The sequence below is a fragment of the Vigna umbellata genome, chromosome 3 (assembly GCF_029865625.1).
Source record: "Vigna umbellata cultivar VRB3 chromosome 3, Vumbellata_1.0, whole genome shotgun sequence".
Taxonomy (NCBI): Eukaryota; Viridiplantae; Streptophyta; class Magnoliopsida; order Fabales; family Fabaceae; genus Vigna; species Vigna umbellata.
In genome coordinates, this window is record NC_142167.1 from 1,294,378 (window position 1) to 1,355,041 (window position 60,664).

Genomic DNA, 60,664 nt, shown 5'->3' on the forward strand with positions numbered 1-60,664 from the left:
GAAAATAATTAATGTGAAGACTTAACGTTCACGTTCTATACAACGTTCAAGATTTATATACGGTATTCGTTATAAAGTTACGGTAAAACGTATTAATATTTTACACTAAATAAAATATATAACGATTTTGTTTTAATATTGAAAATAACGAAAAGATGAAATAAAATATTTTGAATGAGTTGGAGAAAACTTTGACCATATAACGGTATAAATTTGAATATTAGTAGAAATTGGTAAAAAATAGAAGATTTTATTAAACATTGAATAGGTTTTGAGTTGGAGAGAGTATAAATAGGGTTTTGTTGGTATTGCATTATGTGATAGAGAATTAGAAAAGAAAAAGAAAAGAAAAGAAGATATTTGGAGAATGGAAATGAAGATGATGAAAGTGAAGATAGTGTTGGTGGGATTTATGATGATGGCTTTGGTTTTGTGTTCAGGAAATGAAAGTCTGAGAACTGATGTGAGTAGAGGCGCGATTCCGTAGCAGTTTTAGTCTAGTGTGTTGTGCAGTATTTTTGGCAGTTGTATATATATATATAGTTCTGCAGATCTGTTTTGTATTTATCTGAAAATTTGGAATTCTGTCAAGTGCTGGACTGTATTTTGATATTCTGTATTTAAATTCTACAGAATGGATAATCAGAACTGGTTTCTGTTTATTTTTTTATGAATTCTGAACACTGCAGATTTTACTGTACGTGCTGTTTGTTAAGTTTTAAAATTCTGAGCTACTGTAATATTCTTAAGACTGCACTGTTTATCTCTGTAAATGTGATCAGTTCTGGTTAATGGTAATTATCATTATTTTGGGATGTTACATTAGTGGTATCAGAGCAGTTTTGTTCTCTTAAGGACACTGTAGGGTTATGAGTGCACTGTGTTTTGCTGTGTGCTTATTATATGTTTAATGAGTTATTATTATTTAACTCTTGGACATAACTAACGCTCGTTTTCTCTGTATCCAGAGAACTAATGGCACCTAGATTGCCTCCCCCTCCTCAACCGAATGAACCTGATACTTCCAACCGCTCTAGATTGTTGGAGGACGTTATTGAGAGACTCCAACGACAAAATACCACCCTTATGGAACAGAACACCACCCTGATGCAGCAGAATCAGGCAGCCATGCAGGGTTTAGAAGCCTCACGTGTTACTGCTGAAAACACACAGAGACAATTGATGGACATCCTTGCTGCCACTAGAGGTACGCCTGGAGCATCCTCTTCAAACGCCACTCCACACGCTGCTCAACCAAACGCTGAATGGAGTTTGGAGAGTTTCCTCCAGCATCATCCAGCTAAATTCAATGGAAAGGGCCTCCCTGATGAGGCGGATCAGTGGCTAGGAGACATGGAGAGAATTTTCAATGCAAAGAGGTGTCCGGACGAGAATAGGTTGGCTTACACAGAATATTTACTGACTGGGGAAGCAAGCCACTGGTGGGCGAGCACAAGAGCTATTCTGATAGAAGCTCAACGTCCTGTCACTTGGGAAGTATTTCGTGGTAAATTTTACGAGGAGTACTTTCCTGACAGCGTACGGTTTGCGAAGGAAGTGGAGTTTTTACAACTAGTTCAAGGTGGGATGACAGTTTCAGAGTATACCAACAAGTTCAAGCACCTTGTTCGGTTCTATACGATGGCAGCCAATGAAGAATGGCAGTGTAGGAAGTTTGAGAACGGATTGAGGAGTGATTTGAAGGTGTTGATATCCAGCTTATGTATCCGGTCTTTTCCCAGTATGGTTGAGCGAGCTAAGGTATTGGAGAAAAATATGGCAGAGGTTGAACGACAGAAGAAACAACCGCAAGTTAGTAGGGGACCAATTGTGTCCAGGGGAAGTTCTGTTCAGAGGAGACTACCTTACGCTCGTCCAAATCAATCAGCCAATACAAGTGGTTCTCAAGCACTGGTTCCTGTAGGACAAGCTGGACAAGGCAGTGTAACTTGCTTTCACTGTGGAGGGCCGCATTACCGTTCATCCTGCCCTCAACTGGTAGGAGGAAAGCACTGTAACAGATGTGGACGAAATGGGCACGTGGAGAACGAGTGTAACATGAGTGGAAGAGCCCGCGTTCAGTCACTGAAGTGAGGAGTTTTGTGGGGCTGGCTGGTTATTACAGACGTTTCATAGAGGGGTTCGCCAAGATAGTGGCTCCTCTTACTAGATTGACTAGAAAGGATCAGCCATTCGCTTGGACTGATCTGTGTGAGGAACGGTTCCAGGAGCTGAAGATGAAATTGACGAGCGCGCCAGTTTTGATTATTCCAGACACGTCCAAGCCATTTGAAGTGTACTGTGACGCATCTCACCAAGGTTTGGGCTGTGTGCTCATGCAAGAGAGACGTGCAGTAGCGTACGCGTCTCGCCAGTTGAAGATTCATGAACGCAATTATCCCACACACGACCTGGAGTTGGCAGCTGTCGTTTTTGCACTAAAGATTTGGAGGCACTATTTATACGGATCAACGTTCCAAGTCTTTAGTGATCACAAGAGCCTCAAATATTTGTTTGATCAGAGGGAGCTGAATATGAGGCAAAGACGTTGGCTGGAATTTTTAAAAGATTATGATTTTGAACTGCTATATCACCCTGGGAAAGCCAACGTAGTGGCAGACGCCCTAAGCAGGAATACAGTACAAGTCTCATTGATGATGGTGAAGGAGCTGAACTTGGTGGAGAATTTTAGAGATCTAAGATTACAATTTGAATTAGGAGAGAACGTAATAAGGTGCTGTAATCTTAGAATTTCTAGTGATGTGTTTGACAGAATCTGGATGAAGCAACGTGAGGATGAAGAACTGTTGAAGATATTTGATGCACTCGGTTCAGAAAAAGCTAAGGAGTTTAATGCTGGAACGGATGGTATGTTGCGTTATTTGGGAAGAACTTGCATTCCCAATGATGGAGAGCTGAAACGTATTATATTGGAAGAAGCTCATCATAGTCGTCTTAGCATACACCCCGGTATGACTAAGATGTATCAAGATCTTAGGAAATCTTTCTGGTGGCCGGGAATGAAGAGTGATGTTGCACGCTTTGTGGCATCTTGCTTAACCTGTCAACGCGCCAAGGCTGAACACCAACGTCCAGGTGGATTGCTTCAACAATTGGAGATTCCTGAATGGAAGTGGGACAGCATTTCCATGGACTTTGTGACTCATCTGCCACGCACAGTCAAGAATCACGATTCAATCTGGGTAATTGTGGACAGATTAACTAAGAGCGCCCACTTCTTAGCCGTGAATTTGAAGATGTCAATGACAAATTTGGCTAAGCTGTACATCAAGGAGATAGTGCGTCTTCATGGAGTGCCTTCAAGCATAGTTTCTGACCGAGACACGAGATTCACATCTCGGTTTTGGCAATCTTTACAAGGTGAATTGGGAAGCAAGCTACAGATGAGTTCTGCGTATCATCCGCAAACAGATGGCCAATCTGAAAGGACCATCCAGACGTTAGAAGATTTGCTTAGGACGTGTGTCCTGGACCATTTAGGCGCATGGGATGAGGTCTTGCCACTGGTGGAATTCACATACAATAACAGTTTCCAGTCTAGCATTGGTATGGCGCCTTTTGAAGCTCTCTATGGAAGGAAGTGCAGAACGCCACTTTGCTGGTTTCAGGAAGGAGAGAATGTGCTAACTGGACCAGAACTTATCCAGCAAACTACTGATAAAGTGAAATTGATTCAGGACAGATTGAAGACATCCTTGAGCAGACAGAAATCTTATGCAGATAGGAGGAGAAGACCCTTGGAGTTTGCAGCAGGAGACCATGTATTTTTAAGGTTGAATCCAATCACTGGAGTGGGAAGAGTTGTTCGTCCAAAGAAGCTGTCTCCCAAGTTCATAGGACCGTATCAAATTCTGAAGAAGATTGGACCAGTAGCTTATGAGCTTGCTTTGCCTCCTCAACTATCAAACCTTCATCCTGTTTTCCATGTGTCTCAACTCAGAAAGTATATAGCCAATCCCTCTCATGTTTTAGAACTGGAAGACATTCAACTACAACCTGATCGAACGCTGGAGTTGCAACCAATCCGCATTGATGATGTTCGCACTAAATTACACAAGAGGAAGGATGTTCGATTGGTGAAGGTAGTGTGGGATGCCAAGAATGGAGATTCAACGTGGGAGGTGGAGAGTGCAATGAGGGACTTATATCCACACTTATTCATAGGTAAATTCTGAATTTTCGAGGACGAAAATTTTTGTAGTTAGGGAGAATGTGAGACCCTGGATAATTAGCAAATTTAATCCTGACATCACACCACTAACACACACACCACGTCACTGTTGCGGGTAATTAAAAACCCACTTTCAACTCTGATTTTCACCTCTGCAATGCACAGAAAACTGAACCACCATCATTCTCTGCAACATTAAAAACGCACCACTCCTTACATGCACACCTGCCACTTGTCACGTTAGAAACTTACAAATCAGAATTTAGTATGCAGGTGTCAGTCTTGGACATGTTTGTTCAAGCAAACGTTACTTTAACAAAACCAAAGTTTTCTGAGAACCCTTTCACCTGCACACTCATTCATCTTCTTCCTCAGAAAACCAAACTCTTCATTTTCTCCAAATTTCTCTCTAAGAATCCTTAACTTCTCTCTATCAGAAAACTCACGTTTCCTCTCTGATCACAATTGCAGCACCATAGGAATGTTAGTACTGCTGTGATCTCCATTTTGGACCAAACAGAAACTGAATCCAATCTGGTAAGCCTTCTTACTGTATTTCGTTCTTAGGTTTCTGGAAGAATAGAGTTTTAGTGCATGCAAGTATGTAGTCTCAGAGTTCTGCAATTTTTGATTAGATTTGTTTTGGAAGAATCAAGAATATAATAGAAGCATAGTTGGATAAAGCCATTTTCATCTAGGACAAGTTGGAACTTCAATCCGGGTAAGGGAAGCTTATATGTTTAATTCATACTGCTTGATTTTATAATCTGAGTTGCATGTATATGAAATCTGATATTTGAGCCTTATGAACGTTTACTGATATGAGATATAAATTCTGGTTCATTTGCATGTTGTTTTGGATACGCATGAAAGATGTGTGAATGTTATAGAGTTGGAATGATTAGATCGATTGAATCTGTCATGAATGAACACTGCTTAATTGTATTATATATGTTGTTGCTGATTTTGATTTAAATGTATATTGATTTGATTCTGTATAAATGGAGTATGGTGATTGTATATTTGGAATGATCCAAATGTTGAAATCTGTATGATTTGATGTATTAAATCTGAAAGGAAAGTTGTCAAGTTCATAAAAATCGAAATCTGGAAAATTCTGTTAAGAGTTGAGAAATCTGGTCTCTGTACTGATAAAGGACGTTCGTCCCTGTACGGTCTTAAACCGTTCGGTTTTCAGTTAAGCTTACTTAGACTAGAATTCTTTCATTTGGAAAGAATTCTGCCCGAGAACGAGCGTCCCTAGTTGATGATCTGAGCGTTCGTCTAGCTCAGTAATATTTAAATATTTAAAACTTTATAAATGAGTGACGTTCGGCCTTAAGTAGAGCGTCCGTCCTTAATAACGTTCGTCCTAAATGAAGTTCGACCTTCTGTTGAACGTTCGTCTACAGAGCGTTCGTTTCTATATTGAACGTTCGTTCATAACTGGTGTTCGGTCATATACCTAAACGTTCGTCCTACCCAACGTTCGGTTTATACCAACGTTCGTTCTGATTGTGCTCGGTCATTGACTTAGCGTTCGTTCCAAAGCGGGGTTCGGTTTCTAAACTGAACGCTCGTCCCTATTATTGAATTTTGAGCGAACATAACTGGCGTTCGTCCAAATTGTTAAATTACGTTCGTACTTGGACTGCCAGTGCTGTTCTTCTGAAATCAATTATATTGCTGGTGTATCTAAACACTTATCACTGGTTTTATTCCTTGGGTTCTATCTAGATTCTTTACACTTAAAATCTTTCAATGTATTATTCATCTCTTCTAAAGATCAGTATTTTCAAATTATCAAGAGTTGAAGCATATTAAGTGAATAAATGACTCGTTTCTTTTGTTCAGAAACGTGAAATCAAAGGTTCTGTGATAAGTTCATTTTATTTGATTAAAGAATGCATGACGTTAATATTAAGAGAGTGAAATACAGAATGGAGATATTATAATTATGAAAGGATATGATGGTTGAACACGACATGATATGATTATATGATTTTGAACTTGAATGAGCGTTCCATGGAGGAGCTTCTCAGTTGTATTAAATGCTAAATTTGTAAAGTATGAACATGGACAAGTTACTGATGGCTTGGTCCATCCTGATATTCCGTGATGCTCATCTTCACGTAGAAGGGGGTAGTCATGCGTGGGAATGGCAGGAGGTCATTCGTATCCCTCACTTAGCAGGGGCGAATGATTAACCTCAAGTGGAGGTCATTCGTATCCCTCACTTAGCAGGGGCGAAGGATTAACCGCATGTGGAAGCTGATTAGGTATATCCCGGCTACCACACCACTTGGGTGCAAGGACGCCTGTAACTACATGGTTCATACAATTCAGTACAGTCTGTTTTATATAGATTTATATGTTAAATTTTATGATTAAGTTGTTTGATGTATCTGTGAATTAAATTGTGAACTGTATGTATGTTGTATTAATTAAACAATATAAGCTTACCCTTGCAATTTTCCTGGTGCTGTTTACTGTCCATGTATAATCCGTCTTGTCAAAATGCAATGATCATCCGTTGTGGATGTGAGCAGAGGGTGATGCATCTCTTGAAGTATTACTGGAAGAAGAAAATTTGGAAGATGCAAACCTGGTTGAAGTTGAAGTAAAAGCTGAACAGTAGAGGCGCGATTCCGTAGCAGTTTTAGTCTAGTGTGTTGTGCAGTATTTTTGGCAGTTGTATATATATATATAGTTCTGCAGATCTGTTTTGTATTTATCTGAAAATTTGGAATTCTGTCAAGTGCTGGACTGTATTTTGATATTCTGTATTTAAATTCTACAGAATGGATAATCAGAACTGGTTTCTGTTTATTTTTTTATGAATTCTGAACACTGCAGATTTTACTGTACGTGCTGTTTGTTAAGTTTTAAAATTCTGAGCTACTGTAATATTCTTAAGACTGCACTGTTTATCTCTGTAAATGTGATCAGTTCTGGTTAATGGTAATTATCATTATTTTGGGATGTTACATCATCCATCCCCAAATTACTCTAGGCTAAGCACGCTTAACCTGCAAAAAAGCAAATGCATCTTGGTGATATAAGTAGCCAAATCAATCCTTTTAAGCTATCATTCAACTGTATACCGTCTCTAGATCCCTCTCATTCCGGTGTATGTTCGATTCATCCATGTGTCCTTTCCAATGGAATCCTGCCAGGAGCCGCTCCTTGTTTGTGCTCCTTGTTTGTGTCCCTTGCACTTCGTGCCTCTTGTACCAGCGACCACTCCCCGCCCTCGTCAGTGTCTGTGTGTCACAGGTATTGCAAGATCTTCTATAAATTAGAAAAGAAAAAAAATATTTTTGTAGAAAGGGTTTGAAGATGATGAAGGTAAAAATAGTGTTCGTGGCAGTTACGATGGTTGCTTTGGTTTTGTGTTCAGGAAATGAAATTAAGAATAGTGGGAAGGTGCCAAAGCATCCAGTGATTTGTCCGCAAGATTGGTTTTCCATCGATATGTTTTGTAAATGTATTAAACACCAATGTTGTTGCCATAAATAGAACATCTTCTTTTTATTCTTTTTACTTCTTTCTTCTAATCAATAACTACCTTTTTATCCCAATTCCTATACATCTGAAATCGATTGCCTCTGATTCATGTTTCTCCACATATCTCTCTCGTATAAAATATTTATAGTGTAATATCAAATATGATGACTTTCTCAATCATGTTAACATAAATACAATGCATGAGATCGTATATAATTTAGAGAAATTTAAAATGGAAGGAGTTATATTAAAAAATCAATGTCATATTCTCATCATTTTAAAGTATAGGTTTAATCATTCAAGAGGTTTTCATTTTTTGTTGGAAGTCTCAAATCTGTTTCTCAATTTTTGTTTCAGTTGGATTCTGAATTTTGAAAATTGAAGTAATGTGACCCTTATCGTTAAATTATCTTAGACTTAAATCTATTTAACATGGTATCAGAACTATGGTTAGAGCTTATCCTAGCCATATTTGTTGTTTATTGAATATGTTGTTCCACTCGCTATCGGATAGTTATCGGACCACCCGTTAATTTTTAATCTCACGCTCGAGATTATGTCTATACCTCGACGTGAGGGAGTGTATTGGAAGTCTCACATAAGACCAATTTATAATATATAAGTGGGTATAAACCTCACCTTACAAACCGATTTTGTGGGATTGAATTAGACTTAAAGTCTACTTTTTAACATATATTATTATTAACTATTAATTTTTATTATCATCATATAAATGTATTTATATTATTATTGTTATTAGGTTTTATTATTAATATTATTAATTTTAATTAAGATATAAATTTATTTATATCATTATCATATTTATTATTATTATTAGTAATTTTTTAAAATTTTAAGAAGTTAAAAATCACATAAAATAATGGTATTACTTTCCATTTTTTAATCTCTTAAAATTTTAAAAATCACCTTTTAACCTCTTAAATTTTAAAAATAAAAGTAATTTTTTAACTCTTATGTTATTTTTAATTTTTAAAATTTTTGTTCTAATTTTAACCAATTCTAACCTTAAACTAAAAATATTTAATAAAAAAAGAATTTTAATATAATTATCAATATAACGATTACATAAAATATTAACTTGATCTCAATTAAAAAAAGTTTTATTTAAAAGAAATTAAAATTAAATTGAACAAAAATATAAAATATAAAAATAAAATTGAATATAAAATATTAACTTCGACACATGTTTTTTTTAATTAAAAAAATAAAAAACCTATTTTAGTTATAAAAAAACTTTTTTAACTAAAAAAAAATAAAAAGCTAAAAAGTTCACAACCTGAACGTGAAAAACACTTGTCAATATTAGCTAATTATCTAAATGACATTAACAAGACCAACTAAATTGAATATAAAATTGACAAAAAAAAAATATTCAGACTAAATTAAATAAACTTAACGAAAATAAAGACTAAGTTAATATTTAAACTTAAAATTAGAATAATACATGTAGCAATTACGAGTTCCAGGTTCAAAAAAACAACGACAAGCGTTATTGGCCTAGAAGTCGAGGATGCTACATGAAACAATTGCAAAACATTTCCAAGTCCTTTTTTTTTTTCTCAAATAATGCCATGTTGATATGAACTACCCAACATTCATCTAAAGTGATGACGCTAACACATTACCTAATTGATCAAAATCATTAGTAAACAAATCAAATCACAAAGAATTGCAGAATTGCAGTCCCCTGTTTTTCACAAGTTTCTCCATCCAATGGGTTACATGTGAGTCAGTTTCCTATAATAGATATCAGATCGACTTATTTATATGACACTCTCTTGTCTTGTTGTGTATGGTGGAGGTAGCAAGTTGTGTATGTCAGCAAAGAGATCTCCACGACCATGTTGTGGTTCCGCCATAGGTGAATCCAAGACTGAGTCAGGAATTGCTACAAGGGTTTCTTCGAAAAATGATTTAATTGTCTGCATGGTTAAAAAATCAGTTAGTGTTTGAAGGAATGCAACGACTGAAGAATAACATGTCAGTTACTGTACACAAAGAAGAGATATGATTTAACCCTATGCAACAAGATACTAGTGAGATGACACAAAAGTACACCTTGGATATAAAAGGATAAGAAGGAAGTTGAAAAGAAGAGTGAGAGATTTATTGCCTATTCCTTCAACAGTTTTGTTGACTCGTGCATATAGACATGACCTATGAGCTAACTAATTACTTCCTAAATTATAAGATAATTAACACATAACAGCATCTTTTCTTTCCATGAACTGAAAGCAGGGAAAACAAAAGTAAATTAAGAAGAATATGTAAGATTTGCTTGATGATTGAAGAAGTTTCATTGTCCTGGACATTGACAACTTCATCTAAATACAAAGTAAAATATTGTCTAAGCACTCAAATAATATGAGGGTTTTCATAGTAAATTATACCGTGCAAGTTTGGACTGCTGAATCTGCTTTGCGCTTCCAAAGCCCATTCCCAGGCTCAGAATGGAAAAAACCAAGCAAAGGCTGCAACAAACATGACATTCATACGGTAACAGCAAATTATAAGTGAAGGTAAAAAATATAACAACTTGCTTCATGCAAATGAATGGGAGGAGGAAGAAAGAGTTAAGGGAAAAAAAAATCCTCCAGTGCATGTCTAGTCTTTTAACTCCCGAATCCCGATGTGAAACAGAACCCATAACTGAGTCAAAGCTATAAACCATGACAAGAAATCAAAAAACAAGAAAACATGTGGGTATAACTATAGTTACAAGCCATGTATATACATAAAAGAATATGGTTTTATTATGCCCCTATGTTAAATAAGTTTATATAATACTATAGAGAAACTCTCCTTAATATTAGAAATTCTGCAATCAACTAATGGATTATTTGTCTGTTACCACCTTCACAATATCTCGGACAGTTGGGCCGAGTCCATATTGTCCTAATACTGAGTCCCCATATACTTGATATTCCTCAAGAACCTTTATGAAATAAGAAAAACAATGAAAATAAAAATTAGTATGCTCAATTCGTAGTAAAATATCAGCTTAATTCATTCTAACTCAAAATTTCAGTGACTAGACCTGACGACGTGTAAGATCACTACTTGGTGCACCATAAATTGCAGAATCAACATGTCCCAAAATATGCCAAGGGCTGTTGAAATTATTGACAACGGTTATTCAAGCAACAAAGTATCCATTTATATAAGCCGCTTCAAGAAAGTTCAAGCAACAGAAAAAAACATTGTTGGAAATAATCATTTCTACATGTCTACCTATCTAGAAATTAGGATAAGTGGTTCTTTACATGATAACTGAACTGCACAACTCCTCAAAAGATATTCCTGTCACTCCTCATACTTCATTAGAATTAGATCTCCACTGATAACAATTGCATTAACTTCAATGCAAATTTGTAAAACAGACAGTCAGGTGCCTTCCTTCGTCGGGGAATAAAACTTCTAGGCAGACTAAAATAAAAGACTACCAATGTTTAAAAGTGTTAGATATATTATCTTTATTTTATATTTATCTTTTATCTTTAGTTAATTTGTTATTACTTTTTATTTGTATCTTGTGCTTAACCCATTTTTTTTTCTATTATAAACAGAGGACCCTAATTATATATTCAACCCAATGAAGATTAATCTCATATATAGTTTTTCACTATATTTAACATGATATTAGAGTCAGGTTCCAATCCTGGGACATGTGGGTTATGGGCCCACCACGCTTTGAGATTTCACATATGCAAAAGGGGCAATAGATGAATAATTTGTATTTGACACTTACTTATGGTATGCAGCACGTCCAACCATAACACCATGGGCCCCGGCCTTTAGAGCTCCATTGGCCTAGAGTTGAATTTCACAAACAGAAGCATGAGAATAATAAGCACCTTATAATTAGAACACCAATTTCAAAGCTACAAAATGCCTAATGACTCGTTACATTCATGTCTACACTTACGCATCTTAAAAACTGGGAAGGAGGAAAAGAATTATTTGGTAGCTTAAACATCATACATATCAAAACTATAAATTCCAGTTACAAGAATGTTAGCACAAAAAAAGCAGACCAAACTCATAAGAACCCAAATGATAGCTTGATCAATATAATATTGACTTTTGTACATGGAATTCTATATTGACTATGGTCGACTCCTACAACACAGATTCATCGATGGTCTAATAACTGATACAATAAACCCAACAAACGGATACCACCTTAGAAAGTGTAGGCTTTTAGAGTTAACTAAACCTCACAAAATCAAGTTACAAAGTAAAGTTTGCACCCACTTATATATTATAATTTTGTTATATTTCTAGTCAATATTGGATCTCCAACATAAATTAATTTGCTCTAGTGTACTATCATAGTAGAGTGATAGATTCATTTATATAAAATATAAAAATGATCCAGAGTTTTCTCAATTTTTATAAACAAGCAACACAATGGGAAAATAAGGTAATAATTTAAAACACTATAATAAGTCTAGTTTATTGCACTCTAAGTACATAATGTGTGATGAGTGCATGAATGGGGGATAAAGAAAAAGAGCAAAAACGCATCATTCTAAAAAGGATAATTATAAGCATGACAAGAAAAGACACTATTGCTCACACAAATAATGTTGTAGTTTCTTTATTTTGGGAGTTTCTTAGACTCTAATTGTACAATTTATTCTTTGTTTTTCTTTCAAAAAATATATGCAAATAGAAATTTTAACTTAGCTTTTATTAGGTCATATCAAGCTCAAAAGGAGCTACCGGATGCAGCCAAAGGAACGCAAGGAAGCAACAAGCATGTGGAAACCACTCAAGCCCATCATAGGCCCATGTGAAGTTTGGCCAAAGACTAGACATGGTAAGGTCAATGAGATTCAAACAGGGAAAGTGATATAAGTGTGGAGAATGAGACACAAGCATGGAGATGATCTTGACCCTTGATTGTTGAAATCTCCCTCTCATTTCTCTTTATAATTTTCGGTCAAGCTTATCTTAAGTGGCTATATATAGCCACTCCCTCTCTTTGTAAATAACTTTTGAATCATAAATGAAAGTTGTCAGTTTGATACACTTGGGAGAATGGTCTTCTACCTTGGAGTCTTATCTTGACTTTTAGAAGTCAATTAATGATTTTTCATATCAAACACATGCCCAACAATATGTGTGTGCAGGTGCCATGTCCTTTAATTTTGAGAAATTTGTGCACAATGTCAGTGCCCATGCATCATAGAAATGTGAACTCTAAATACAGTGATGCATTTTGAATGATAATATATCGCAGAAAATTTCTCTATAATGAATACCAGCACCCATTGAAATAGAATGAACAATTAGATAAAACTCACCTCATCAATACTAGTAATACCCCCATTGATTGTAAATGTTAAGTCAGGGAAGTCTCGTAAGAGGCCATAAAAGTATTCATATCTGCATTAAAAAGTGTGTATCATCTCCAATCCTATATTAAATGACTACAAAAATCAAATCTCAATACTCTGGCACATACTTCAGTGGAGGAATACTCCGATTTTCAGCTGGGCTAAGGCCCTTAAGCAATGCCTTCCTTGAGTGAATTATGAAATGCTTGGCAGGTGATAGAGAAGAAACCTTGTAAATGAAATCACCTGAAAGACAACAAAAGTGATGGTATAAAGGTTAATACGTAACCGCAACAACAACTGCACAATTATTTTAAAGATATCATGACCTAACATAAAAGTATTGCTTCTAAATTACATTCATAGCAATTTGCTTTGAGGACAATTGTTTCACAAAATGTGACCATCTTACTGACTAGCAATCAAACTCAAAACACAATAAAAAAGGTATAACAACCATTCAACCTTGAGATTCTAATAGGGGCTTCCTTGTTATAAAAATAGTAAAATCATAAAGTAGTATGACTCTTAAGAAAGTGAATTTTAAGTACAACTCAATGTTATAAAACCAATTTGTAAGGTAAGATTTGCACCCACTTATATTCTATAATTTGGGCTTAATCTCTAATTGATGTGGGCTCTTCAACACACCCCTTCACACTAAGGACAGGACATCTCAAACTTGAGACTAAGAGGGAACCCTCAATAGCAGGTGAAATGAGGCCTAACACATTGCTAGGTTTGATACCATCTTAAGAAAATTGAATTTAAGCCTAACTCAACCTCACAGGATTAGCTTGTAAAGAAAGGTTTGCGTCTATTTATATATTATAATTTGGTCTTATCTCTAATCGATGTGAATTCTTCCACAATGACAAAATCTTACTTTTCTTTGATAAATAGATTTGGAAGTAAAACACCTAAGTTGGAGTCATGTTTGTCATCTTGATAGATGCATATAACAAACATGACAAGGAAACTACTAACATTTGGCAGATGCAAAGTGGCAAGAGGGCTTAATGGAGGGAATGGATGAGGAACAATATTAGGAGATGTGTCAAATTGGATCCAAGGATAGGTGCGAGAAAAGACTTTTGGAGAAAGCTCAACATTCCCTATTTTTGGAGGACACTTGGGGTGGGTCCAAAATGTGGAGTGTTATTTCGAGCTCAAGGGGAAGTTTGATGGGGAAAGATTACCGGTGGCGATGATAGAAATGAATGGTCAAGCATTTTTGTTTCGAATGGTGGGAACTGGACAGAATTTCAAAAGGTTGGCATATGGAGATTCCAACTCTCAGATATGTACATCAAGAATGAGTAGACGTAGTCAAGAACTACTGCAGGCAATTTGATAACCAAACAATTTTTTTACCAAACACAGAACCAAAGTACCTTGGATATTTTCTTCCATGGGAAGTAGTCCAGACCAAACTGAAGTTGACAAGTTGTACCCCTATAGAATCAATAAGAATCCTCCAAAAGAGTGGATTGTGCTCACTAACCAAATCAATAAGAATCCTCCAGCATTAAACAAAAGAGGGTATTGCTAAGAAAAGTAATGGTGGGGTAACATCAAGGAGCTATCCATCCATCTTCCTAAACATTTCTATATGGAGATGGGTGTAGCCTACCTGTGCAGACTAACCAACCAATGGAAGGCAGATTGATGAAAAGGACTAGCTCAATGTCATTCTTAGAACCAAAGAAGGGTGACCAAAATCCTTTCTTGTGCAGAATTATAGGACAAAATCAAAGACCATCTTATGGTATAATGAGAAATAGAATCCAGATCACTTATGCATAAACAAGCAAAGAAGATGCTGGGCAACTACAAGATCATGGCAGAAGGAGAATTTTAATAAATTTCACTAGGATTCCTGTCAGTGATTACTAATGGTAGTGGTGGGTCATTTGAAAATACCACTACAAGCCCTATGGCCAAGGCGTGTGGTGTGCCATGATCTTTAAATCCTGCAAGCTTCCTCTACGGGTATGAACACAATACAAAAGAATTTTTCATCTTTTAATTGTGAATAGACAAAGAATGTTGATGAAAAAGGACCTTACACAATTCATTGTAGGAATCATGATCATCCACACCAATTCGACATTTAACAGTAACAGGTACATTTGTATTGGCAAAAATCAATGAAATAGCCTCTGCAACAAACTTTCCTTGTAAACATTAGAGTTCCACATCAGTGCGTATATATTAAGAAAGTCTACATATTCAATATGCTTTCACATCAAGTATGGATGATGTCCTTACCTTTGGATCAAGCATAAGACGTGCACCAAAGCATCCACGTCCAGCTACTCTAGGACTTGGGCATCCACAGCTGGCATAAGTCAAAAATAAAAAAATCAGATCTACCAGATAGTAATATAAAAATGAAACATTATGAATTAAGCTGATAAGAAAATAAACAAACTTGAAGTTGATCTCATCATAGCAATACGCATTTGCCAGTTCAGTTGCTTTTGCCAAATTATCTAAATTACTTCCACCAATTTGAAGCACAATAGGATGTTGATCTGGACAATATGCCAAGAATCTGTCCTGAGCAAAATTGACAAGAAGAATCAATAGTTTTTCAGAGAAAAATTATCCAGAAATGGCCCCACCCACAAATTTGTGCTTTTTTGCACACACACAGATATACCTACTGCAATGAGATAATTAACAAAAATATATGAACCCAAAGTTGAAGAACAACCTGTTACTCATTCAAAAACTGCACTTTGAATTTTATTGAGAGAGATTGTTTCTCTCAACCTTTCAAATAATATGAAACAACAGCACGTACATCCAATAAGACTAACGGAAACATCCCTATAGATCTAACAAACTTCAAAATAAAAATAAAAAAACCTCAGCAGTGACTAGCGGAGAAGCATTTCACCACAGATATCTATGAACACAATAGCAGTTGTGTTAGAAATATAAAGCTATAGTCTCTACTTATAAGTTTAAACTTTTAGGAGGCTCCAGCATGTGATATGACTAGACTATGCATAATCCAAACTTCAAGCCAAAAGGATTCTTCCATGAAAAGTGTGCTAGATCTCTGATGACATAAATAGGTGAGATAAACTACAACTGAACCAGAATATATCCACATAATACTGTGCATAATCACTGATGTTCGTGACTGACATCATCAATACAATAGTAGGTATATAGAATACACAAAAAGTAAAACCTTCTTCACTCCCTCCATACAATTTAGTTACTGTAGCATGAGCTGTGAGCTTACTAACAATAAAAAACACTCTACCTAGAAGCTTAAGGTTTTAGCAGAACCGGTCCTTGACAAATTGCAACAATGAAATTGTTATTCATAGCCATTCCTCCCAAGTTATTTTGACCCTTTTCTTTCAACAAGAAGAAATATGCTTACAAGCTTACCAGATTTCCCTTTTGATAAACAATTGTTTCAGCAGCAAGCATCTCCGTGTAGAGCCAAGTGTGCTTTGACAAGAGACGTGCAAGAGTCCTATAGTGATGATCTGTCCAGTCCATCATTGGGGCCACACTGAAAATCCAAGCGAACAATAAATCAGATTGATGAAATATCACTAGGGCATATGCAGAAAACAGAGATACACAGCTACACACCTGAACAAAGGAGGAAAATAGTCATTTGCAACCATCACAGCTGTTCTAAGTGATTCTTCCCTTCAGAAAATGCAGAAAACAACTCGAATCAGCACAAATTCCTCTATGATTTACCCCCCACAATGATATTAGAACTTATGTGACTAAATATTACAACTTACATCGAAAAAATAAAAATGGTAGTTTTTACTCAATGATACTATCACCCACAACAATAAGAACTTCGGTCAAAAAACTTTGTTTTTTTAAAATCATGGAACAGAACAAAATTTCTACTATAAAATATAATTAAAAATAAAATTATCGGAACAAACAATTCTGTACAAGCGAAAGAGCTTTCGGACCAAAAGAATGTGAAATAGGAAGCTTTTAAGGGAAGCACATAAGGGTTTATAACCTGTAGAATAAGGACGAAAAGTGGTGGAAGCTACAGGTCGCAGAATTCGGAGACAAATTAGTCTATATTCTCCGAAAGTATTGAAAATCCGAAAGTTCATATGCTGTGCCCCCACTTTTCCCCCTTTATGCTCGAAGGTATTTTTATACACACAAAATTAAGTTAATTTATCTAATGGGTTCAATACGAAATTAAAGCTTTGAAGTGTAATGGAGAAATACAACTTCGGTTCTTTTTATAGTTTCTTCATGTAAAATCTTTTTTTTTTTTTTTTTACTAAAATCGTTATAGGAGTGACAACTTTTTTTTAAAAGTAAAATCATTAAAAGAATGACGACTTTAATTGGAAATTTTATTGTCATTTTTTAAAATTTTTTATTATATTTTAATGATATTTTTTTTTATTTTTTTAATATAATTTTTATATTTAATTTAATTGATTAAGTTTGTCATTTATTTTGAAACCATTTTTTCAGATCATGATTTATTAATTTTATTTTATAAGTACTTTGTTAAAACTTCTTATATATTGTAAGAGCATGTAACCGTGTTTTATAATTGATAATATATTTAAGAGTGACACTCAATTATTTTACTAATAGAAATTTAAAATATAAATAGATTTTTTATAAATAAGTTTTATTATTTAAAAACATATATTCTTTCCTAAATTTTTTTCTTAAAGTTTTTTTTTCTTTAAGATGTTTTATTATCTATTCATCTTTTCGAATATTGGAGATGATGTAATTTCTCTTTACGATTAATTCATTAAGATCAATCAATTAGTTTCTTATTCCTTGATTTGTTTCTTCTTCCTCTCCATGTGGCTTTTTTTTGGCTCGCATGTAGTATTTGTGTCTTTTTGCTAGTCATTATTGATCAATGGTCCTAATGAAGTATCATCATTGTGTTTGTGTTGTTCAATGAAACAAATTAAGCTTCTTGTGCATACGAGGGTGTTGTAAGGATCATCGAGCTATTTGTTTTTGTCTTTCAAGTAAGGAAATTAGTTGTTTTAATGTGTGTGAGTTCGATAATCTGATGTTTTTTGTATGTTGATTGAATTCAATACGTGTTTGTGCTTGAATTAGATTGTGTGGTTTGATGATTAAGTTGAAGAGTTGAGCAATTGAGCAAATTCACAAATTCCTAGTTTCACAGTTAGACATTTTAATACATACAATTCAATCCACTCTAAAAACCCAAATTATGCTTCAAACAGTAGAATAACATATAATTCAACATATACACATGTTATACAAATAATTTAAGAACAGAATCTAGCTCCCCTTACCTTAGAGAAACGCATCACTGCTCTAGAGAACCCCGACCGATGCTTGCACCACAAGGAAACTCTATAAAAACCTATAACTCACCGATTGGTGATTTGAGAGAAATCTTAGAACCTAAATTGAGTTAAGAATTGAAGAAGAGAGACTCTTGATCCATGCAAACAGAATTCCTCTACAGGATCAAGAACCCTAAACACCAAAGAAAGGGGTTTACCACTTATCTACTTGATTCAACCAATTGATCGGTCAGATTGGTAGCCCTCAACGCCAGGATCACCTAGACACTTCCTGATCGTCGAACAGACACCCCAAATGAGAGAAAATATAGAGAGAAGGCAGAGAACTCTAGGTGAATAAGGTTCTAGAGAGATATAAGTGTTTTAGATAATGAACCGAGCTTTAGAAAGTTTTATTTATATTATAAGATTATTTTAAAGTAACTTGCTTGTCTCATTATTTTAATACACCTATCTACTCTAATACTCTATTTTCTAGGTTCTTACATTTGGTGTGTACAAATATTATATATATTTTTATACTTATTAAGACGAATAACTAGGTTAATATTATATATCTTTCTTAACTATTATCAAATTTTTAATGTTTTATTAAGTAATTCTATATTATTAAAAAGCTAATAAAATAAAGAGAAATTTAATTAAGGAAGACAGGAAGAGAAGATCAGAGTGGTGAGGGAAGAAGAAGAACTCGCGCATGAAAGAAGATCTCGATTTGGAGAGAAAGAAGAAGGAAAATCCTGTGCAATGATGGCGTCGGCGGCACTATTGGCAACAATTGTGTGATGCGACCAAGATGGAATGCCGACTTTGCCTCTAGATCCCCGATTCTGGTGACAAAGTTGTTGTAGCGTGAGGAGCTATGGGGCAACTTGGTGTTTTGATTCGAATGGATGGAGGCTTTGTTCACTCGAATGCATTTGAGGAAAAGTAATTGAGTGGATTTGAGAGGATTTAAAAATGTCAGACCCATAAAAACCCCAACATAGTGGAGTACATGTGTAAGCGAAAGGTTGTCTAAAATTCAGAAAGTGGAAGACAGGTGTGATGCAGATTGGACGGTCGATTTTGACGGTAGGAGTAAAACTTAAGCTTTCAAATTTCGTGCCACTTTTCTGCATGCACCCTTTATCTTCAACCTTCTGAATCTCCTCCTTCTCTCTACCATATCCACCTTCTCTCTAAGGATTCTCATCCTTTTCTTCTTCCGATCACCACTCAGGCACCGTTTGAACTCTCCCGGCGTCAAGGGCTTTCGTTTAAACCGATCCAGTTGTGGTTTCAAGTCGGTGAGTTACTTTCTCCTTAGAATGTTCGTTTCCTTTCACATGCAAACCCAGATTTCTGGTTGCATGAGTGGATCGTCTTATTCTAAATATTTTTGGTCTTCTGTTTGGTTTAGTTTCTTAAAGCGTGACTGTAGAACGCTAAGGTCTCTAGTAGAGGTGAACCCTATTCTGCATTTGTGAGCGTTTGGCTACATTAGAGGTAAGGGAAGCTTATATAATTTGATTAAGATTCTTGTTTTAAATGGTTGCATGTTGATTGATTGCTGAATGAATATGAAGTATGGTTTTTACTACATTGTTGACTGTATGAGTATATGAATCTAAAAGATGAGAAACTGGAATGATATTGTGTTTGATGATTTGGTTGAGGATGAAATATTGTATGTTGTTTAAAAGTATTGATGATTAATGAAAGCCATGAAATGGGTAGGGATATTGTCTGAGACTCATTCTGTACTCTGCATAATTATGTAAACTGTAACCGAGAGTCAGTGTTGTACGTTTGATTGTTTGTCTTGTTGCAATGATCATCCATGTGGATGTGAGCAGAAGGAGAAGAGTTGCTGGAAGAAGCACTGGAAGAGGTGGAAGTGAAGACTGAACCTTAGGACGTTCGGTCAGTTGTTGGTCTCTTCTTTTGTAGGAGCCTTCGATATAAGTTTATTTTGTAAATCGTTCGTTCTAGTTGTAGCCATTGTACAATTTTAACTATGCTATTTTGTAAGGCCATTCGGCCATAACTATACTTCCTATCTTTTGTAAGACTGATTTGCAATATTATTAATATGTGATTATTCTCTTATATGATTTTATATTGTATTTTTGGGATGTTACAAAAAATAATATTTTTTCTTGTTTATTTGAGTGAATTTGGAGGTAAGTGAGAGTGAATTTGGAGGTAAGTGAGAGTGAATTTGGAAGTAAATTTTTTTAATCTGTCACATCAATCAAATCCTACACTAATTCTCACAAACGTTGCTTCCAAATTCACTCTCACTTACCTTCAAATTCACTCAAATAAACAACAACAAAATTTATCTTCAAATCCACTCAATCACTCTTCCTCAAATCCATTCAAATGAACAAAGGATCAGGGACTTGGAGGAAGGAGATGGCTCCGATTACACTCTGCATCACCGGCGATGTGAAATAAAGATTCTAGGGTTTTGAGTAAATTTTTAATAAGGGTAAAATGGAGATATAAAATTTATGGGGGTGCAGGAAGACATGCCATGAATGAGCCGTTACCGACGGCCCATGATGTTCGAATAAGATCATCGTTGGCTTAAGGAAAACATGTGGCAGGATAACTACCTCAACAACCACACATAAACCTCTGCCTGAAACAACATCACAGCCATGGCTACTCTGAGCTTCAACCCCGCCAGAATAAGAACCTCATCTTTCAAACATTCTAAATTCACTTCTCCATCCAAACCCATCAGAATCCCATGCACCACTTTTCCCTTCCACAGCCACCCGAAACTGATCCACTTTCGAACCCATTCCGTGTCGGAGAGTACCCAGAAAGAAGCACCGGAAGAAATTCTCCAAGAAGAAGATGACCCAACTGCGGAACTCAGATACCTTGACCCAGAAACCGACCCTGCCACCATAACAGACTGGGAACTTGACTTCTGCTCCAGGCCCATTCTCGACGCCAGAGGGAAGAAGATTTGGGAGCTGGTGGTGTGCGACAAAACGTTGTCGTTGCAGTACAACAAATATTTTCCAAACAATGTCATTAACAGCATTACCTTGAAGGATGGTATTGTTGCTGTTAGCGATGAATTGGGTGTCCCGTTGCCCAGAAACATTCGCTTCTTCAGGTAGTTCATGAGTGAGTTTCGTTGTAGGAAAAATAGCAAAAGTGAAACTACTTTCTATATAAGCTTAAACTAGCTTATGCTTGAATTAAAAATCTTATTTTTTTAGAAGTTAATGAGAAATGACTTCTACAGATTAGCTCGTGTATAATCTAATTTCAATTTACAAAGAAACTGATTTCACTTTTTTTTCTTATTTTTCTATGTAGTATATGAAGATGTTTCTCCAATTAGAAGTTGGAGTATGGAATGTTGGTTTAAGTGTTTGTTGCTTTGCAGGTCGCAGATGCAGACAATTATTACAAATGCATGTAATGAGCTTCGCATAAGGCCTGTTCCTAGCAAACGGGTATCTATGGAGAAATTACTTTGAGTTTTAGACCATGTTAATGATCTTGCCTAATCTTCTTTACATGACACGTAGTGAAGTTTTATTAGCTTTCTTTTTTGTAAATTGAAAGACTTGGTCGGTTGCGAGTCATATGATGATTGACGAGAATTATAAACCTGTGGTGGTCACTGACCCTACAATAGTTTGTTTTTGCTTGTACGGTTTCAAATTCAACTTTTACTGTGGTGGCTGTGAAAGAAATTTCTCTGCTTTCGATTTTCCCTTGGTTCGGTTTGATGAGTGAGACTATTTGGCAATGAACCTGCAGGCTCTTATATATATGACCTTAACTTGTCTGTTTGGCGAAGATGCTGATAGTAGGTTTCATATAATGGAATGTGTCTATGTTTCAAATCATTAGAGGGAGCTGGTGTTTGTTCTATAGTTGGAAATCTAATGGTGAGTGGAGGGGAATGAAGTTATTTTTATTTGTTTGGATTTTTTAAGGTGGAATTGGGGGATGAAAGGGAATTGCAGTGTCCCTAAAATGTTTCATGATGCTTTTTATTTTCTTCTTACTCCCGTTTTGTGATTGATAATTCATTCAAATGGGTCAAAATAGTCCAGTATGGTCTGTGTGCAAGTTTTCCAATATCAATAGCACCCTTATGTCATATGTAGGTTCATAACAGAGAATATTCATGGTATATTTAGCATTATATATTTGTATATTCTTGTCATTGGTGAACTGGCCTATATTTTATGTGGTTCATCTTATTCTTTTCAGTGTGTGTCAATTATTCTATGGTTAGAGGAGCGGTATGAGACCATATATAGGAGGCACCCTGGATTTCAAGAAGCATCGAAAACTCTTTTGGCACTAGATAATCCTTTTCCCACGGAACTTCCAGATATTCTTTATGGGCAAAGATGGGCTTTTGTCCAATTACCTTACTCAGGTATAGAGATAGAAGATTTCATGCAATTAGTTTCACGATTGCTTGACAAATGATGTCCGTCCCTTTTGCTTGACAAATGGGTCTGTAGCATATGTTTTTCATTTATCAATGTTCTTACTTTGTTAATACTATTTTAAACTTTAACTACTACCAACATTACATGGATTACAATGGTCTCTTTTCTTTTTTCTTTTGACACAAAATGATTAACAAGTAAGTTTAATGCTTTAAATTATTCTCCTAGGATATACCTCTCTAACCTTGAATATCCTGTTTTAAAGCTGTCCGAGAAGAGGTGTCGAACTTTGAGAAAGGATTTTGTGGTTCTGGGCTAGATCTTGATTTGTTGGGTCTTGAAATTGATGACAACACATTAATCCCAGGACTGGCTGTTGCATCTTCTAGTGCTATGGCATTGGCAGGTACAAAACTGCAGATTTCACGTTTTCTGCTAATATATTTCATTTTTTGTCCCTCACAACAAACTCTTTTTATGCTCTGGACCAATTATTTAAATAGATGGTGACAATGTGTTTGATATCACATCAAAGCCCCTATATATTACAAAAACAACAGTGAAGTTGAGTTTTGACTTCTCCATAAACACTAGTAAAAGGAAATAAAAAGATAAAATTCATTAAGTTTTCCTCGGATGTTAAATTAACTCTTGCACTTCTACTTTTTATAGGAGTACTCTTCTCTTACCTAGCTTCTCCCAAAACAAATGTAACAGAAGAAACCTTGTTCATTTTACTTTTTATTTTCTTCCATACAAGTATTGCCTTTATGCTTAAAAATAAGCAGAAGTATCAAATTTATGCAAGAAAGTTGGTTAACATCATTTAATTTTACTAATCTCATTTCAAGGTAATCTATTTTTTTTTTATAAATTATCCTTCAATGGAACTTAGAGGATTATGCATCTTGAATTCTAATTCTGTTGATACTCTTGAATAAATGGATAGCAGAATGACAACTTGATTCACCAAGTGATTTTGAGACCTAAAACCTGGTTTCTTCTTTTGGAGTCTTGATTCAGAAAAGCTTTTGCATAATGCTTGTGAATATCTTTTATCCAATAAATTTGTTCTCTGATTTGTTCTCTAAAATCTGAAAGCTTTCACCATTTATTGCCACAGCTGGTTTAAGTGGATTGGAGGTCTGTGCTGTCGAAGCAGATGCTGCTCGTGCTCGTCTGATTCTTTCTGTTGGAATTTCTACTCGATACATATTTTCCACCTTTAAGAAAACTCCCCAGACAACTAGTGAAGCTGAAGCTTGGGAAGCTGCTAAGAAAGCTTGTGGAGGTTTGCATTTCCTAGCAATTCAACCAGACTTGGATTCTGAAGATTGTGCTGGCTTCAATCTGTTGCTAGACTTGCCATTTCCACCTGTGTAATTGTACATATATAATGGTTGATTTGAGTCTTCACTGAACAAATAATACTATAATAGAATATATTAGAGATAAGGCGATTCATAGTATATAACGAAGTGCAAACTTTATTTTACAATCTTTATTTTACAAATTTGTAAAATTAAGTTAGATTTAAAATTCACTTCTCACTCCTTAACATTAAATGTGATTAAACATCTTAACACTAACTGTGATTAAGCATAACACTTCAAACATTAACTGTGATTAAACATCTTAACACTAACTGTAATTAAGCATAACACTTCAACATATTTTGAAAAGGATGAATTTATCTGAACATTTATCACTTACACTGACTCCAAACCAGATAATCACTTAGACATGAAAGCGTTTCTTATAAGAACACAAAAGACTTATATTTTTCCCTATAGATTACAGAAGACCCTTAACCAGAAAAAGGTTATAACAAGAGAAGTAGTGAAATTATAAAAGACCCTTTGCACAAAAAGTAGAAGAAGGTTATAACAAGAGAAACAATGAAGTTATAGAACAACTTTTATACAAAACAAGATGAAGATTATATAAAGAGAAACAATGAGATTATTGAAGGCACTTTACACAAAACTTGAAGAAGGTTATAACAAGAGACACAATAAGATTATAACCGTTTACACAGAACTAGAAGATTGTAACAAGGGAAGCAATGAGATTATAGAAAGTCTTTTACACAAAAACTAGAAAAAGGTTTATAGTAAGGGAAACAATTACAGAAGACCTTTTTACACAAAGCTAAAAGGAAAAACAAAACAAAACTGGAAGATGCTATAGTATGAGAAACAATGAGATCATACCAAAAACTAGAAGACACTTATAGCATAATGTGTTAAGAATGATTAAAAGGTACTTTTGACAAATATTTATCATAGATATTCCACTTGCTAAACTAGTTATGAATAATTACTTTTCTTTATAATTAAGTATGTAACATCCCAATAAAACTACTAAAATGAAACTTTACATGAATAATGATATAAGAATAATGATATAACAAGAACTACAGATTTGATGAATAAAAATTTTCACCATAATAACAAAAATAACTACCTATTCTACAAGCTTTGCTTTCCCCCCTTCAGCTGCTCCACTGAAAAGACTGCATTCCTAAGCTCACACCATTAAGGTGATCATCGCAAAAGAAAAACAACATACAAAGACAAACCACAGAAACACAAAGGTAAGCTAGAGTAATTTAATTGATCATACTACTCATATTGATTAAACCAATTCAAAAGCATGTAACAACAGAGCATTTCAAGCATGCAAGGACTAACCACACAATACAGGTAATGACCGAATACATCATACAGTTAATGACCGACCACGTGACTTGACCATCCGGATTGTATGAAATGTCAAGTTCTAGGGGTTTGTGCATCGGTGTGGTGAAGTAACGGGAAACTCATCAGCTGCCACACCAGGTTAGTCCGTTATAAATCACCTAAACCTATAGGCTAGGACCTCCTGCTATTCTCACCACATGACTCATCACTCTCTACTTGAGCATGGATGATCATTAGAATGTCAGGATAAACCCCATTAGGACACTCCGGCCATTCATACGGTCAATCACAACAAAAGGCACCACCATGTAACCTCTCCGTGAGGATCATAGAATTACGTCCATCAACCATACTTTCAATTTGACACCATTATGATAATGCATACATCAGTCATCAAAGCAATTGGAACAATTAATTAAAATAGCACACTGGAATAAATATAAATATGGGTCGAACAAAAATCACCAAACATATATGAACAATATTGAACACCCTGTGAATGTTGGAGACCGATCGTTCTCTCACTACCTAAAGAACAGGACCGAACGGTCAATAATAGATACAGTTGAAGAGAAGGCCGAACACTATTACTGACCGACAACTAGAGGATTCCGAGTACCACAACATGACCGAATACTAGAGGATTCCGAGTACCATAACATGACCGAATACTACCACCATACCAAGTATTAAGTTTAGACCGAACGCTTATGGCGTAGGCCGAACACCTATAGCTTAGGTCGAACACTTAGAGTTGATAGTGATTATTAAAATATCACCAAACGGTCATTAACAGGTAAGGCCCATGAGAGGCCGAATGCATTTAAAACCAATACAAGTATGAGATCAAGCACTAGTACAAGACCGAGCGCTACTAATAGGCCACATACCCCTCTAAGATCGATCGCTACTAATAGGCCACACACCCCACTAAGACCGATCGCTACTAAGAGGCCACACACCCCACTAAGACCGATTGCTACTAAGAGTCCACACACCCCACTAAGACCGATCGCTACTAAGAGGCCACACACCCACTAAAATCGATCGCTACTAAGAGGCCACACACCCTACTAAGACCGATCGCTAAATTCAATCGAATACTAGTACAGGACCGATCGGTCATTAACTAAAGCCCCACGGAAGCAGAACTCAGCTAAGACCGAACACAATACAAAACTTAGCACTACTAAGAACGAATGCTAATACAAAATTGAGTACGACTAGTAACGAACGCTAATACATAACAGAGTACGAGTAGTAACGAATGCTAATACAAAACTGAGTATGACTAGGAGACCAACCACCCACCTAATACCGAACACAAATTCCCTAATTTCACCATCATACTTCCTCAAATTCACTCGGCCATTGAACCAAAATTCTGCAGAAACCCAAACCTCATGAACATAGCATATAACAATCCACACAAGGATCACCAACATAATATCATTCAATTTCACACACATGCAAAATCATCAACCAAACAATTAAATTAACTAGCTTCCCTTACCTCAAAGCAACTTGACAGATTTAAACCTCTCCACAGTTTTGCTAAACCGCAAGTGATCCTAGGACAACCTACAAACTTTGGATTGGTGAAAGGAAACCAACCACCAAACCCAAAAACAGAATCAGAACCCAGATGAAGAACCGATGAACACATGCAAACCAACAGTGCTTGCATGTACCAGAAATTGCAGTAATTTCAAGAACCAAAGAGAGACAAACTTACCGACTCTAAACACGAAATTGATCGGTGGAAAAGGAAGACCTTGATCTCATGATCGTCTAGGGAGGTTCTGATCATTGATCAAATGAACCAACAATGAGTAATTTTAGAGAGAAGGAGGAGAAAAGAAGAAAGAAGAAAATTTGGAGAGAAATGATTGTATCAGAAAGGTATACCTTTTAAATATGACTAAATTATTATGTTGTATATTTTATGTTAAAAAAATAGATATCAATGATGGTGTTATTTTAACACTTTTTGACACACACATTTTTTACATTTATTTAATATATTTTTTTTTCTTATTTTTTACTCTCTTTTTTTAAAATATATAAATTAAAAATTCTATAATCATTTTATTCTTGTAACATATGCTAAATGAGTATAAACGTGTCACCTTACTTTTTTTTTTAATATAAAGGATAGATTGTTTTTTTAGTAGAAAGGATAGGCTGTCAAGACCTAAATATTGTGTTAATCAAATTGAGATTTGTTTTTTCATAAAGAAAATAAATAAAATATGTATTTTCAAAATGATTAGAAGAAAATAATTTAAGTTCCAACTTAACGTTGCTATGTATGTTTATTCACTTTTCCTTATTATAACAAAATTGTATTATTATAATTCTATAAAAAAATTGTAATTTTATTATAAGTAATTTATTTATTGTATTTAAATTTTAAAAAATAAAAATAAACTGTCACCAAGAATTTCTTTATTAATATATATAGATATAGATTAAAGTATTGGTCGTTTTTTTATATAAATTTTTATTTTTATTTATAAAAAATGTATTTCAATCATCTTAAATTTATAATATTACCATGACAGTGTTCTCTCATAATTATGTAAAACCCTGAAAATGAAACTGGAAAGGAGTGACAGATGTCTCAAATACAAGACAGTGAGCATTTTATAGAATTTCCCAAATCACACCTCATCTCATTTTCTGAGAAATCTGCATCTCACTAAAACTCAAACATTTACCTTTTTTCCTCCTTCTCTCTAGAAAATCTTCAACTCCTTTCATCTTTTCCTCAAATAGTCATCGTCTAAAACAATTTGGGAGTCAAGATCTTCAATCTTCACTGATCAAGGTCTTGTTTAGAGTTGGTAAGTCTTGTTTTCTTAGATTATTGTTAGATTATGTAACTTTTAGCCACATGCAAGCCAAGTTTCTGGTTGCATGTGTTCATCAGTGTTCTTTTCCCAATTCTGATCACATTTCTGGTCCTTTGGTTGAACTCTTCTCATCAATCGGTGAGCTTTAGGTTTTTATAGAATTTCAGAAAGTGGGCACAAATTTCTAGAGGATAGAAGTTGTTCGGTCTGTTTGAGGTAAGGGAAGCTAGATAATTTAGTTACTTGGTTTTGAAGTATGAATATGTGGTTTATGATTATGCATGTGTAGGAAATTAAATGATTTGATATTCGGTGTTGTTGGTATGAAATATTGATGATGCGCTTATGATGATTGTGTTTTTGTTTGATTCTAATTCAGTAGCCAAGTGAATGGTGAGTGTAATGATGAAATTGGGAAAAATATGTAGTTGTGATAAATTTTAGCTGGTTCATAAAGCTGCAGAAGTTCTGCAGTATTAGGTAGCAAACTGATCGTCTATTGTTGACCGCTCGTTCACGTTCAGATACTTGGTCGATAAATTGGGTTCGATCTCTTTTGTCTTACCCGTGCATGACCGCTCGGTCTTAGGTGAGTGGTCGGTCTCTTAGCCATAATCGGTTTTATATTACCGATCGGTCTTAACTTAGTTCTACTATTGTGGATTCTCAGTTAATGACTGGTTGGTCTTGTGTTAATATTCCATTGAATATAGCATTCGGTCTAGTAAGGGCTCTTGAATTTTAAACTATATTTGGTCTGTTATAGGCCTTAACTATTTATAGGCCATTGAATACCAACACTCGGTTTCAAAAGTGTTCGGTCTTATACTAGCAGTTATGCTAGTGTTAGTGCTCAGTCTCAATAGTACTCGGTTTGTATTGGTGTTCAGTCTAAGCTTTAAGTGTTCGGTCTAAACCAATAGTGTTCGGCCTAAGCCAATAGTGTTCGGTCTAAGGCATTAGTATTCGTTCTAAATCATAAAGGTTTGGTCTAAGATTCAAGTGTTCAGTTTTAGCTTTAGAATTTGGTTGTTCTGACGTTCAGCTTCAAAGACGTTCAACTCATGATTGAGTTTTACTTTTTACATGACCGTTCGGTCATATTCACATATTGAGAGTGTTCGACCATTCAGTCTTGTTCATAGGCTAAGGTTATCTTTTTCGTTCGGTTGTGCTCAAGAGTGATGTTATTTAAATGTGTTATGAATGAGGAAATATGTTGTTAATGAAGTATGGTATTTAAAATGTGATATGAATGGAATAGTATGGATATGAAGAAGTATGATGTGATTTGTGTTATATGGATATGAACGAGTGTTCCAAGGAGGAATATCTCAGAAATGGTTATGGAATTGTAAAGTTTGAATATGGTCAGACTAAATTGTCGTTCATCCTAATATTCTAATGGTCATCGAGTCTCAAGTAGAGAGTGGTGGCACATGTGGTGAGAATAGCATGAGGCCTGGTTGCATATAGCTTGGGGTTCCAACTATCGGACTAAACTCATGTGTAGACTTGGGTTTCCAGCTACAGTGAGGGATGAAGGACTAACCTTGTGTGGCGGCTTGGGTTTCCAGCTATGGTAATTCTGATGATTTTCCAGATTACCTTTCCACGAGTGCAAGAACGTCGTAGCTACATAATTCATACAGTCTGGACAGTCAAAGTGAAAGTGGTCGGTTATAATATGTTGGTGTGATTTATGTAGAAGTATGATTGTTTTATGTGTTTGTATGAAATGTATGTTTACATAGTTAATTAAATTATACTAGTTTACCCTTATTTTCCTGTCTCGTCATGTGGTCCGTTCGGTCGTCATTGTCTTTGCAGTGATCACGCGGTGGGTGTTAACAGAAGGTGCAGATGACTCTCTAGAGCAAGCGCTAGAAGAAGAAGAAGGTAGGTTTAAGAGCAAGACCGTTCAGTCTTGTACTCCTATTGTATTTGTGTAGAACCGTTCGGTCGATACACTTCTTGTATGACCGATCGGTAAGCTCTTTTGGGTTGTTTTAGTATAGATTTCTGTAAAGTTTTTAATTTATGATAATTTTAGGATAACTGTAAATTAACTTTACTTTTCCTTGTAACTGTTCTATTTTATTGTAAATGTAAGAATTATTAAATATAGTATAAAATTTTACTTTTCGGATGTTACAAATTATATCCTTAAAAATACAAAAGATATTTTATTTAAATACTGATGTAAAATCTCTTTTATTTTGTACCTTTCTTTTGTCACATCTATATCTATAATATAACAAATTTAGTTATAATTGTTGTCCTAAAGTATTAACAACACATATATAATAAATTTTATGAACCAAATATAAAATCTTTAAATATTCCATTAACAAAAGATAAAAACAAAATATCTTGATTTTATAAATATAGTAGTGAAAACATATATAATAAGATATAATAAATTTACATTTATAATAAAATATAAATATATTTTATATTTTATTATAAATAACAATTATTTATTTTGTAGATAATATTTTATTAACAAATTTTATGTTTACCGTTTTTTGTTCTTAAAATTTAGACCTAAAATTTATTTTGTCTATATATCATTATATCAGTTACTTGTATCCACATATCATCTTATTATATGAGAAAATACATAAAATTTATGATGATAAATTAAAAATCTAAGAAAATATTTCAAAATCGTTTAAAGAGCCAACACGATGATTGAAACAAAATATAAATAATAAATTTTATGAACCAAATATAAAATCTTTAAATATTCCATTAACAAAAGATAAAAACAAAATATCTTGTATAAATATATTAGTGAAAACATATATAATAAAATATAATCAATTTATATTTATAAAAAATATATAAATATTTTTTATATTTTATTATAAATAACAATTAATTATTTTGTAGATAATATTTTATTAACAAATTTTATGTATACAGTTTTTTTTTTCTTAAAATTTAGACCTAAACTTTATTTTGTCTTGTTTTTTGATATATCATTAAATAACTTACTTGTATCCACATATCATCTTATTATATGAGAAAAAACATATAATGTATTATGATAATAAATTAAAAATTTAAGAAAATATTTCAAAATCGTTCAAAGAGCCAACACAGTGATTGAAACCAAATATAAATAATACATTTTATGAACCAAATATAAAATCTTTAAATATTCCATTAACAAAAGATGAAAACAAAATATCTTGATCTAAATTCCTTTTATATAAATATATCCTGAAAACATATATAATAAAATATAATAAATTTATATTTATAAAAAATATAAATATTTTTTATATTCTATTGTAAATAACAATTATTTATTTTGTAGATAATATTTTATTATAAATAATAATACTAATTTTATAAAACAATTAAATTTAAAAAGTATTAAATTAAAGAAATGGTTAAATTTAAAAAAGTATAATTATTTAAAGAATAAAATTGTTAAACAAATATTATAAATAGATAAATAGATATATGTATATAGATAGATATAGATATATTAATCTCCAAGTATTCCCCAAATTCTTATAAATGCCAAAACCCTAGTGTTTGTTTTATATTATTCAGTGTTTCACTTTCTTATATTGTTGTTTCTTCTTCCGCAGCTAGTCTCTATTTTACCTTCTTTTTCTTTCTGATCATTCTTCTTCCCAAATCAATTCAATGGATGAATACCACTGTAATGCATACCCAATGCTTTCTATCTCTGCGTCAGAACGTCTACCTTTTCCCCATGATCACCAACACTTCGATGTAGATTTTCAGTACTCAAACATGCACGATTTGAATGGAAGCAAATCAGAAGCCTTTGGCAACGTTTTACTCCACAAATTTCAAAACATTTCGAAGAATGAAATGTTGAAAGAAACAACCATCGTGTACTGTCTTTCCCGCATGGGTTTGCCTCAAAATGCTCACGGTGTCGTGGTCGCAGAAGTGTTACGGTGTGTACGTGACATGATTCGTGACACAGCTCACCGACATAGACTTGTTCTTTGTATGCGTGTGGAAATCGGCATTACTCGTGCAAACCAAGATGGAATAAGTGTCAGTGCAAACCAAGATGGAATAAATGTCAGTGCAAATCAAGATGGAACAAGTGTCAGTGCAAACCAAGATGGAATAAGTGTCAGTGCAAACCAAGATGAAATAAGTGCCAGTGTTATCGACAACGTTAGCGATGATGATCATTTTGAGGAAGCTGAGGAATATGGATTCGAAGAAGACGATGAAGATTATGGATTAGTGCCTGCAGACAAGGCATTTGTTGAAGGTTTGGAGATGGTTCAACAAAAGGGTTCGGAAAGGTGCGCCATTTGTTTCGAGGATTTTCTTTTTGGTGTTCGTATGCCTTGCTTGCATGCGTTTCACAAAAGCTGCATCACTGAGTGGTTGCAAATAGGAAATTCTTGCCCTTTGTGTCGCATTAATTTGCCTACTCAAAGTGATTGAATTCTTTATGGACTTTATCAGTTTTATTTTATTTTATTGTTATCAGTAATTTCTTCTGTATCTGCATAGATTGTAATTTTTGCAGTAATCTGCGAATATTGAATAATATGATTTCCATTTATTTATGAATGTGTAGGAATAAACTAACAAATTATTAAGCGTGATAGTGTTTATTATATTGGGAGAGAAAGAGTCATGACGTTACTTATGTTTTAGGTTGTATTATTTTAAATAATTTGGAGCATTATAAAAGGTCTAATGTTAATTCTATAAATTGAGACCTATGAAAAATGAAAACGCATTAGAAATATTTAAGTGGGTTTCATTTTCTAACAAATTAGCATTAGAGCAAAGAGAGCCTGAGTCTCCTAGTGAGAAAAAAGATAGTAAGAGAAAGATGATCAGATTAGCAAACAATACGTCCCTTCTTACTATTTTAATCTCTTTCTTCTCACTGAGAAAGGAACATACTATTTGTTAGGCTGACCATCTTTCACAAAAAAGCATCTATATAGTTCGGTGGAGAACTCGAAGGAGTTAGTGAAGAGCCCAAATTAGAGACCAAGTACTTCAGTTTTCGTACAAGGAGATGAACCTCTTTGACAAACTCCTCGAAGAGAAGGACCATGAGGTTGAAGATCTTAAACATGAATTGAAAATCATCATTGTGCGATTCCAGATTGAGATGAAGCTTAGAGAAGAAGAAGAGAAACTTAGGTTCGAAGGTGAAAAGTTGTTGTTACATAAACAAAGAGATGTCTCGGAGTTTAAAACGGAACGAGATTTGACGCAGAAAAACTCTCAAAAGTCACGTGTGGGTATTGAAATGTTGAAGGAGGAGATTGAAGCAGTGAGAAGGGAAAATGATGAGTTTATGAATACTACAATATAGTCATCAAAGTTTATGAATACTAGAATATAGTCATCAAGTTTGTAGCCTCTGATCATTAGTAATACTAGAGAATTCTATAGTGGATAGTTGTCTTTGTCTAACTTGACAAAGATTGTATATGAGAGGTCATAGGTCATTTTTCTGATTGGCAACGGATGACATGATTGTTGTGCTTATGGATCAAAAGCTTTAATATCAAGATAGATAAATGTATTGAATGGTATGATTTGCATTGATATGTATGTATTTGAATACAAAAGTGACTAAATACATAATGACGTACAAAAAATAATTTACAATAAATAATAACCTACAATTGTGTTAACAAGAACAAATATTATGTTTAAGAGATACTGATGAATGATTATAATAATTATGACACAATAGTATTGTAAATATTTAATTATGTCTAACTATCATAATATAAATATTAACATTATGCAAAAGTATCAACTTAATATGAAATTGCACTTTTGTGTAATTGTTATTTTTGAAACCAAAGATGATTTTTTGTTTATTTTTATATATTGATAATTATTTTACATATACAAAATCATTACGTAAAAAAATTGAAATGGGGTTTTAAATTATTTTCTACTTAATTTTGTAAAATATTTTTCATATGTTTCATTACCATGTCAGGAGTCATTTTATTAATATTAATCATCTTACAAACTTATACTCGAAAAATGTATAACCACATTTAATCTATGGTGATGTTTATGTGTAATTATTGAAGATTACTTAAACTATAATGATCCGAAACAGTAGGATAATTTATTCATAAGAATGTTTAGCATGACGTTTGGAATTATTATAAATCTACTCACCAATCTCTTTCAACATTTTTATTGGATTTATACAATGATTAAGAAAGGCAAAACTCATGCAAGCAATTGGTCAAATACTAACATGTAAACAAGTATCATAATTTTAACTAATGTGTTGGATTCAGAAGAATAATATATATAAATGGATTCACTGTATCTAAATTAATTTGGTTCATATGTTATCATTATTGTTTGCACAAAAAGATTAAATAAAAGGGAGAAAATTGCAATTGGGTGTTGAGAAGGGGTGAAAGATGACATTTTTAAGATTTAAAGATGTATGGAAGCATTTGTTAAATGAGGAGAATATTTGTGATTTATCCATGTTGTTCGGTTCATGATTCACAAGCCATATATGCCTTGTTATCCTAACAGTGCTCCTATATTGTCTCTATTGTCTCCTGAAAGAAAGCTACGAATCACAGCCACTGGTGTTAATCATCCATTAACAAAACAAAACTAAGAAGAAAAAATGTTGTTCTTGGTCATCAAGGCAAGGAAGAAGAAGAAAAAAAAGAAGAAAGAAAAAGGAAGATAAGTAATCTATAGAAAAAGAGGGTGGAAATTTTTGGGTTGTCAAAATGGCTTTTGGCTTGCCAATGAAGTCCATGGAGCCAACTATCTGTGGAGACAAGTTAGGTAACCTCATAATGGAAGTAGCTAAAAACTTTGTTGTATATATTGGGATGGTGCTTGCGTGCAATGGTTTACATTTTCTACTAAAGCCTTATAAACAACCACGCATTACTTCAGACATAATTGTGAGCTTCTTTCTCCACAGCTAATGAATAGAGTAGATGTTTGGTTTGATTATTTGGAATCTCAGATCTTTATTCATATGGATGTGAATCATGGAAAATGTGAAAAATGAAATGATGCTGTTTTTGATGATGTTCTGCAGGTAGGACTGTTGGTGGGCAACATAGGGTTTGTACGTAGGCTGTTTGAGAAATTTAACCTGACGTTTGGATTCATCATTGATTTTGGAATGACATGTTACATGTTTACCCTGGGAATAGAGATGGATCCTTATGCACTGTTTGCAAAACCAAATAGGTATACTAAAACTGCTTTAGCAGGAATCATATGCTCGTTCATTCTGGGAGGTCTTGTAACCCCAATGTTCAAATTCTTCCCAGATGAAAACAAGCTGCTGGAGTTCACCCTAGCCTTCTCCACAATGATTTCTAGCACGGACTCACCACTCTTGACCCGTTTAATAACCCAGCTGAAAATAGGAAAATCAGATATTGGCAAGCTCATCATTGGAGCAGGGATGCACACAGATTTTGTGTGCTGTTTGATGCTTTCCATTGGCACCATAGCTGTGCCAATGCCAGAATATTGTCAAAATTTGCTGGGAAGGTTTGAGATTAAGAAGACTGTAAATGTAGTGTTTGCAGTGGTGGTGCAGATAGGGTTCACAGCCATGGTGTCACCAATGCTCTTGAAGTGGGTTAGCAATGAGAACCCTGAGGGTAGACCCATGAAAGGTCCACACTTGGTACTGTCCATCGCCTTCATGGTCTTAATGTGTGCCTCCACCACTATGTATAATTATAATCCAATTTTAAGTGCTTTTCTGGTAGGGCTTTGTGTTCCCAGGGAGGGTAGAGTTTCCAGATGGTTTATCACCAGAATCAACTACATGTTGACCACAATTTTCTTTCCCATCTTTTTCTTGTGGATGGGCTATGAATCTAATTTCAGGCAGTTTGCACTACACCATCCTGCAACATGGGTAAGACTAAGTGTGGTTTTGGTAGTGGCAGTAGCTGGAAAAGTTGTTGGAGTAGTCGTCTATGGGGCCATGTCTGGTGTTCACTGGCCCGAATCGGTTGCAATAGGAATGCTCCTTGTCACTAAGGGCCATTTGCAGATCTACTTAGCTATGAAAGTGGTGAGTCTTCTAAATTCAAACTCTTGATTTTCTCACTTTGGCTTTATTACAGCACACATTCTTGGCTAACTTGATTCTTGTGCTTAAGAATTGTGAAAATTCAGTATAACTTGAAGTAATTTCTAGAATGAGACCATTTTACTGTCATAACACCCAAAGTAACTTAAATCATGTTTGTCATTGGGTTACTTGAAGCTCCTAGGCTCATATTGTTCTTTTGCTATTTACCAGATAGGTTGTGGCGGTGTAACTACTACCACAGGCATTGTGTTGGTACTTGGAACCTTTTTAACAGCTTTACCTGCATCAAGAATTGTAGCAAGCATCATTAGAAGAGCAAAGAAAAGAGCACCTACTCATCGTTTGGCACTTCAAATGCTTGACCCCTCAAGTGAGCTAAGGATCCTCCTGTGTGTTCAAGGGCCTCAAAATGCTCCTGCTTCCATCAACTTGGTGGAGATCACAAAAGGGTCTGCTGACACCGGCATTGTGGTGTATGTCACTGACATGATTGAACTCACTGCTGAATTATCAGACTCATTGGAGAGGGATGAAGCATTGCACACAGCAACAGTGAAAGACAGGGCAGTCATGGAGAGGAGAGACCAAGTAACCAACTCATTCCAAGCCTATGTGGCTGACAATGATGATGGCATTACACTCAAAAGAACCATGACACTCTCAACAATCACTAACATGCCACAAGACATTTTCATTTTAGCAGAGGACTTGATGATTGCCCTCATCATATTGCCATTCCACAGGAGCCAACGTGATGATAGAAGGTTGGATAGTGGTAATGCAGGGTTCAGATACGTGAACCGAAAGGTAACAATTTCTGCACAACTAGAACCTCAATACACCTTTGATACTGTTAACAAAAAAGAAGATGGAAGATTGTCTTAACTCTGGCATAGTTCCAATAAGCATCAAATTCTCATTAAGTTACACTGGCCTAACATTTTCTCATATTACATCCACATTCTCAGTGTTCTGAAATTTCTACACACCTCAAACTTTTCTTAAGAACAGTGTATGTTCACTCATTTTTGTCCCTGGCCCTTGAATTTTAAAAACATTACACTTACATCCCTTGGTAAAGAACACCATTGTAATATTGAAAAAACAAGATTGTAAGTATAATTTGATAAAAACTCAGAAGGTGTTCATTGTAATTTTCTCAACATTTTCAACAGCAGTCAAACACATTTTTTGTTGAACAGGTTCTGAGAAGTGCCCCTTGTTCTGTTGGGATTCTAGTAGATAGGGGCCTTGGATCAGTTGAAGGTATAACAAGATGTGAAGCAACAATAAATGTGGCAGTGATATTCATTGGTGGAAAAGATGATAGAGAAGCCCTTGCCTACGCTAGCCGTGTAGCGCAGCATTCACAAGTTAAGCTGACGGTTCTAAGATTCCTGGTAGATGACAACAGTGTGGAGTCTGCAGCATTATACAGGATCATCTCTCCAGAGCAGGAGAAAGAGATGCAATTGGATGATGAATGCTTTACACATTTCTACGAAAGGCATGTGATTGGGGGTCGGATTTCCTACATGGAGAAGCATTTTGCAAATGCTGCTGAGACATTCTCCACTCTGAGATCCTTTGAAGGGCAATACTCATTGGTGATTGTGGGAAGGGAAGGAGGAATGAACTCAGTTTTGACAAGGGGCATGAATGATTGGCAACAGTGCCCAGAATTGGGACCAATAGGGGATGTTCTTTCTGGAACAGACTTCTCAATGACAGTTTCTGTTTTGATCATCCAACAACATAGACTTAGAGGAGAAATAGATGGGTTGGATGAAGATTTCTCTATCATATAAGCTGAGTTAGGTAGATAGATGGATAGGTAGGGTAGAAGTAGATATACTAATTGTAGCAAGGAAACAGATAACTGCTAGAGTTACTTAGTCAAAATTGTAAAGATAACATCTTGTTTTTCCATTTAGCAATAGGAATGTACCATTTTTCATGTTTACTCAGGCTTCTAAACCTCAACTTTCTTCTCCTTGCACCTTGAATATACATCATTAGTCCTTGAAAAGTTCATCATCTTGGTCTGCAATTCAATGTTTTCTTATAGTTATATTATTGGTAGGAATAATCCACTTACTTCATTGATGATTAATATCCACTAGACAACCTTGCTGGTCACTTTTAGTGGTAGTCAACATGATCGCTTTAAATAAGGTCTTAGGTTCAAACCTTGTGGATAAAAAAAAAACATTAGGAGACACCTCACTAGAAATGATTAACCAAATTTCTCAACAAAGATTATTCATTGAGAAAGTGGATTGATAGTTTGTATAAATATCATGATTATATGTATATATCATAACAATACTTTTTAGTTTAGTGTAAATATCATAATGAGTATTCTCTCAAAATATACATGAAAAATTGACATCACTTTTAGATATTAAATAATAGAATTATTTCTATATAATGTTTAATTCTGTTATTTCTATGATACTTATATTCGCATTTGAATTATTTCCAACAGATTTTCTGATAATACCAAATAACCACACAGTAAAGTACCAATATAAAACTGATATTGCTTAATCCCAAAGAAATTCTGCACATCACGTAGAAGATCAAGTTTGCGAACTTACATTGACATGAGATCATACTGAAAAAACAATAATTATTGACAAAACAATAATTTACACTAACACGTCTTTATAATCATTAAAAAAAAAAGAGGCGAGGATGATGAATTGATAATGAATGAATATCATACAATAACACTTAATATGAAATGTCTTATCACTTCTTAATACATTTGGAGTACTATTTCACTATTAAAGTAAAAGATCATACTTTAAAAATATAGAAAGTTAACTAGGTTTGTTTTCACATAAATATATACGCAACAAATTCAAGCAAGAAAATATTGAATTACAACTTATTACGCAACTATGTCAGGTAATACAACTCAGGTGATAATGATTGATAAACTCTTCTAAATCGAAAATCTTACACATAATTACGAATCCTTTCATGAAGTAAAAAAGTCAAATTCACAATTATTCACTAACGAAGTTGAAATCCACAAGACGCAGATCATGTTACTTCCTAGTTGTTAATAAGCACAACACCCCAAGGCCTAGTCCTCCTCTTCCTCAAAATCAGAATAATCTTCATTTTGATCAGAATCGTCGTTATCACTTTCAGAATCACTTAGTACATACGTCATTGGCTTACGATTGACCCTTTGAGATCTAGCTCTTGGTGGGGGTGGTGCAACCTCAACTACCTCCTCCTCTGCTGTGCTTGGAGAAGGGTTTGAACCAGCAGAACCACCAGACAAGTCTTCACTTACACTTTCTTCTTTGTCGGCAGCAGCAGCAACCCTGCCCAACACGGAACTGCTTTTCTTGTTAAATGGAGAAGCCCTCATCTTCCTCACTTTCTTCTCAGGTGATATCCCTGTTTTCTCCATCATATCGGTTATGAGCTTTTGACCCAAAACCTGAGATTGCTTGCCTCCTACGTTTCTCTTCCTGGTAGCAGCAGGTGCCTTTTTCGCATTTTGAGCAGCAGGTTTTCTCCCTCCTTTCTTTTTTCCTGATCCTGTGGACGGCTGCGTGATTTCAAAGTCATCGTCATTCGAATCATCATTATCATTATCACTATCTGTATCATCCAACACTACGGTACTTGACTTTTTTGCAGCAGGACCCCTTCTTTTTGGTGCTGTCTTCCCAGTAGGCGCAGGACGCTCTTCAGTTTCCATGCCTGTGCAGGTCAACACGTGCTCACATCAATGCTACATGGGACTTAATAGGAGGATTCAGAATTGTGGTGCTAAAATTGCTTACCTGTTGATAGATCACTAGATGGTGCAAAATTATATGCGGCTAGCCGTTCTTGAAGTGATGCAATTTCATCATCCCCAACCTGATAACAAAAATCATTCAGTGATCAACAACATGCACCAAACAAACTGTACTTGAAGAAGAAGATTTGGCAACTAGCATACCGTCTGAGTATTCTCAGAACCTGCTGCTCTGCCTTTTGGTTTAGTAACTTCCGCCACATTCTCTGATAAGACACACAAGAAATAGGAATAGGAGTTGTTACAACATTTTCAAAATTGGAAAGGCATATGTATTTCTTCCAGTAAATAAATGTTATATAATAAACTATTTTCAAATTCTCTTCATTTGATTATATTTTATTATTAACAATAAAAATAAGGAAAAATAGATTTTCTTAAAATAAAATTAATATTAATACAATTAATATTATATTTTTTTGAATCCCAACGATATGGTGATAAGTAACGTAATTCAGACTTACCGACTTCCATTGAAGAATTATCATTATCTGGCTCGACATTCTTGGCCTTCTTAGTATATTTCCGTGGTTGTGGTGGCTTCTTAGCCGCTTTTGTTGCTGCTGAAACACCACGATTGGATGCCTTCCTAGTTGCCTGACTTGATCTTTTTCGTTCTTCCTCTTCGTCTTTGCTATCTATTTCCTGAAAAACGCGAAACATGAGAATTAAAAGATAAGTAAACATACTATCATTATTCCAAAATAGTAAATTAGTAAATTTTTCCTACATCTAGTTTCTTCTCGAGCTCATCTAGATCCTTCAACCACATAGACTTTGAAGGCGTTGCTTTCAAAATCTCGAACTCCTTTTCCTTTTCAGCTTTCTCTGCTAGAAGCTTCTGAACACTTTCGAAGGTCAAAGTCCGAATAGACATGGCTAACAGATACTCATAGTCACCTCGTTTTGCTGCTTCAACACTTCCTGTTTCCTGTTCCGTAGAGTTGTCATCTTCCTGCTCTTCTTCATCATTGGCCCCAGCAACTACAGGTTCGGCAGATTTACCTTTCCTTGGCATGGGAGTGAAACCTTTCTGCTGCAGCTCTATCACCAAATCCGCATTCTTCCTGTTGCTCACAATAATTTCTCCACTCACAACCCCTAATATAAACCTAACTTTGTTGTCCAACACCAGCAAAAGTCGTTCAAGGTTGTTCAGTATGTGATTCTGCATGCATGCATACCCAAATTGCATTTCAGTTCTCACTAGTATAGGATTTTTTGAGATTTAAAGACACTCCCATTGCAAACACAACAAACTCACCTTTCTTCTTTCGTAATAATCAAGCCGAAGTGGGAAGAACTCTTCGAGAACTGCACAAAAAATCAAATATAAAAATGTTTGAAACATTATCAGATAATTGATAGTATTGGGAACTTCGCTGAATACATACTTTCTTCAGGAGAGTCATATTTCTTAATTTTCCCTTCTGCATCAAAGAGATGCATGTTGTTTGTGCTTAAAGAGGTGGTCAGTTTAAACTTCTTAAGCAGACCCTCTTGCATGATGCCCGCAATTTTGTCTAGCTTTATCCTGACTTCTATGTCTACAACTGCATCATCACCGTTCTGTCGGAAATCCTGCAGAAAAAAAAAATATCACATGAAAAATTGACAGGCTAATAATTTATTGTACATATAGTAAGGAACTTAGGTTCGTGTTATATTACATCAATTAAAGGATCCTTCACATTAGGAGACCCATCAGTTATAGACTCAAGGAACTGCTTGTAATCTTGGGTCCATTTACGGACTGGCAGCTCAGAGATTCTGAAAGTTTGTCCATCTATTTCATCCACTAAACCATTGACTGCGTATCCACCTTCCTTTGGGCTTCTCTCAATTGTCCCTTTGAATCCTTTGTACCATGGATTCATTGGCACCAGCGTCTCCCCACTCAACAAACGCCTAATGTTGGCAATTATCTCCCTTGGATTATAATTGGGAATGAATGAACTCCAGCCTGTCCCAATTCCCTCACTACCATTGACAAGAACCAACGGAATAACCGGCATGTACCTGTGAGGTAGGACAGAAATAATTTGAGAAAACCCCTTTACTGGTCATAGACTAAAGGGTCTAAAATGAAGGAATAAACAAAAAATACCAGTTGGGCTCAATTGACTTCCCATCCTCGCTCAAGTATTCAAGAAGCTTGTCATCATCTTCATGGAAGATGCACCGAGTAATATTGTTTAGTTCGGTGTAAATGTATCTGGCACTAGCATGATCTTTGCCTCCCTGATGAAAGAGCAAATTACACGGTTAATATAAGTTTCAAAGCACAACAAACACAAATGATGATCCTCAAAGTCATGTACAGATTCGTCTCACCAGGTTACGAGTACCAAATTGACCATTTGGTTTAAGAAGATTGATGTTGTTGCTACCCACAAAATCTTGTGCCATATTAATAATTGTGCTAGATAAACTTTGTTCACCATGATGGTAAGCAGAATGCTCAGACACATAACCAATAAACTGGGCTACTTTTATTTCTTTGAACAATTTCTTCTTAAATGAGCAGAACAGAATCTTCCTTTGACCAGGCTTGAGGCCATCAACCATGGAAGGAATAGACCGTTGAAGATCCGCCCTAGAGAACAATATTAGTTCTTTGTTAACAAAATCCCTGTAGTTTATATATCTGGCTGAATGATCCCGAAAAGTGCCAGGCTGCAAGAACAAATTGCACAGTTCTATTAGCAAGCATTCTAAATAAAAATTAATTGCAACTCGTCATTTCTCTCAATAAAATGTACAACAATGTCTGATCTTAACACCTCAAAATTACGGATCCAAGTCTTCCTATCTTCAGCCTTTTTCTTACTAAATGCCATCTCAATTGCACTTCCATCTTGCTCATCGTCCCAAACAAAGTCTTTCTTATGCTTACCAAGATCTCCAAAGTACTCTCGCCCTTCCTGGGGAGTACTTGTACCCAAACCCTGTTGTATTTGCCAGAAAAATGTATATGAAGTAAACACTCTAACTGAAAGCAGAATGAACTGTAAAGCAACTATCAAGGTTCTCCATCCTTACAGCAACAAACCTTATAGTACTTTATCTTCCAACCACTTGCACTGCCCAACCTTTCTCTCCATGATTCATACTCAGGCATGGAATAAAAGGATAATTTTGTGCCATTTGAATGAAAAGCCTGCAGAGACAGCAAATTCAACATATGAAATGTATGACATGCTATATAGCTACATAGCTATATAGCTAGCATGCGAGAATAAGTATTTTCTCTCATTTAGTACAAAACCATACTAACCCTTATTATGGGAGTGGTAAACTCAACCATAAAAGTTGGAACTTTTAGCAGCGATGGCCAGAACGAATGAATGAAGTTTATCAGTAACCCTTTGATGTGGGAACCATCATGATCCTGAAACACCAAGAAAGTTAAACCATTATAATCTCCGTCAAAGCAATAGACAAAGCAACACAACTATAATATCTAAATAAACCCACCTGATCAGCCATAATCATCAAATGACCATATCTCAAAGACTTCACGTTTGTGTACTCCTTGTTTTGCTGCAGTCCAAGAATCTTCTTTATATTTTGAATTTCTTCATTATCCATGATCTGTTTACTGCTGGCTTCCCGTACATTGAGTAACTTACCCCTCAAAGGAAACACCCCATAATGGTCTCGACCCACAACAGAGAGGCCAGCCATCTTCATAAATAATAAATAATGTCACAACTCCTAATTCTTAATTAAACATATACTAGTTTGCAATTGGTGTAAAAAGGGTATTGTGGCCATGACTGTAAAGGAGAAAGTTAAATCGGTTCACAACTACTTTTGAAAAAGGCTATTTAAAGAAAAATCGTACGACAGGTATTCAAAGTTGAAATTCTGTGTGTTCTTTGAAAGATCATTTGGCTTCTATGTTTTCAAATTGAAGTTGAGCTTTTTATTCAGGTTTGTAAAAATAACTTACGGCAAAGATTGAAATTTACTTCTTTCTAATGACAAACTTACAGCAAGGGCCTTGGCAGAATCTCCCTCGGTCAATATCAAGGTACACTTCTCGGAATTCCTGCCACCTGCATCGTTGGCGTCTTCTAGCTTCACAATTCCTCGAAGCCTCTGAGTCTTAGTCCCATCAGTTTTCTTAAGATCTTTGCTTTGCTTAAAATCTGCCCATGATAGAAGGGTGTCCACTATACCAGAATTTGCGACTGCAAACAATGCAATTTGTATGTGTAAGAGACCAATTCTTATGGTTGAATTATGTTAGATTATTGAGAAAAACAAACCTTCCTTCAGCATTGATTCTGGAACATCACATTTAGAACCAAAACTAGTCTGTCTAGTTGTGAGAGTTTCCTTAGTTTGAGAATCAAAGGCAGGATTGTCAATAAGTGCATTGACAAAAACCCACAAATGATTCTTCACGTTATGAGCTTTCACACTGGCGTCCTTTTTCTTCTTATTTACTTTAGTCATCACAAAGTTTGTAATCTGATTGGTAACATAATCAACATGAGTTCCGCCCTTGATTGTGGCAATGGAGTTAACAAAGCTGACCTGGTAAAATCAAATTAGCAGAGTATAAGATACAAAGATAACATCAATGAACTATCAAGCAGTAGCAACTTTGCTTCATAAGCTCACTAGTCACCTGCTGAAACTGGCCATCACTTAGACTCACGCAAATCTCCCACCTTTCACCTACTTTTGCATGAATCCTATAGTCAACAAGGTAACCAAGTTACTACAGCAAAAACAGGAAAGGATAAAAATATTGTCTTCTCAAACTGCGTTTCAAAGACCTTGGAAGTGGCATTGGTTTGGATTTCTCTGCTGATTTGAGGTAAAGATCAGCATAGTCGCGAAATGATTTCATGCGGATCAGCTGTCCGTTTAGTTCAACCTTAACTGTCTTACCAAGGCACCCAGCCATGTCCACCACCCTCTTTTTCATCAAAGCCACAACGTCTTCTTCAAGATGGTCCATCTTAAACTTTGCCAAGTCAGGCTTGAAGGTTACCTTGGTCCAATTCTCACCACCCTTGCATTTTGTTATCACCGGCTCAGACTTCTTCCCCATGTTGTTGGAGAAAACCTTTCAACCACAATTAGAAAATCCCATCAGCAACACCCATAGAAATTACCATATCCAGCTTCACATACCAATTTCCACTAGGAAAATAAAATTCTCAATCCCCAAAACATTACACAAAGTGATATAAATCAAAGTATCAGAAAAACCGGAGCAGAATCCTACATCAACAAATTTATATCCAATTCAAGTAAATGAAGAGAAAACAAGCTTCAGATACAACTTTTGCCTTCAGCATGAGTTATGAATTCCCAAAAATAAACCAGCGAAAAACACTCAAACCAAAGTAAAGTCATACATAAACCCCAAATTTACAAAATTCCTCCAATTAAAGTAAAAGTGTAACAACAAATTTACAACGAAAAACCCATTGCACGCTACTTAAGCAATATGATCACTCGAATTATCACTAAACAAATGTTTCGGGCATATAAACCCTAGGACTGTTCAATGAAAAATGAGACCCAGAAATTGGAGGGAAACTTGAAAGGCTACGGAGAATACCTGTTTATACTTCTTCTGGCGCTTTCCGTCGGCGGTTTCGATGACGAACTCGGTGGAGAAGATGTTGGTGAGCTTGGCACCGTAGCCGTTACGTCCACCGGTGGTCTTCTTGACGTTGTCGTCGTAGTTGCTGCTAGTGAGCAAGTGGCCGAAGATGAGTTCAGGGACGTAGACTTTCTCCTCCTGGTGGATCTCGACGGGTACGCCATCGCCGTTGTTGAAGACGGATACGGTGTTTTGCTCGGCGTCGATGGTGACCTTGAGGGCGTCCATGGAGGGATCTCGCTGCTTGTTGTCGGCGGCGTTGACGAGGATCTCGTCGAAGATCTTGTAAAGGCCAGGGACGTAGGAGACGGGGCGTTGCACCATCCCGCCATCCTCATAGACCCACAGCGTCTGCGTGTGCTTCTCGATGGACCCCACGTAGGTGTCGGGTCGGAGAAGGATGTGCTCCAGCTGCGTCTTCTTCTGGTAGACTTCCTCGATGGTCTTCCCCGCTGCGGCGGCCACGTTGGCGGCGCTGCTGCTCTGCAGGGGGCGCTTAGTCTGGGGCTCCATGACACGGAGGGAGTGTCTAGAGAGAGAAAGGGAAATGAAGGGAATCGAAAGAGGGTTTGCGTTTGCAAATGTCTTCAGAGTGCAGAAACAGGGTTTTATTTTAAATAGAAGTTGGGCCAACGGTCGTATAGGTTTGAATTTGAAATGTTGTGAGCTTTGAATTTGAGCGGTACTTTTACATCAGATGGCATCCGTCTGAAGGAGCACCTTTACTATGGTATTCTGACACACATGCGGCTATTGCTTGCACTTTACTTGGGTGTGGTCAAAGACAAAATTACCCCCTATTAGTTAATATATATAAATTTTAACTAACTTTTCTTCCTTTCTTTTCGTACACCCTAATTACATTTGTAACCCATTTTATATTTTATATTTATATATCTCTAAGTAATTCACGTAGTTATTACTTACATTTGGGATGACAACGGGTCGGATACGGATAATGTTTACCTATAATCTGACTCGTTGAATAAAATTATACTCACTACCCGATCTGTTACCTTAACGAGTACCAGTTTAGAAAATATCTGCGAGTATTTTAAAACTTGCAGTACTTGCGAATACCTACAAAAAATAAAAAAATATTTTATACATCTCTAAAATAAAATTACAAAAAATATATATAATATAAATTAAATTAAATTTAACCTAATAAATATATTTTAATTTTATTTTTAATTAAATTTAATTAAAAATATATAAAAATTAATTTTTTTAAAATTTTTTGTAGGTAACGATTACCCACGGATAATAACTATTCGCAGATAATAATCACCTACAACGGATTTTACCTGCGGATATTTTTTTTCATTCCTAATTACGCTTCATCTGTAAATTGGTTGCAATTCAAATCTTAGTTCCTTACTTTTGTTGTTTGTTAAGCTTAGTTTCTTTGTCATTTTCTTGTTTGTTTTAGTTTTTTAGTGATTATGAATTGATTGATTTGTAAAATTTCTATATTATAATTTTAGGAGACACAGCATAACTAGTACAATAGAAATATCACTATGCCATAAGTTACTATTTACAATGATTATTGGTTTTAGCATGTATAGTAACTAACACTTGTTATTATAATCATTATAAAGCATATGCAGATTAATCATGCACACATTTCAAAGAATGATTGATCCTCATCACATGTCTAATATAATAATATCTAATTACAAACATATATATATATATATATATATATATATATATATATATATATATCATTTGTCACATTTTTTACACAAATAATAATATATTTTATTTATCTCATTTATTGTAAAATGTTATCTAATAAAACTCTCCTAGTCTCATTTCATTACATTAAAAATTTCATTATCTTGATCAACATATAAACATCATAAAATATTTTTCTTTAAAATTAATCATTTATTTTTGTCAAACCTAATCATAGTTAAAAAAAATACATAATCATTTATGCCAAATTGATATTTTGTTAATGAAGTGTTCTGATTACACAAACTCTTTCACAAAAATAGTTTTATAATATTTTATCAAGAGTTTTAAACTATATAAATAAGGAGACTAATTTGTATTTTTTATGTAAATAGTTACTTAAATTATAGAATGAAAATATCAATTTAGAATAAATGATTATGTATTTTTTAAGTTTTAACTATGATTATGTTTGACAAAATAGATGATTAATTTTAAAGTCAAATATTTTATTAAGTTTATATAACGTTAAAAAATAGTATTTTAGAACGTAGTAATTTAAAAATAGTGAAGCTCGATTATTTTAATATTGAGTGGTTTTAATATAAATATTTTTGTTACCAACGAGTTTAATTATTTTAAAACAGACAATTTTCTAGAAATTACTTTTCTAGAGTTCTCTTACTTATATTTAGGAGTTTTTGTCCTCTGTTCTTTTGATTGAAGAGCTGATATAATAGGATTGATCCTGGTGACGAGCTTCATATTCTAGATCAGTCAATTTCTCAAATAGATTAAGTTAGTTTTTTTTCCTCTTTTGGTTTGTTTTGTCTTTCTTTGCATGAGAGTCTATTGTGGATGCATGTGACATTTGAGTCTTCTATAAGACTTTCTGCTTATCAGTGGTCTTAATGGTGTACCTTGATCATGTTTTTGTGGTTCATAGGAGCATATAAGATTTTTTGTGCATTAGAGCTATTTTAGGCTTTCTAGAACGATTTGGTCATTTGTCAGGTAAGGGAAGCCAAATACTTTGGTTCTATAGTTTTTGTAGCTTGATAACCTAAGTTTGTATGTGGTAATTATATGGACTAATTATTGAAATATGTTTTGAATTTTATGATAGTGGATGATCTACCATGTTGAAATTGGTGATTTGGTATTGTGAATTCTTGTTATAGACACCTTGTTGAGTTGTAATAAGTTTTTGATGATTTGTGAATGATGTAATTTTTGTTTTAGATTGGTCATTGGTTGTTGAACTTTAGTTTGGAAATAAGTCTTAAAGCTAGTAGGAAATTAGCCTAGAATTGGTGGTTTGATAGGGTAATTTTAGTTAGGATTATTTACTGAAGGAGCTTGATACTAGGAGTATGTGTTTGTATCATTTAAGACTTGGATAGATTCTTTGGTGAAATTTGGTTTTTAGTATGTTAAGTTGTTGTTTGGAACTGTGGTGGTTGTTGGTTTAGTCTGGTGAACTAAGTCTTTAGCCAGTTAAGCAAAGTGGTATTCAATATGATGTTTAAACATGTTTTAGAATCAATTTTAGTGTCAAGAATACCAATTTGGTCATTTGAATAGATCTTTAGTGCAACCAGATTAAAATTCAAAGTTATTGGTTTCTAGTGTGGCATTGAGTAGCCTTGTGTGGCGTTGAGCCTGCAAAGTTAGAGAGTCACTGGGCTCTGGGACAATGAACAACACTTTCGGTTGCTAAGCGCTGCTCAAGTTAATGAGCTTCTTCTTTCTGGGTGTTAGGCACTGAGCAACGTTTGATGGTGTTGAGCGCTACTATTTCATTGCAGGTCTGATCCATAATTCACTGGGCAAGAGGATAGACTCGTTGGGCGAGCATGTTTGTTTGAGCTTGGCGTTGAGCGCTACAAATGGGAGTTGACCGCCAGAAATGGGCATTGAGCACGTCTTGTTTCCAAGCCTTTATATGTTCCTATGTTTTCTAATTCTTGCTTTATTTGCATTATGTTATTTGGTATCCTATGCATGTTTATTATTAGAATGGTGATGCTTGATGGACTGTGATTTGAATGTGAGTATGTTTGGTATTTATTTCATACATGATATTGTGGTTATGATGAATGATGGGTTATGTGCATGACATATATGGTTGGCATAATTCCATGAATCTAGTGGAGAGATTCTATGGTGGTGTTCAATAGTGTAATGTATTGATGTATAATTAGCAAGGGAAGACTAGCAATAGGTCCTTAGTCTTGTGGTTGTTTCTTGGTCATAGATGTTTGACGGATTAACCTTAGTGTGTGGTAGTTTGATGGTGTGGTAGTTTGATGTGGGCGAGTTGTTTCACCACACACAAGTGTAGGTCTCCCAAGAGTTTGACATTAATACGTGTATCTGGACGGTCAAGTCTAGAAATGATTGTTTATCTTAGGATTGACTTGTGTTATGCTTACTTCTATAAAAGTGATATATAATTGTTTTGTACATTAGCTTACCATGTTCTTTTTGTATGTTTGTCTATATGTTTCTTCTTGTTTGTAATATCACCTTAATGGTGTGAGAAAATGAAGATGTTCCAATTAATCTAGTGTAGGGCGAAAGTGATGCTGAAGTTTAGAGTTAGATTTATTTTATTTAAATTTTGTAAAATAGTAGCATGTTTTTTATTCGGTGTAATAATACTCTTTGAAGTATGTGAATATGTTCAACTTGGAGTTATAGTTATGTAATATATAACTGTAATCAACCTAGGTATTCTCTTTGAATTATCAGTTCTCTCATTCTTTATATGTAAAGTTTCTTTTTGTAATTATATGATATTAAATTTGAGATGTTACAGAGTAAAATGAAAATAGGCTATTATTTTATTTAAGTTATAAGCCAATTAATTTTATAAATTAATTTGATATTTTTTTCAACAAATGAAAAATAATGAACTATTTTTATAAATTATTTCATACACTTACAATATTTATATCATAAATGGTAACCATGCAATAGGTCCTCCAGATGCGGTTGTGTTAAAACATCCTTCCAAAATATTTTATTAGTTTAATCCTTTTAAAATCTAAACATTATTTTTTGGCTTCAATTTTTACCTCTACTAATGTTTTTTTTAGTATTGTCATTTTTTTTTTCTAAACTATGTGTTTGATTAAGCCACATATTTATTTCTCATATTTAGATTATTTTAAGTTAGAGTGAATAAACCTTAATATTTTTCTTTTTGTAATAAGATATATTACCATTTGAAGTGAACTGGGTTTACACTAATCAAAACCTCGGTCACAACAAAACACCCAAAAAAACATAATTTTTAATTATGTTTCGTATTTAATAATATTTTATTTTGGTTTAGCATTTATTTTAAATTTTATTTTAAAAAGTATTTAGGTTTATTATATTTTAAAGTAATTTGATTTATTAATACAAATAAAAATATAAGTAGTGGAATATTATATTTGCACATTGGGACAAACTCTTAACCATCTACAAGTAAATGTAATTTAAAATGTAATACTTAGGGTGTGTTCATTTTTTAGATAAATTTAAGAAAGAATAATTGGATAAATTTGAGAATAAAATGTGTTATATTTTTTAAAAGAAATTTGAAGATGATAATGAATAAATTTAAAAATAAAGTTTAAGTGATTTAACTTATGTAATAGATTAAAAAATATTTTAATGGATGAAAAATTAAAATTATTAAATTATGCTTGATGTTAAAAAAAATCACTAATAAAGTGGAACTGGTTCCAACGTTATGGGAACAATACCTCCTCATTTGCCCTCTCATTGGAATAAGTTCCAAGTCTACAGGAATCGATTCTCTTAACTTTCGCACTTCACATCGAATCAGTTCTAGCTTAATACAAATCGCTTTCCTTTTCCTCATCTTCAACCACAAACTCTATCTCTCAATGTAGTGTTCATCCTTCACCACCACCAATTAAGAGAAATTAAAAGATCTATGAATTTCGCTTCTCTTGCACTCAAATCCACCAATCGAAACGTCACACTCACCAACAGGAACACACCCACAAGCAAACACAGCACTAGATTAGATTCCTTCCATACATATACTTCATTAGATCTTGTAAATTGAACTTGTTCAATATCATCTTACTAATGATTTCAACCATATTTTACGATGAAAAATTAAAAATACATTAAAACTGATCTCTCGAATTGGTGGTATGCATCCCTGTAAAAGGAGAATAGAAATTTACAAGACCAAACAACAGTTGAGAATATCTTTCATCTTCTTGCAATTATAGAAAATACAGACTCAAGGGATAGCAAAAATCTCTCAATTACTACATATTTTAGTAAAGATAAAGTAGAAGGAACTCATGTTTAGGCAACAGGAAACACTATAACTTGATCAATAACAGGGCCACAAAGAGAACCATAATCATCAATTCTGGTATGATAAAAGGAGCTGTAGAAAGTGAGTCTGGTTCTCGGTGCAATAGCTTTGAACTTGAAACTCACAGTCCTGAATGTTCCCTTCCCTTCAGATTTGAAGGGAACTTTGAAGGTATCTTTAGCAGCAAATGCTTCAACCATCATGGATCCATGGCACCCATTTTTGGCATCTCCAATTGAAAATGTGATGTTGTAGACTTTGTTTGTAACTGTTCTGATGACTTGTGCAATGGCACTTTCTCTGCCTGCCACAAGCTCCACTGCTCCTAGCCCAAATGGGATATTGAAATGCTTTGAGTCAATGAACTTCACAGCCTTGAGGGACTCGATGATCCAACCAGGTAGTGGGGAGAAACTATCTTGTTGTTGAGGAGGGAGCAGAACACCGTTTGTAGAGTTGAAAATGGGGAATGGACCCTCCTCAAAGCCAGGATTTTTTACCAAGTTAACTGCAAGATACCATATAATGGTTTTATCAGAAAGTGCCACTTCTACGGTACACATTCTCATATGAGGCTTAATAAAATCAGATAGTTCATAGTCCGCATCAAAATAACAGTAATTACATTTTCACACCCACTTTTTGTAAATTGAGTTTCTCTCTCTTTGTTACCACAAAAGATAAAGAAAAGGTAATGGAAAAAACTTTGTTTCTAATGTGCTATCAGGCTCCACCCATGTGCCTGGCTAAGGTAAAGATCCAACTTTTATGTTATATAAATGTGACTAAGTATTCATTTTTGACAAAATATGACCAAGTAGGGACACACTGAAAATATGATGGCATCGTGCGAGACCAAAGAGCATGGAGGTACTAATCACCCGGAAACTCGGCAAACGGTTTCCTACAACTTTCTGATGTGTTAAAAACCGCAGAAAGATCAATGTTGCATATAGATTTGAAACTGTAACATCTATTCAGAGCCAACAAAGATTCCCATAACATACCCAAGTGGTACTTGATAAAATTAAAATGTTAGGTTCCAAGAGTAGGGTAGAATAGCATGGTCTATGTTTCATTACCTCTAGTAGGCATTGGAGGGTAGAACTCCCTGATAGCAATGGCATCCAGAAGTGGCCCACAAGCTGGATCTTCTTGAACTCCAGGGTTGTGGAAAGTTACTTTGACAACATTAGAAGTGGCCTTAAACCCCCAAGCAATAACATCACCGTTGAGGCTATACAGGGTCTGCAAAGGAACATCACCAGTCTGTGGAGGCACAGAGATTCTCAAAACTTCATCTTGTGCACAAGTCCTTGAGGCCCCAAGAATTAGAGCATACAGTTGACCCTGTTTGACCTTGATAGTTTGGGAGATTGAAGCCTCATTGCCAAGTCTCACAGCATGAATTCCATGAGTAACTGGGAAGAACATGCCACCAGGTTGGGGTCCCCCAGAGACATACTCAACCAGACCATTGATCTCCCATTTGGGCAAAGCAAATTTCCCAACGAGCTTTGTTTTCTGGAGATATTTGGGGTTCGGCTGCTCCTCAAAGTTGCCATTTTGAAGGTAAGCTATGAAGTTAAAAATTACAAAGAGAAAAAAAAAACACAACTTCAGAATCAGGTACTGCACATTGCCAGATCCATGTGTTTAAAAGAGACAGTGATGAGATGTTATATTCACTTATCACTTGAATCAAAACATTTCATAAACTTTATGTGTTTTTGCTACAGACAGTTTCTCAAAGGAGCTAAATCTCAAGATAACGAACAGATCTAAAGGCTACCCTGAAAAAACGTTCAAGCAAGTAACCCATAGAGGCATTCCATCAAGCAAATCAGAGTAAAAGTGGACAATGCAGAACAAGGGTTTGAAGTAAACACAGACAAAATGAACATAAACCTCAAGTTAAACAAGAAACAGATCAAGTGTTTTTTGTGTTTTCTTTTCACATTACAATGTATGCAAATGAAAGGGTCTCAGATGTTAGCAAAATACCTTCTGGTACTCTCGGCTCAATGGCAGAAACAGCTGAAGCAGCACACAGCAGAGCCAAAAGCAGTGCTGAAGAAAGAATCTGTGCCATTTTCAGTGCAAAACAGAGGCTAGAAGAAGAGAAGAGAACAGGGTTTGCGCGTTGCCTGAAAGAGCAGAACTTGGTGTGGAAGTGAAGTGGATGAAGCTTAGCTTGTTTTTATAATGGAAAGAGAAAATGAAGGGTACTTAGCAAAAATCACGTAGAAAAGTGCATTAGGGAGGAAACACACATGATTTGTCTTTAAAGTTTTGATTTTTTTTTCTCCATCCGCTTTTTTCTCCACGATTCATGCAATGGACACATTTGAATTGATGTTACAATTTCTTCCTAGTTAGATAGAAGCATAAGAAAATGTGTTATTTACATGATAATTTAACAAAAACTAGAGACAGATTTTATACTGTTTTATTTATCAAAGTTGAAGAAAGAGCTAATTTAATTTTTGAAAGAAAGAAAAGTGATTTATATTATATTATATTACACACATATTTTACAACGAAAATGGGTTATCAATAAGTTTGTATATTTTATATTAATTAGTGTAAAAAAATGAATTTTTTTATATTAATACCAGTGAAAATGTATGTACTATGCGATTATATGTATTTGTTTTTTTTTATGATAAAAAATAATAAAATTATTATTGTTATAATTATAAATATTAGTTTAAATAGTTTTTACAATTTTATTGTAGGTAACTGTTAGTTTTTTAAATAAATTTTTATTATAAATATTTGTTTTAATTTATAAAAATAGTTAACTTTTAGAAAAAAAATCGTAAAATTAAAAAAAAATTGTATTCATGTAATATTATACTTCACTGTCTTCAAATTATGGAATTTGTTTCTCTAATTAAAAACATAATGATGTAAAACATATCGTGTTTTCATTCACAGATTGGTTTTATGATATGATGTCGGTGATCATATTTTCTTTTAGCAAGTTTTAAGTTTCAATCTGAGATAAGAATCTGAAATTGTTTGGGGAAAGTTCTAGATCTATTTTTTAGTCTTCCTTGGTTTTGTAAGTGAATTAATTATTATTATTTTTCTTATCATTGTTGATTTATTGTTTTGTGATCCACGTGATGTGTTTGGTTTTTTCCTTAGAAATTATTAAATTATGATTTGGGTAAAAAAAATATAGCAATAACTTGTCAAATACTTTAGGACTTTGTAAAATGAAAATTTAGCATGACTATTTATTTATCTTGTATAAATTCTGAGGAATAAATTATGACAAAATCTATACTCATATTTTTATTTTTATATTGAGTTAGGTGAGTTGGTGGTTGTAAATTCTTTAATATGAGTTTAATTGTTACACCAATATTCCTCTTTTATTATATCATGATTTTAACTGTGTTGTTTTGTGGCTCAGTTTTTAATTTTTAATTTTCCTCAATTAAATTATATTTGTTTTAATAATTCTTATTTAGCTAGCTAAGGTTTGTTTGTTGGATTGCGAATTTCTTTGACTGATTGGTGTATTATTAGTTGTGCAATATAACAAGTGACATTTACATAATTATACTTGTAGTTATTATGACATTAAATCTTTACTTGTAAATACTTTTACAAACTTACACTTTTGTAAAGATTTATTAGATTTTTATTTTACCTTTTTAATCATATAACATGTTAAAAATAAAATATAATTTTGACTAAATATAATTTTATTGATCAACCATGCAACTGTAAATCTGGTTAATAGATTTTTTTGGGCGGTTGAATTAACTGTATTTTAGGAGAAACTTAAGTAATAAATAAAATGTTAACATTTAATAAATACAAAATTCTTTTTATACAATTCAATTTCTAACAAATCATTTTTTAATTTATACATAAACTAGTCTCATCTTTATAAAAATGTATTATTTTTTCCATATTTTTGAAAGTTTTTCTAAAAGAGTAAACAAAATGTATAATGTATTAGACATTATTATGGTTTGGTGTAAAAACCTAGAACATGATATGATATGTTAGGAGTGATAGCAGTTTAAAAATGGTGAGATTCTACATTATTTGGTCCCTACTTTTAGGAGTTTGGTTCAAAATAATCTTACCTTTTAAAAAAGTTCAATAAGACCCCATATTTCGTTAAAAAATGCTCAGGTCCTTCTGCTCACGCAGTTAAAAACATAACGGTGCAAATGCCACATCACCATCTCCAAACAAACCCTAATTTCTCTCGAAGAAATCATAGTCGCCGCAACATCCAGCGCCGTCACCGCCATCCTCGCCCGCAGTCGTCCTCACTAACACATCACACGCCACCACCAAAGCCTCTTCTCCCTTCTGTTGCACCTCCATCACCTTCGCATCTCACCTTCGTTCTCGCGCCACCACCCAACGCGATCCCTTACTATGCCGCGACCACCAATCTTCACCATTTTCATCCTCGCACCAGCCAAATCGTCGTCGCGCCAGCAGTACTGTTGTCCAATCTCCACCACAGAATAGACCACCACTAACCACCAGCCAAATCGACAGCTGCTGCAGATCGCGAATCGCCACTCTTCTCTACCACTAATCGCACTACTGCTTGCTTGCACCTGCAACCACAATCAGACCTGCAAGCAAACTGTGGAGACCTAGGGTTTCTCGTGTTCTCGTCGCATAGCTTTGGTGGTGGTGTGTGATGCGTTGGAGAGGACAACTGCCGGCAAGGATGGCGGTGACGACGCTGGATGGTGTGGCGGTTAGGGTTTCTTTGAGAGAAATTAGGGTTTGTTTGGAGATGGTGATGATGAGGTGGAAGAGACTTTTTTTTAAAAATTAAAAAATCATTTAAGTCCACCTATTAACATGTGCCACGTGCTTATGAGATGCCACGGTGACATATGCACCGTTATGTTTTTAACGGCGTGAGTGGAAAGGACCGAATATAAATAGTTTTGTCATAAATGAATTTCATTATTTTAAAACACAATATATATATATATATATATATATATATATATATATATATATAAACCATTTTTCTAGAGTTCTCTTACATTTTCTCTAAAAGTTATTCTTTTTTGTTTATTTGTTTGAAGATCAAAGACCGTTTGAGTTATCATAGCGATGAGATCTTCAAGTTTACCCGATTAGTTTCTCCAAAATTTCTACTGATTTTCTTTGGTTTGTCTTGATTTCTTTGCATGCGAGTCTTAGTGTTTTTGCATGTGAAGTTTTAGTCTTCTATAAAACTCTATACTAATCAATGATTCTAATGGTGTACCTTGATCATATTTTCATTGTTCGTAGGTGTAGATGGTGTCCTTTGATATGTAGGAGTTGTTTGAGATTTTATAAAGTTGTGTAATTGTTTAATAGGTAAGAGGAGCTAGTTACTTTGATTTTAACTTATAGAAATGTCTTAATTGATGTTTGTATGATGGTATGGTAGTTGATTTGTGAAATTTGATATGTTGGGTTGGTATATGTTAAGTGGAATTTGATATATTTTTGTGTGTAGATGAATTGTTACTTTTATGTTTGATTCTTGAGGATTTGGAAATGTTAGATTAGTTATTTTGATTTGATTAAGTGTTGTTGAACTTAGGTCTGAAAATAGGTTAAAGAAAATGGTGGGTTTTTGGTTTAGAATAGGGTTTTGACATGTGAGATTTTAAATGAGTGGTTACTAGAAAAAGTTTGAAGTTTAAGGTTTGTTGTTGGGTAATTTATAATTTGTTTGGATACCTATTTTACCAAAATACAATTTGAAATGTATAGAAATTGAGTGAAGAGGTTTAAAAGGTTGATTCGGAGTAAGTGAGTCTCAATAGAGCGGAAAATTATGTAAATGATACTTGAGGGGAAGTATAAATCTCTTGAATCCAATTTAATGTTTTAGATGTTAATTAGCGTATAAAAGTTAAAATGGAATTTTTATTTAAACAAAATGTTAATTAATTATTTATATTATTTATTTAAATGAAAAATGTTTAACTTAAAGGAAAACTATTTAAAAGAATATCACTTTTATATTCTTTCGGAAAAATATTAGTTTAAACGAAAATATCAGAAAATAATTATGAAAAAAAGAGAAAAAATGAAAAGTAGGTTTCATTTCATGTTATTTAAAATTTATAGGATAAAACCTAGGTCAATATGCTTCATGTTCCGTTGCTCTCTTTGGCCCACGTGTCTCTTACTCTATGGTTAAACTTTAAGTGGGTCCATCCTAGATTTTGCTGCCGCCAAGTGTTGAGGAGCGCACTGGTTTTAATAAATTAAAAATAAATATTATCCAAATTAAATGTTGTCTTTATCTATTAAGGTTGAGTTAATTTTATTTTTATCTTTCAAATTTAAAATTAGTTTTCAGTATCTATAATTAAAAAATTTACTTTTTTATCTTTTGTCCTATTTTTTTATGTAAATGAGTATTTATATATATAATTAAATATGTTCCTCTAAGAATGTAAAAATGAAGTGGGATGTTATTGTCAGGTAAACGAATTTATTTATTTTGCATACATGTATAGTTTTTAACAATATCTTGATCATAAAGATTAATAAAATAAAAAAATTTCAAAAGATTTAAACTTGAAATAATTTAATATATTAATCATTGTTATTTATCAAACTAGAAGTATTAATTAATTCATTAAAAAATTAAAAATATTTATATGATTAAGTATATTAAATAAAAATGATAAAATTAAAAAAAATAGTTTGTATAAATCTCTATTAACTCTTTTTTTCATATTACAAATTATTATTATGCAATTAACCTAAAAAAAATCTTTGCAAAAATACAAATTTTGAAAATCTTTTTACCAAAATGTGTTTCCTTAAAGTTGCGTGAGACAAAACTTTGGGATTTTTTTTCTCAAACTACCATATTTTTAAAGTATCTAAGCAATCAAAAACATTGATGAGATCTACTAATGAAAAGTTTTCCTTAACATGTTCATTTATTCAAAATTTATTTATAAATAAAACTCAAATATTACACATATAACTAATATGCGTAGGAAGTAAAATAAAATAAAATAATTTTTAATATAAAAAATTAAAACTAAAGAACTTTTATTAGGTAGAAAACGACGGAGAAGCCATTCATGCTGGAAATCTAACCACTACTTGATTTCCATCCCACTCGTTTCTAATTTATTGATTCTTCATTCATTCATTGAACAAAATCTATATTGTACACATCAAGCTTGTTTTCCTTTCAAAGTTCAAATCCAAACTCGATCTACAGGGGACCACATGTCTTATATGGACTAGGTAAGATAAAATTATTTGTATTTACAATATTTATTAATAAAATTTACCCTCCATATAAAATTTACCCTCAATAGTTAGTAATAACGAGTATTTATTACTTTAAGGAATAGTAGATATTTTAATATTTGTTTATAAATAGATTTAATGTAGTATCATATTATATGTGTTTGCAGAAACTTTTATTACTTACAAAAAATTAAATTATAAATTTTTTTATTGAATTAAATTTAATTTAATTAAAATAAATTTTATATTTATATTTAATTTAATTTATATTATATATTATATTTATTTTGTAGTTAGTCACATCATATGTAACATCCCAAAAATACAGTCTAAAACTATATAATAGAATAATCACATTACATAATAATTCAGATCAGTCTTACACTAGAGTAGAGCGAACGCTCATGGCCAAACGACCTTACATAAAAGAGTTACAAATTTACCAAACAGTTTAAGGAAGTTTAACCGAACGGTTTACAAAACTTATACCGAACGGTCAACTAAAAATCAAAAGGGGAGGTGATCGAACGATCACCTTACTATACTAAACTACTGACCGAACGTCCTATTGTTTGACATTCACTTCTACCTCTACCAAATTTTCTTCTTCCAGCGCTTCTTTCAGCAGCTCGTCTCCTTCTGCTCACATCCACATGGATGATCATTGTAATGACAAGGACGGACGTACAAAACCAGACAACACAGGAAAACACATTGTAAGCTTATGTAATTTAATTCAGTTACAATCATACAATTCATACCATCAACACACAAGATAACTTAGTCATACGTTTCATTTAAAGCCTAATAGTAGACTGACTATCCAGACTGTATGAAATCTGTGTAGCTACGACGTTCGTGCACCCGGGTGATGTAGTAACTGGGATGCCCTCAACAGCTGCCACCCGAGGTTAGTCCTATCTGTCCAAAATACCCCTAAGGACTACGACCTCCTGCCGTTCCCACACATGACCTACCCTCCTCTACGTGAGGACGAGTACTCACGGAACATCAGGATGAACCGCCAGCTTAGCATTACAACATTTATACTTTACAATTCCAGTAATCATCCATGAGTCGTTCCACCCTGGAACGCTCGTTCATATCCAAAACATTTCATCCATATCATATTTTCTTCATCTTTCATTATCAATCTTCTCAATTTCATCTTTCATTATCAATCATCTCAAATTTATCTTTCATTACCAATCATTTATTTTCCATTTTTGTTCAAGGATTATTAAGGACATCAAATACCGAAGTTCAATCCTCACTCAGAACGAGGACGAACACTTGGAACGAGACAGAGAAGTCTCTAGTTCCAGAATAGAATAAGACAGAGAGGGTCACTGTCGGTTTGAGAAAGAAACTGAGTACAACTATATATCACAAGAACGACTAGAACGAACGTTATATACAAAGGAAGCCAATTAGATGA

General features: G+C 34.3%; 6 protein-coding genes across 10 annotated transcripts; 3 read left to right on the forward strand and 3 right to left on the reverse strand.

The window, feature by feature from the left end:
- Window positions 1–9,349: 9,349 nt before the first annotated feature.
- On the reverse strand, window positions 9,350–17,244 carry LOC124847358 (uncharacterized). 3 transcript variants are annotated; one of them, XM_088109890.1, is made up of 13 exons: window positions 17,081–17,244; window positions 16,684–16,738; window positions 16,474–16,600; window positions 15,497–15,624; window positions 15,334–15,403; window positions 15,132–15,234; window positions 13,191–13,308; window positions 13,030–13,111; window positions 11,469–11,530; window positions 10,758–10,830; window positions 10,575–10,655; window positions 10,111–10,191; window positions 9,350–9,642 (listed from the first exon to the last, which is right to left on the reverse strand). In XM_088109890.1, the coding sequence occupies exons 1-13, from the start codon at window positions 17,178–17,180 to the stop codon at window positions 9,484–9,486; spliced, it is 1,239 nt and encodes a 412-aa protein (XP_087966016.1). In that variant the 5' UTR covers window positions 17,181–17,244; the 3' UTR covers window positions 9,350–9,483. The 3 variants fall into 3 exon arrangements, with proteins under 3 accessions (XP_087966016.1, XP_087966018.1, XP_087966017.1); XM_088109892.1 differs by having other exon boundaries at window positions 16,684–16,743; window positions 17,081–17,214; XM_088109891.1 differs by lacking the exon at window positions 17,081–17,244 and adding an exon at window positions 16,845–17,034 and having other exon boundaries at window positions 16,684–16,743.
- Window positions 17,245–20,976: 3,732 nt separating this feature from the next.
- On the forward strand, window positions 20,977–24,308 carry ATAB2 (RNA binding protein). Its single transcript, XM_047324838.2, has 5 exons — window positions 20,977–21,507; window positions 21,784–21,853; window positions 22,623–22,794; window positions 23,076–23,216; window positions 23,934–24,308. The coding sequence occupies exons 1-5, from the start codon at window positions 21,038–21,040 to the stop codon at window positions 24,191–24,193; spliced, it is 1,113 nt and encodes a 370-aa protein (XP_047180794.1). The 5' UTR covers window positions 20,977–21,037; the 3' UTR covers window positions 24,194–24,308.
- Window positions 24,309–32,030: 7,722 nt separating this feature from the next.
- On the forward strand, window positions 32,031–32,819 carry LOC124848049 (uncharacterized). The gene has a single exon (XM_047325657.1). It carries the CDS (start codon window positions 32,031–32,033, stop codon window positions 32,817–32,819), a length of 789 nt encoding a protein of 262 aa, XP_047181613.1.
- A 2,031-nt stretch (window positions 32,820–34,850) lies between these two features.
- LOC124848048 (cation/H(+) antiporter 28-like) lies at window positions 34,851–38,425 on the forward strand. Of its 3 annotated transcripts, XM_088110246.1 has the most exons (5): window positions 34,851–35,180; window positions 35,443–35,597; window positions 35,681–36,441; window positions 36,673–37,269; window positions 37,665–38,425. In XM_088110246.1, exons 2-5 carry the CDS (start codon window positions 35,573–35,575, stop codon window positions 38,268–38,270), a joined length of 1,989 nt encoding a protein of 662 aa, XP_087966372.1. In that variant the 5' UTR covers window positions 34,851–35,180; window positions 35,443–35,572; the 3' UTR covers window positions 38,271–38,425. The 3 variants fall into 3 exon arrangements, with proteins under 3 accessions (XP_087966372.1, XP_047181612.1, XP_087966371.1); XM_047325656.2 differs by having other exon boundaries at window positions 34,851–35,302; window positions 35,443–36,441; XM_088110245.1 differs by having other exon boundaries at window positions 35,443–36,441.
- A 902-nt stretch (window positions 38,426–39,327) lies between these two features.
- Window positions 39,328–46,508, reverse strand: TOPII (topoisomerase II). Its single transcript, XM_047325653.2, has 19 exons — window positions 45,873–46,508; window positions 45,079–45,371; window positions 44,928–44,994; window positions 44,563–44,833; window positions 44,285–44,484; window positions 43,766–43,975; window positions 43,566–43,679; window positions 43,341–43,448; window positions 43,072–43,236; window positions 42,623–42,964; window positions 42,396–42,529; window positions 41,959–42,307; window positions 41,683–41,869; window positions 41,553–41,602; window positions 41,019–41,456; window positions 40,753–40,933; window positions 40,433–40,494; window positions 40,272–40,350; window positions 39,328–40,188 (listed from the first exon to the last, which is right to left on the reverse strand). Exons 1-19 carry the CDS (start codon window positions 46,428–46,430, stop codon window positions 39,557–39,559), a joined length of 4,440 nt encoding a protein of 1,479 aa, XP_047181609.1. The 5' UTR covers window positions 46,431–46,508; the 3' UTR covers window positions 39,328–39,556.
- Window positions 46,509–51,826: 5,318 nt separating this feature from the next.
- LOC124848047 (DNA-directed RNA polymerase subunit beta (Protein of unknown function, DUF642)) lies at window positions 51,827–54,174 on the reverse strand. Its single transcript, XM_047325654.2, has 3 exons — window positions 53,956–54,174; window positions 53,034–53,528; window positions 51,827–52,459 (listed from the first exon to the last, which is right to left on the reverse strand). Exons 1-3 carry the CDS (start codon window positions 54,041–54,043, stop codon window positions 51,939–51,941), a joined length of 1,104 nt encoding a protein of 367 aa, XP_047181610.1. The 5' UTR covers window positions 54,044–54,174; the 3' UTR covers window positions 51,827–51,938.
- Window positions 54,175–60,664: the final 6,490 nt, after the last annotated feature.

Bases quoted from the DNA above. Each gene is read 5' to 3' on its own strand.
- LOC124847358 (XM_088109890.1), bottom strand. From the start codon at position 17,180: ATGAACTTTCGGATTTTCAATACTTTCGGAGAATATAGACTAATTTGT. The intron at 16,601-16,683 runs GTGTGTAGCTGT...TTGGATTTTCAG, and splicing joins TATTTTCCTCCTTTGTTCAG to TGTGGCCCCAATGATGGACT. The intron at 15,625-16,473 runs GTAAGCTTGTAA...AATTTTGCTCAG, and splicing joins TTTATCAAAAGGGAAATCTG to GACAGATTCTTGGCATATTG.
- ATAB2 (XM_047324838.2), top strand. From the start codon at position 21,038: ATGGCTACTCTGAGCTTCAACCCCGCCAGAATAAGAACCTCATCTTTC. The intron at 21,854-22,622 runs GTATCTATGGAG...TATTCTTTTCAG, and splicing joins GGCCTGTTCCTAGCAAACGG to TGTGTGTCAATTATTCTATG. The intron at 22,795-23,075 runs GTATAGAGATAG...CCTGTTTTAAAG, and splicing joins TGTCCAATTACCTTACTCAG to CTGTCCGAGAAGAGGTGTCG.
- LOC124848049 (XM_047325657.1), top strand. From the start codon at position 32,031: ATGGATGAATACCACTGTAATGCATACCCAATGCTTTCTATCTCTGCG.
- LOC124848048 (XM_047325656.2), top strand. From the start codon at position 35,123: ATGGCTTTTGGCTTGCCAATGAAGTCCATGGAGCCAACTATCTGTGGA. The intron at 36,442-36,672 runs GTGAGTCTTCTA...GCTATTTACCAG, and splicing joins TCTACTTAGCTATGAAAGTG to ATAGGTTGTGGCGGTGTAAC. The intron at 37,270-37,664 runs GTAACAATTTCT...TTTGTTGAACAG, and splicing joins TCAGATACGTGAACCGAAAG to GTTCTGAGAAGTGCCCCTTG.
- TOPII (XM_047325653.2), bottom strand. From the start codon at position 46,430: ATGGAGCCCCAGACTAAGCGCCCCCTGCAGAGCAGCAGCGCCGCCAAC. The intron at 41,603-41,682 runs GTATGTATTCAG...TTTTTTGTGCAG, and splicing joins ATATGACTCTCCTGAAGAAA to TTCTCGAAGAGTTCTTCCCA. The intron at 40,189-40,271 runs GTAAGCAATTTT...TGACCTGCACAG, and splicing joins ATCTAGTGATCTATCAACAG to GCATGGAAACTGAAGAGCGT.
- LOC124848047 (XM_047325654.2), bottom strand. From the start codon at position 54,043: ATGGCACAGATTCTTTCTTCAGCACTGCTTTTGGCTCTGCTGTGTGCT. The intron at 53,529-53,955 runs GTATTTTGCTAA...TTAACTTCATAG, and splicing joins TGAGCCGAGAGTACCAGAAG to CTTACCTTCAAAATGGCAAC. The intron at 52,460-53,033 runs GTAATGAAACAT...GGTATCTTGCAG, and splicing joins CCCTCCAATGCCTACTAGAG to TTAACTTGGTAAAAAATCCT.